The following is a 61,022-nucleotide window of genomic DNA, read 5'->3' on the forward strand; positions in this document are numbered from 1 at the left end:
CTGGCTGGTGCTTCCAACTGTCAGCGCTGAGCCCTCCCCTGCGTATGTCCTGAGTTGGGTTCTGCGTGGGGTGAGGCACACAGGAGAAAGGGGCCTAACCCTCTAGGAGTTCATACAGCCCACCATCCTTCTAGGAGCTGTCTGTTAACTCCACAGAGGTTCTTAACCTATGAGGACAATGGGGAATTGGAGAGTGGAGGTGGAAAGGTTATACTTCAGTTTTCCTGGATAAAAATCACTTGGGAAATTGTTAAAATGTAAATTTCCGAAGAGCTTCAGATGCTGACTAAGCAAGTGTGTGTGAAGTCCGAGGCTGAGTCTATAACCAGTTGCTAGGTGATTCTGTGCCTTCTGGCTTGCACCACACGGGAAGGAAGTCTGGGGAATGGCAGGGCTGTGCTGTGTTCATGGGCTCAGAGTGAAGGGAGTGGAGCTGTTCAGATGTTATGACACCTGCCCTGGGTGATGGTCCATGCCACTGGGGCCTTGAATGGCCTGGGCCTGTATCCCCAGCTCCATACAGAAGCCCGTGGCGAGTCCCTTTTGGTTTGGCAGTCACCCCTCTGTGCTTATTTCCTAGGTTCATGCCTCCTGATGATCCCCTGGGCCGCCATGGACCCACCCTGAGCAACTTCCTGAGCAGGAGGCCGAGGCCCCCAGAGCCATCCTGGCAGCACTGCCCCTATGGTGGGTAGTACACAGGGCCTTCTGAATCCTGTTCAGGTACTGGTAAGGGCAGCACAGGGGCACAGTCAAAATCGCTGGTCTGGCAGTCAGCAGCCAGGGATTCCTCCCAAGTTCTGCCCTTGACCAGCTGTATGCCCCCAGAGAGGTAACTTAACCTTTCTGGACTGCAGTTTCTGGTCAGGCTGCTGTAAGGATGAACTGACGTCCTAAACACTGTTGCATGGGAGTGTTGGGGCTGGGTGCTGGAGTCACACATGGGTACAGGCTGTGCCATGCACCCCTGGGTCCAGTTCTCAGCCATTTCACTGTGTCCCCATCCTGTTCCACTGTTCCCCCTAACTCTACCATTACCCATTAAGAGGATTTTATCCCCGCTGACCTTCTAGGCAGCTCTTTCACTGACCTGCTTGGGAGTTACTGCACTCAGAGCACTGCTGCTCATCCTGCAAGTGGCCCATGGTGCTTCTCACCTCTGCCAGGCGCCCAGACCCCAGGCTTTTCTTTGGGGTTCTGGAAGAAAGCTCCACAAGGAGGGGCCAAGGCCCCGAACTGCTGGAACCGCAGTCCTGTCCAGGCATCAGGTCTCACTCTGCACCGTCTCTGCTCTGTTCCTTCCAGGCAAGAAATGCACCTATGGCATCAAGTGCAAGTTCTACCACCCAGAGAGGCCGCACCACACGCAGCTGGCGGTGGCTGATGAGCTGCGCGCCAAGACGCGGGCCCGGCCGGCCCCCCGGGAACCCGGTGCGCACAGCCTCGCCCCCGAGGCTCTGGCCGCCCTGCGAGGGGGCTTCTCGCTGTTGGCCGTCAGCGACGACTGGGTGCCTACAGGCCGCGGCGCTGCCACCCCCGGGCCGCATTGCCTCAGGGAGCTGGGGCCTGGCCTGCGCGGCCTCCCGCTCCAGCAGAGCCCGAGCACCCCCAGCAACCTCCCGGCACCGCTATGCGCGCAGGCCCAGCAGTGGGGTGCACACGGCTCCAGGGTCCTGCTTCTTCCACGCAGCCCGCGTGACGACCAGTGGGCCCCACTGCCCAGCTCCGACAGCTTTCTGGGTCGCTCGGCTTGGGCGGAGCCAGTTTGGGGCGATAGCGCCCTCGGAGGACCTTCGGGACTGCGACCCCCGGGACCGAGGGCAAAGTAGACGCACGTGCTCTGGCAGTGTCTTTCCGCTAGACCTGGCGGACTTCGGAGTAGCCTGGATCCTCGCTGTCTTGCATCTGGCCAGGCGCATCTGGCTATGGCAGAAATCGAATAGGGCCGGTCCCAGTGAATGGCCCAGTCTTGCCTGGCAACTTGGGAAAATGGACCCGTTGATGGTTGCCTGGGTCCATCCTGACCCCTTTACTTTAAATTGGTCAGAGGACCCTGCTTTCTCCTCTTTAACGGTAGGTGCCCCCCATGGTGGCACTTGGTGACCCTCACTGAGGCCAGGGCCTGCTCTGTGGAGGGAGGATTGGTCTAAAACAGCTGGTGTGTCCAGCTGTAAGTATGTCACAAAATCAATTCAATCTTGGCTGAACTCTTGTGATCCCAGTACTCTGAGAGACTGAGGCAGGAGGATTGCCTCCTCAAGTTTGACCCAGCCAGGACAATTTAGTAACTTAGTGAGACCCTGTCTCAAAAAAAAAAAAATTTAAAAAGGGCTGGGAATGTATTTTAGTGCGTGGACCTTGAATTAAATTCCTAGTACCAAGAAAGGAAAAAGAAAATCAATTCAATGGGTCACAGCCACAAACATAACAGAAGAGGACATATCAGAACATAGCCCATGTAATCAGGCTAAATCTAAACACGTTTCTAGATAGATGTGTGTGCCTATGCAACTTGGAAAGCCATGTAAACTTAATGTGGTTCATGGTCAGAAGTTTGAAAAAGGTTGGTGAGTGATCTTGAATTTCACTGCCTCAAATAATGTTTGAAATTTGTAGTAAGGGGCCGGGGATGTAGCTCAGCGGCACAGAGCCTGCCTGGAAAATGCAAGGCCCTGAGTTCCATTCTTGATTAAAAAAAAAAAAAAAAAAAAAAAGACAAGAAAAGAAGAGAGAACTATGTAGTCAGTCAGGTGGCCAGGGGATGTTTGCTACGGGAAGTTTTCATGTTACCTATTGCTAACCTCACGCACAAGGGGACCTAGCATTGCTGTGTGGCTGTGTGGGACTGTGAGTGTGGCAGGGCCATTTGACCCTGAGGGCCTGCTCAGGGGCCCTCCACGCGCATCACACCACCCATACACACTGCTTCACTCAGTGTCGGTCTCTCTGTTTTTTTCAGCCACCCAGCACAGTAGTTTCTAGAACAAGCCCTCCTAAGCCACAACTTACAGTAAACCAGGGGGGCCCAGGAGTCAGAAGTTTTTGCCCAAAAACCTTCAGGTGCATCAGCAGAGAGCTGGGCTCTCATGGGCATTCATCGCCACTTTCCTGTTGTTCTGTTTCTTCCAGACAGCTACTGCTCTGTGTTTGAGGGGAAAAAGGACCACCCATTTGCACCGGACAAGAAATGAGACAGTGCTGCCAGAGCGCAGATGCCACATTGTCAGGGGCCCTGGCACCCCTGGGAGGCACCCACCCATTCTAGTTATCATGGCAGCCCTCTGGATGATGGTGCCTGTGTTCATTAAGTGACTTGGTAGCCTAGCTGTTCAGGGAGCATGTGGGCACCTGCCAGTGGAACCGGGTCCTCAATGCCCTCAAGTCCCTGCTGTCTGGCAGGTGCACAGGGAAACTTCTTCCAGTTTATTACTGGGCTACACATGTTGCTGGCACAGCCAAGAGAGTGCCTCAGGGAGATGCCTTCCAGCCTTTATTCATGGTAAATGCCATCCTTTGGCAACACTGCAATGATGTTCTGTCATTCTTGGCCTTTATGGTACTGAGGATTGAACCCAGGGCCTCCTGTATGCTAGGAAAGCACTCTGCCACTAAGATATACCCCCTGCCATTTTTGTTTCTGTATTTTGACACAGGGACTTGCTAAGTGTTCAAGGCTGACTTCAAACTTGTGGTCTTCCTTCCTTGGCCTCCCCATTAGCTGGCATTACAGATGTGTACTACCATGCTCAGCTCCTTCTTTTTAATCCCTGTTCTTACCTGGCTCCAGCCAGATCTGTTCCTTCCTTCCTTTTCCCAAGGAGAGTGCTGTACCTACAAGGTTGCCTTACCATCTTGGGTTCTCTGTTCTGAAGAGGCCCACTTTTCCCAGAGCAGCTGGATTTCTGAAACTCGTGTTCTCAACCTGACGAGTGCACTGGCTGAACAGCTTTTGGTTTCTCTGGCTTTCTCTCCTGATGGAGAATCACTGGATTGCTTATTTACAGTTGGAAATGTTTAAACTGCTTCCTGTGAAGACAAGTTTGAGTTTTAGTAAGCTGTAAAGCTATTATGTTTGGTTCAATGTGATAAAGATAAGTGCCAAAAAAAAAAAAAAAAAAAGGTGAAGAAACAGCAGATTTCAAGTGTAATTCCCTTTGGAATTTTCCCAAAGTCTTAGTATGTCTTTGTGACACAAAAACATGGATGGGACTGGTAAATGGAATGTTCCTTCTTGCATGGCAGTTACTGTGCCCCAGAAATAAATCCCTTTTAGCACACTTGGACTGCATTGTCAAGTTGTGCATCAATTTCTCTCTCTCCTCCTCCTCCACTGGGTTTTCACATGTTTAGTACTGAGTGTGAAGCCTGAGATGGTGGCCAGTTTTGCAGCTGCTGTTCGGTGTTATGCTTCCCAGGAGGTGGACAAGAGGGGCTGGAATCCACCCTTCCCAGAGAGGTGGCAGGCCCATGGCAAGCACATACCTTTGCTGGTTGTTCCGAAGGACACAGGCTGCTCACCTGTTTCCTAGGCTTTTAAATCCTCATCCCAGACCTATGAAGTGGGCTCATAAAGGCAGCTCTGCTTGTTTGAACTTGCAGCAGAGTTCTTGACAGCTCCTATTAGAAAGGCTCCATCTGGAAGAGGATTTGAGGCTGCATCGCCTCAAAATGTTGAGGTTTGAGGGACAGAAGCAAGCACAGCCACTCATAACAACAGTTTGAAGAAAGCAAATCTGAGCTTTGGTTTTACATAGAACTTGGATGGGGAGAGATGAGCCAGCAGCTGGGTGGAGTGGGTATGGTGGTGGTGAGGCTGCAGAGCTTGTCAGTCTGTCTTCCTATAGGAGCAGGATGAGGAGAAGGTTATAGGAGACTGGTGGAGGGGAAAGACATTAAAGAATAAGGAAAACACAATGTGGGGCCAATGGAGAAAGGGGTTCTGGGAGCTGGAATGATTCACTGGCATTACAAATTCTACCACAGAGGACTGCACAGAGCCGAGACCAACTACATACATTGAGAGGCTCTGTGAAAAATTAAAATGCTGGGCCCTTTATTCCAAATGATTAAGAATCTCAAGATGGTGATAACAGAACAATGAAGCAAGCATGGGATCTTTCTAAGTGTGGGGCCTTATGTGACTGCACAGGTCACATGCCTATAAAGTCACCAAGAAGACAAGCAAGAAAACATTCTCAGCACCCAGAATGTGTTTATAGCAGAGCACTGAGTAGAAGACACACCCATCATAGCTGGAAAAGGCCTTGACCACCAGGGAAGGTGCAGGTCCCTCAGGTCTCCTCCTGAGGGTCTACCTGTTGTATACACCTGAGGACTGAGGTGCCACCCTGGGCTGTGCCTGTCCACTCCTGATGCAAGAGACTAAAAGGGCAGAAGATGCTAGGCTTTGGCAAACTAACTGGATCATCCATTTCCAAATGGGCAAGAGGTGTCTAAAACTGACAGCAATTATAGTGTTGGTATTAAGCAAGTTTCTTTGTCTACAACTCTGGTTCACAGAACCAAATGGCAGGAAGCTGGAGATGGAGGCAGCTGCAAGGCTGAATGGAATTAGAGGCTAGAAACTCTATCCTTTGGTCTGCTTCCTTTGGGACCTGTTTCCTTCTGTTTATTACCCCTTTCTAAGCTCTCCCCTACACAATGGCCCATTCTGCTGGCAGAGTTAGAGACATATGCTTCTAGCAAAGGACTCAAGATGCAGCCTCAGAAAAATCCAGAAGAATTCTGTTTGGCTTGGTTTGGGTCATGTGCCATCCCTGGACCAATCACTGCAGAATAAGGAAGTACTACAGTTGATTCAGCCTGGGTCTCACATCCACATCTGGCTAGGATAAGGGCATGCATTGTGATTGTGAGTCCCTGCACAAATCCACAGGGTGAGTGGGTGTTGAAGGAGAGGGGAGATGAGTAGTTCTCTCAAAGAAAGGGGGACATTGTTTAGGCAGACAAAACACATGCCAACAACAATGGTCAAATCTTTGGACTAGGCCAAGACTCGAAATTTCAGCCCCCCCCACCTCCTCAACTATTGTCCTATTTGAGAAAAAAGCAGCTGGGTTAGGAAACACCTTGTGTTTGCCCATCCACAGACAACACTGCCTTCCGTGAGAGGAAAGCAAAGGACCTGCTACTACAGAGCCCAACGCATCATCCTGGCTTTTATACCAGTCCTGGGTTGAGGCCAGAGCACTTTGGTGGAATAAGGCCAAAAACCCATGTGGGGGGAGGAAGAGGCTCAAAGCTGACATTGTTCTCTTTGACGCACTTCTGAACTGATGCCTTCAGAGCTCACAAAGTTTAGCCTAGCAGCAGGTGGGCTGACCTAGCTTGGTAATTAATTCATCCTGAGTTTCTAGAGACCCCTCTCTAGCCTCATGGAGGAATGACATACCTATCCCATCCTAATTCCCAGGCTCGGGAAAGGTGCTGGGTAAATAAACGAAAAGACAGAGGGCACAGTGCTCAGAAGCTACCTGAATGCTGCACTTATTGCCTGGCTGATATTGACTGATATTGGCTGACTGACCGACACTGACTAACATTGATGGACTGTCTGACACTGTCTGACTGACCTACTGACTGACAGTGACTAGCCTACTAACACTGATAATAACTGACAGAGACAGATAGACCAACAAGACACCAACAAGACACAATGACTGACTGGATGACTGTCAATGACTCACCTGATTCACTGATTGCCTCACAGTGACTGACTGGCTGACACTGACTGATGCTGACTGTCAAAGCTTAATTGTGGTCAGCACATGTGGCTGTTGGGAGTGATTACTTGAACAGGATTAAACAAACATAATAGTTGTGGCTTTTTCTGCATCAAACTGACTCTCGGATAATGAGAGAGAGAGAGATATTAGAAGCCATATTAAGTTCTAATGCAAGGCTTTGCTGATCTCATTCCAGAATGAGGCAGTTAGGTATTTTCTTCACAAAAGAAAGATGAAACACAGGAGGAGGATGAGCTTCCTCTTCCTGTAGCACCAATTTCGCCCCATCTGGGCCCTTCCTATCTATCTGAGGCTGTCTTGAGCTCTAAAGCTCCTATTTCCCACAGAATCACCTACATGTCAATCCTCTCAGTTCCATGTACCACTCCATCATAACTCCTTTGGTTTCCCACCCTCCTCAGTCTCATCCTCACCACCAAGTCCTCACATCTTCTCATCCTCAGAGCCCTCCTTTCACTTCTCCTTCTCTAACTCTGGCCTCCTCAGCCATCTTTGCACTGGGAGCCCTTCTTCTCAAAGCTACCTTTCCTGGGGCTGAGCAGTGCCACTGTGTTCCTGAACACCTTTTCAATAGCTTGTTTGAATGGTTATTTGTTACTTGTTTTTGGACTCTTTGTGTATTTATTTATTTTTATTTAATTTTTTTCTTCCTGTATTTAGGCCATAATTCCCTAACTAGGCCATACACACTTAGAAGGGTGAGACTCTGTCACACCTTGGTCTCTCCAACAGCCCTGTCAGTCGTGACAAGAAGGTTATGCTTCAGAAACAACACAGTCCTGAATCTTGATGGTTATGAGCACAGAGTTGGTTTCCTATTTCTAACATATATCCCTTTTAGGATGGCTGGGACTGTTCATGCCATGACCCAGGCTGGGGGACACTGTCTGACTCTGATTCCCTGACTGACTGACATGACTAACCTGATTCAATGATTGACTGTCTCTGTCTGGGAAGAGAACATTCTGAAAAGTGCACTTTTCCTCAAAGCTTTCCCCCAGATGTCACTGCTACTCCCATTTCATTGGCCCAAACAACTCCCATAGTGGCACCCAATTTCCTGGGGGCTGGAAAGCACCATCCTGCTGTTGAATGTCTGCATGTGGTGGACATACTTGGAGATTGGAACCTATGGCAATTTACCTGCCTAGGGAGAAATGCTTGATTGACAGTGCTGAAGGAAAGAATGAGTTCAGTGAAATATGATACAGCTGTCCCAGGGAGGTCCCATCATCCTGTGGCCCCCTCGGCATTCAGGATGGTGATAGGGCAAGTGCAGGGAGACAGCCCTTTCTGGGTCCTCATGGCCTCCTCTCTCTGGGTAGGAGGAGGAAGATGGCATTTCCCTCTTTTCTATTTCTGCTCTTTGAGTTGGTTCACCTCCAGGGAATTTTTTTGGCCAAACTATTTTCAAAATAACGCTGCATGGTCTGTTTGGTGCAAATGCAGTTGATTTATGGCTTTGCTGACCTTTGAAATGTTGGCACAGCTCCACCTGAGGCCCTGGGGAGGTTTTCCCTTGCCTGTTTACCCGGAGTGATTTAGGAGCTGTGGTGCCAAGAGGGTTCCCTGTTTCTTCTGCCCCAAGACTTGACCGCATGGCCCTGCCATCAGGTTCACACCCTGGGTGCGGCTCAGCTTCATATTTTATACAAAGAAGCAGTTATCCTCTGGCTGCCCTGGAATGTGCTGTTCCTATTCTTTGGCCTGTAACCCTTCTAAGAACAAACCAGGGTGAAGGTCCAGAGCTGCCTGTCTCACAGTGCCTTGCTGCTGGCTGCTGACTTCTTCAACCCTTCTTGCAGGAGGCTGCTCCTCCATGGCTGAGGGGCTGAGAAAGAGCAGAATGAGTTGTTGTTGTCTATTCTGCAGATTATTTATTCTGAAGGGTTAGCCACATTAAAAAGTCCCTGAGCACAGCTAAGGCCTGGCATTGTGGGCAGCTGTGCTAATCTGTGAAGCAGAGGAAGGCAGAAGGAGCCCCAGGTAATAATCTCAGGCCAGTGGGTGGGAGCTGTGCACTTTTTTTTAACATTAAAAAATCATCACTTCCCATTTATTATTCTACATTTTACTACTGTGTGTCTCAAAATATTACATAGTGGTATACCACCATGTGGCTCTTCCCTACTCTACTTTCAGTGACAGAACTTTGGTAGCTTTAAATCAGCCAGGGTGGGAGTATTTACATCAGAGGATTTGGCAAACATTACAAATCAGGGCTCCACCCTCTGTACCCATGCCCACCCAGACGTAGTTGTTAAACATTTACTGTCACACTACTGCCTAGGGCATGCATCTGGGAAAATGAGCTACTAGCCCCATGGCCTCCCATCACCCTATACCAGTGATGGTGAACCTTTTAGAGCTTTCAATGATGCAAACAGTCTGCTGTGGCACACATGCCTTAGGTTTCCTACCATTCCCCAATACCTACCTAGATGTCATAAAGCAGCAGGGAGGAGGGAGTTGGTGTGTGTGGAGCAGATAGGGAAAACTAAAACATAATGTCTGTTCTGTGAAAAAAATTATGATCTGCCTCCATCTGTTTTGTGATATAATAGAGGGAAAGACAAGAATAGCAGAAACCCATGTGTATTGCAAAGTACCACACAGAGTGCCAACTTCTAAGTGCAAACTGAGAAGGTATATAGGTCAATCATCTGTGATGGCCTCATGATATTATCCAAATAGTCAGTTAAACATGAGATACATTAGGCTACCACTGGCATAGCAGCACACTATTTAACAGTAAACTCTTGTATAAGTAGGATTATGCTCTAAAGGATGAAAAGCACAGCATGTTATGATAAGTACATAAAACAGTAAGTCATTTATCACACTATTCAGTACTGTGTACTGTACATAGTTGTATGTGCTTCTTCTGGAAACATACCCTTCTCTCCTTCGATCTCAGTGACTCTTCCTTCCCAACCCACAGATGAGCTTCAGCCTAGTCTCTATCTACACCTCTTCCTATAGTTCTAAACACAATCTATGTATGGATTCTTTCCAGATTCCAACCTGTAACTCTTATCTCTCCCCTTCCCCTCCTGCCACCCTACCCCTTTGGACCTTTTCTTCCTATATCATGTTATCAATTATTCATTTTAATCCTTAATTACACTTTCAGTTTCTCACACTAGAGAAACTATTCAGCATTTATACATGTGTGATGTATTTATTTCACTTAAGAGGATGGCCTCAATATGCATGCATTTAGCTATAAATGTCTCTAGTTTCTCATTTTTTATGGCTGAGTAGTACTCCATTTTATATAAAAACCACATCTTCTTTATCCATTTGCCAGTTGATGGGCACTTGGGCTATTTCCAAGCTTTAGCTATTACAAACTGTGACATTATAAACATGAGTGTGCATATATCACTGTGGTAGGATTCTTTTAATTCTTTGGGGAAGATACCCAGCAGGGAATAGCTGGGTCAGATGGGACCTCTAGCCCGAGTTCTTTGAGGTATCTCCATACTAGTTTCCACAGTGGTTGCACCAGTCTACACTCCCGCCAACAATGGAGAAGGGTTCCTTTCTCCCCACAGCCCCGCCAGCATTTGTTATTGGTTGATTTCTTAAGAGCAGCCATTGTTTCTGGGGCAAGGTGGAGTCTCAGTGTTGTTTTCATCTGCATGTCTCGAATGACCAGTGATGTTGAACATTTTTTCATATGCTTATTTGCTGCTTTTACTTCCTTGTCTGAGAAATGTTTGTTCATTTCAGATGCCCATTTTTGAATTGGGTCTTTGAGTTTGGGGGGGTCTGATTTTTTTCAGTTCTTTATATATTCTAGATAGTAGTCCTTTGTCTGAGTTACAGCTGCTGAAAATTTTTTCCCACATTGTAGGTTGTCTCTTAGCTCTGTTGGTGGTTTCTCTTGCAGTGAAGAAGCTTTTTAATAAGACGAGATCCCAGTTGTTGATTCTTTGTGCTAGTTCCCATGCCACTGAAGTTTTGTTCATAAAGTCTTTTCCTATGCCAATGTCTTCAAGAATTCTACCTAACTTATCTTCCAGCAAATTTGGTGTTTCTGTTTTAATATTTAGGTATTTAATCCACTTTCATATTAGTTTAGTGCAAGGTGATAGGTATGGATCTAGTTTTAATCTTTGGTAGGTTGAAATCCAGTGTTTCCAGCACCATTTATTAAATAGGCTATCTTTCCTCCAATGAGTGAGGTTGGCTCCTTTGTCAAAGATAAGGTGGCCGAGTATGTCTGGAGTTGTTTCTGCATCTTCTAATCTTTTCCACAGATCCTCAGGTCTGTTTCTTTGCCAGGACCATGCTGTTTTTATCACAGTAGCTTTGTAGTATAGTTTCAAGTTGGGGATTGTGATACCCCCAGCTATTGTTGCTAATTAGCAAAAGCTAATTGCTTTTGCTCTTCTAGGTCTTTTCTGGTTCCAAATGAATTTTTGGATTGTTTTCTCTAGTTCTGTGAAGTATATTGTAATTTCAATCGACATTGCATTAAATCGATATAGCAGTTCTGGAAGTATGGCCATTTTCACTATATTGGTTCTTCCTACCCAGGAACAAGGGATGTCTTTCCATTTTCTTATATCCTCCTTCACTCCCTTTTCAGGGTGCTGTAGTTTTCAGTATAGAGGTCGTTTGCTTCCTTTGTTAGGTTGATTCCTAGATATTTCATTTTTTTGGATGCTATTGTAAAAGGAATTGTTTCCCAAATTTCTTTCTCAGTGAGTCTGTTATTTGTGTATAAGAAGGCTATTGTTTTTTGAGTGTTGACCTTATATCCAGCTACTCTACTGAATCTGTCAATTATGTCTAGAAGTCTTTTGGCACAGTATTTTGGGTCTTGTATGTAAAGTATCATATCAGCAGCAAATAATGATAGTTTAACTTCTTCCTTTCCTATCTTTATTCCTTATATTTCTTTCTCTTTTCTAATTGCTGTGGATAATGTTTCCAGAACTATACTGAACAGGAGTGGTGACAGTGAGCATCCTTGACTTGTTCCTGATTTTAGCGTGAAAGTTTTCAGTTTTTGACCATTTAGTATGATGTTGGCTGTTGGTTTTTCATAGGTAGCCTTAATCAAGTTCAGATAAAGACTGCATATTCCAATGTTCTGTAGGTTTTTTATCATGAATGGGTGTTGGATTTTGTCGATGCCTTTTCTGCATCTATTAAGATGATCATATGATTTTTGTCCTTGACTCTGTTAATATAGTGTATTACATTTATTGATTTACAAATGTTGAACCATCCTTGCATCCCTGGGATAAATCCGACTTGGTCAGCGTGTATGATCTTCTTGATGACCCTCTGTATTCTGTTTGCAAATATCTTGTTGAGGACTTTTGCATCTATGTTCATTAGGGAGATTGGCCTGTAGTTCTCTTTTTGGGTTGGGTCTTTCCCTGGTTTTGGAATCAAAGTAATACTTGCTTCCAGGAATGAATTTGGAAGCCTTGCTTCCCTTTCAATTTCCTTGATGAGTTTAAAGAGTAATGATGATAGTTCTTCTTTAAATGTCTTGTAGAATTCATCAGTGAAGCCATCAGGACCTGGGCTTTGCTTTGTTGGTAAATTTTTTATTATATTTTCAATTTCACTCTCTGTAATTAGGGTGTTTAGAATTTCTATATCTTCTTCATTTAACTTTGGCAATTCCTAAGTATCTAGGAATCTGTCCATTTCTTCTGTGTTTTCCATTTTATTAGAGTACAGGTTCTCAAAGTAGGTATTGATGATGCTCTGGATTTCAGCTGGGTCTGTTGTGACTTCACCTTTTTCATTCTTAATTGCATGGATTTGAGCCTTTTCTTTTCTTTTTTGATAAGGTTGGCTAAAGGTTTATCAATTTTGTTTATTCTTTCAAAAAACCAACTCTTTGATTCATTGATTCTTTTGTATCATTCTCTTAGTCTCCATTGCATTGATTTCTGCTCTAATCTTTATAATTGCCTCTCTTGTATGAACTTTGGGTTTGTTATGCTCTTTTTTTTCTAGCAGCTTGAGGTTCTGCATTAGGTTACTCATTTGAGTTCTCTCTTTTTTCCTAATATGGGCATTCACTGCTATGAATTTCCCTTGTAGAACTGCTTTCATTGTGTCCCATAGATTCCTGTATGTTATACTGGCATTATCATTGACTTGTAGAAAGTGTCTAATTTCTTCTTTAGTTTCCTCTGTGACCCATTGGTTGTTCAGGAGGGTCTTATTCAATTTCCATGTGTTTGTGGGAGTTTTGCAGTTTCTTGTGTTATTGACCTCCAATTTTATTGCACTATGGTCTGATAACATACAGGGGGTAACTTCAATTCTTTTACATTTACTTAGACATGTCCTATGAGCTACCATGTGGTCTATTTTGGAGAATGACCCATGTGCAGCTGAAAAGAATGTGTATTTGTGGGATAGAACACTCTGTAAACATCTATTCAATAGCTTGGTTCAGTTCTAGAATTTCATTGTTAATTTTTGGTCTAGATGCTCTGTCTATTTGTGATAATGCACCGTTGAGGTCCCCCAGTATAATTGTGTTAGTGGTTATTTGGTTTTTCATGTCCATTAATATTTGTTTTATATAGTTGGGGGCATTTGTACTTGGAACATATATATTTATGACTGTCATCTCTTCCTCTTGGATTGTTTCCTTCACAAGGATGTAGTGACCATCTTTGTCTCTCTTAATTAGTTTTGGTTTGAAAGCTACTTTGTCTGCAAATAAGATTTCTACCCCTTTTTTTTTCTGGGTTCCTGTTGTGTGGAGAACTGTTTTCCATCCTTTCACTTTCAGTGCATTAATTTCTTTTTGAGTTAGGTGTGTTTCTTATACACAGCATATTGTTGGATTTTGCTTCTTAATCCATTCTGTCAGTCTTATTTGTTTTGATTGGTGAATTGAGGCCATTAACATTGAGAGTTATAATTGATAGATATTGATTCATCCCTTTCATGATGTTTTACTATTGTTGGCTCTTTTATTTCTTATTTTTTCCCCCTTTCCCTTTAGTTTCTTACCTTTTTCATGGCTTCCCCCTGTGGGCCTCATGGTGTTGTGACCTTCATTGTCTTTTTGTAGGATATTGCTTCAAATTGTTTGGAGTGCTGGTTTGGTGTTCATGAAATTTCTCAGGTTCTTTGTTGTGGAAGTATCTAATTTCCCCATAGTTTTTGAAAGATAATTTTGCAGGATACAACAGTCTAGGTTGGAAGTTATTTTCTTTTAGGGTTTGAAATACTTCACTCCAGGCTCTCCTTGATTTGAGGGTTTGTGTTGAGAAGTCTGCTATGATTCTGATGGGCTTTCCTTTGTAGGTTATTTGCTTCTTTTCTCAAACTACCTGTAGGATTTTGTTCTTTTGTTGGGTTTCTGGGATCTTGACTATTATATGTCTAGGTGTAAATTTTTTTTTTGATCGTGGCTAGTTGGAGTTCTATATGGCTCACCTATCTGTATGTCCAATTCTCCACCTCTGTCTGGGAAGTTTTCTACTATTATTACTGTGAACAGTTTTTTATGTCAATTGTAATTTCTCCTGTTTTTTTGTGGACTCCTATCAGTCTTATGTTATTCTTCTTTGCATCATCTATCAGCTGCTGGATTGATTTCTCATGGTCCCTTACTATTTTTAAGAAATCTCTGTTTTCATGGTCCTTAACCACAATCCTGTCTTCTATATCTGATATTCTATCTTCAGATTCCCTTAATCTTCTCTGTATGTTTTCAATGGAGTTTTTAATCTCATGAATATCTGTTTGAGTCTGTTACATGGTTTCCATTTCTTTCTTAGGCTGGGCATTCATGGCTTCAAGCATGTTTCTGAGCTCATCTATTTTTTTTTTTATCTGTTTCTGTTCTAGAGGCTTTAATCATGTCTTTCACTCTGCTCCCCATCTCTGTAGTCATCTAGGAGAATTTTTCTGTTTTGAATTTTTCTAGAGCCTCATTCTTCTGTTTTGTTACTTCCTGTGCTATTAGTTCAGGGTGTCCAGGTGGTTGATTATCAGACTTTTCCACCTCAGTTCCCCCATAATTTGCCTTCTGTGCATTGGAAGTCTGATTTTGTGCCTTGCTTAAATGTCTTCTGATTTTTGTTTTTAGTACTGTCCTTGGTTTAGTTCCTGGGTTGATACTTTGAAGTTGTTTATTGTAAGTGTCTTTGTTGATGTATTTAGAACTCTTATGGAATGGTTGCTTCTCAGAGGTGTCTTCGAGATATAGCTGATCTTTAGGTTTTGAGTCTCTAGAGGCTGTCTCATTTTCATTATACCAGGAAGGACAACTGATTAGATCAATCACAACACCTTAGTCCAAGTCATACAATCAGTGACACTGTAGCATCAAGCACCTCTTAGAAAATCACCATTTGTGGTAGTTATTAATCTATCACCTTTAAGTGTGTGAATTAAATCAAGATCAAGGACCAAATCAACATATGTTTATAATGAATAAACTCTTCAATATAGCATCTTTACCCTTCGGAATGGAGAGTTTGAAGGAGTTGGGGAGGGATGAATAGGTAAGTAGAAGGATAGGGGAGAGTTAGTAGTGAAGCCAGAGCACACAGGCAAGAAAAGAAAAGGAAAATAAAGAAGAAATACAAATTAGGGGCAGAACAGGAACAAAAAGGTAGAAGAAGAACAATGTGGGACAGCAAGGGAGTGAGGCAGAGAGAGAGAGAGAAAGGAAAGAGAAAAAAAAGAGAAAAATAAAAGTTTTTAAATAGTAGAAAAAAAAGAAAAAATTAAAAATAAAAGCAAAAAAATAGTGTTAATTTTGAAAATAACAAATAACAAATAAAAATGAAGGGCCTCCTTCAGGATATGTCTCTGCTGTCACAATAGACAATGTGGGCAGCAGTGTGTAGTTATAAGTCAGTGAGTCTCAGTAAGCCAGTCACAGACCCTCGAGATTCAGGCAGATTTCTGGCTGCAAGTCCCAAGTTGAGCTCCTTGTCCTTCTGCAGGGTTGAACTCTTCAAGGTTCTATTGCAGGTTCTAGCTGCCTTTCCCATAAAGATAGTCCAGGTTCTGATGGGAGGTGATGATCCCTCCAACTTACCAAGTACGGTGGTATGGTGTGCCTTTATTGCAGAGATTATCTTCACTTTTCCAGTGGTCTTCAGTTTTCATCAGGGAGCCTGAGAGAGGCCCTCTCTCTGTTGTTCACTTCTGCAGCTCAGGACAATGGCCTTTATGTCCCTCTGTGCCTCTGCAGTGTGGAACCAGGTAGCTGCACAGCCAAGAGGTCAGAGGCAGTGTGTGTGTGTGTGTGTGTGTGTGTGTGTGTGTGTGTGTCTTGTTGCAGGCACCTGCACAGCTAAACTGGCAGCTTGTGGGTGTGCCCAGGGGTACTCACAGTCTCCTTGTCACAAGTGGGCAAAGTGAGCCGGATGGAACAGGACTCAATCAGCCAAGTTTTTTCTTTTATACATCATGTTTTTTTGTATCCCAGGAAATTCTTGCCTACCCTAAATTCATGAACATTTTCCCTTATAATTTCTTCTTAAAGTTTTATAGTTTTCATCTTTAATATTTAGGTTCATAAATGCTTTCAAGTTATTTTTATGTATGGAAATAAAGGGTTGAGGTTAATTTTTTACATACGGATAACAGGTGTTCTAGTACCATTTGCTGAAAACACTATCTTTTCCCCTGCTCTTGAATTGAGCTTATGTTCTACAAAATGTTAATGTTAAATAATCTTTCAAAACTCAGTGGAGCATATATGCGCAGCTCTATTTCTAGATTCTCTGTTTTATTCCAATGATCTATATATCTTTCCAACACTGCCTTGATTACTGTAGCTTTAGAAGAAGTCTTAAAATTAGGTAATAAATGTCTTCCAACACTTTTTTTTTCTTTTTACTTTTCTAGGTCCTTTGTACTCCTACATAACTTTCAAATTTCAATATCCAATTCTCCATTTATAGCAAGTATACATAGACCTGTATTTTTATATATACCATGTGTTTTCTAATCCTGCTAAATTCAGATACAAGTTCTAGGGGCTCCTACAGATTTCATAGCATTTTCTCTGTAGATGATCATTTCATCTACATATAAAGATTTTACTTCTATCTTGCCAATCCTATGCTATTTGCTTCTTTTTATTGCCAGACTATTTTGGTTTGGGCCTATGTTTCAAAGTTTAATGGACAGATGAAGAGTAGGCATATCTGCCCTTGTTCCCCACCTTAGGGAGAAAGCATTGTATCTTTTCCTTTCATATAAGGTGTTTTTGCTGGAAGTATGGAGTACATGTCTTTGATCTGTTGAGAAGGTTCTGTTCTACTTCTAGTCTCCTGATAGCTTTTACCATGAACAGCTGTAGAATTTAGTCCAATACTTTTTCTGCAACTACTGACAGGATCATATGGCTTTTACCTTTCCTCTGTTAAAATGGTGACTTCTGGGGGTGGATCTTCCAATGCTGAACCAACACTGCCATCCCTATAATAAAACCACTTTCTACGTACTGCCAGATCTGACTTCTAATAGTTTGTTTTGTTAAACAAAATTTTATCTAAGTTCATACTTTTTTCTTCTATTATCTTTATCCAGTTTTAGTATTAGTACAATGTTGAGTTCCTAAAATGAGGGGAGAAGTATTCCTTCTTTTTTCTGCTTTAAATGTTTGATATAATTTATCAGTTAAAATGTTTATGAGCCTGCTGTTGTCATATAGGTAGGTTTTCAAGCTAGGAATATACTTTCTTTAATACATGCTATTCAAATTTTATATTTCCTCCAGAGTCAGTTTCATTAATTTGTCTTCCAAGGTACTTCATAGAAGTTGTCAAATTTATTTCAAAACAGATTTTTGTAATATGCTTTCTATATCCTTTTAAATTCTATAAAGTCTGTGGTAATGTCCTCTACATTTTGATATTGTAATTAAAACAATGTATAATTGATCTTGTGCAACAGGTAGAAAAGGTCTAAAGGAGTAGGGGAAGTTGGAGGGGTGGGGAAAGGAAAAAAGGGAAAAGAAAAAATATGAGAAAAGGAAAAAAAATGGAAACAAAGTCTTGCAAATAGGGAAGGGTGGAGGGGTGAAGGGAGGGCAGGGGAATGGGGAAAAAATAACCAAGATACATCATGTGAAGGTACAAGATCCCAACGATGAATGTAACTGTATTTTATACCTAAAACATACCAATAAACTTAATGGAAAAATAAATTTAAAAAATAAAAAAAATAAAAATAAAGGCCTTTTCTTATATTCTTGGCTTTCAAGTTTTTAAAAAATCTTTTTGAAGACTAAATATTCTATTTAGGCTGAACCTTAACTCTTTTTTTCTTTTTTCTTTCCAGTCTTTCTGTAACAGCCCTGATCCCCTTGTGTGAATTTGAATGTCTCCAGAAAATACAGGTGGCCATATACACAGGAAGTAGATGAAAGTAAACTAAAAGCCTCTGCTCTATTTCATGTCTGAAAATGGGTCAGTGTTCATATAGCTACACGTCCTTCCACAAAAGGGATAATATCCAGGAAGAAAATACTTGAACATGGAAGACTGAAGTTGCTACAGGACAGTGCTGCCTCAACTTCGATTTGCATTTGTACCCCTGGAGGATCTAGTGTCAAGGCAGATTCAGATTCAAAAGGTTTGGGTTAGGTCCCGATATTTTGACTTTCTAACAAGATGATGCCAGCTGCTGTTCTGTGAATGGCAAGAGTTTAGAGTCTTTCCTTAGGCAACTCCTCTCCCCTCTGTACAGTCAGCAAAAGGAAAGCATTTCTGGGTCAGAGGTTAATTAATGGATAATCTGTGAATATGCTGATGAATTATTTCCTGGTGAGAAATAATGGCTCTCGAGAGCTGTGTACTTTGTTCTCTGACTTAGTACACTTGTATCATGGTACAGTGGGAAGGAAATTCAGAGGACCTGAGGGGCATCTATCTGGGAACTTGTCTGGGCACCTATCAGGGGGAACTTGTGGCCCGAGGCCTCTGCTGTTAATTTGGGATTTCTGACAAAGGCTCCATTTATCCTACACTTTGGTAGGATTCTCCTATGAGACTGGAAAAAATCATGGCCTCACACTGCTTACTTTCCAGGTCAAAATGGAGCTTCTGCATTGTGTATGATCTTTCTGCCCTGCACTGGTTATGATGGATCAGCCCACTTACTTCCCTGGTTACTGTTGGGTTGGGTACCATGATTTCCAGAAGACAAATCAGAGGCACAAAGAAGTAACTTCCCAAAGGTCAATTTTACATTGGATTTATAGAAGCTTACTTTAAAAATAACTCAATATAAATAATAGTATGTATGCATATACAAGTAGCTCTAGTCTACCCCTAAAAGTTGCTTGATTAGCACCTGAAGTTCCTTGTATTTGTCACTTTTCTATCCCTGGGACAAAATATCCGATATCTGCAAGATTTATTTGGTTCACAGTTTCTATTGAACTTAGTCCAAAATTGACTGGCTCCAAGGCAGTAACTACATGGTAGAAGGGCTCCATGGAGAACAGGGGCCCAACCCATGGCAACCAGGAAGCAGAGAGAGAGAGAGAGAAGGGAAGAGCTGGGGAGGGAGTTACACCACCTACAGGGTACACTTCCAGAGACACATCTCTTCTTCCAACCAGGTCCAACTTCCTAGTAGCAAATATAGCTTTGAACTCATCAATAGATTTATCCCCTGACGCGTACAGTGCTCCCTTGATCTGTCACCATCCAAAGGTCTCACCTCTGAGACATTTAGGGGGACATTCTACATCTAAAGCATAACAAGCCCGTAATTGGGAATTCTCTTTTCAGAGGCAGTACCTTAGGAGCTTTAATAATCACTACAGAAATAGACACTATACCCTTATTAATTAGTATAAAGTATGTGAGAAATAATTACTAATGTTGAGAAGAGAGGTGTTTAAAACATGTGCGTAGTCCCAGCAGGCCTTAGGCCACTTACCATCTGCAAGGCCCACCAGCCTTTCTTTGATCCTTCCCCTGCTGAGGGCAAGAGGAGCAGGTGAGGGATAAGAGGTACTGGGAGACCCCAGCTCCTCAGCAAAATGAAAAACTCTCCCAGTCCCATTTTTGCTTCCTTCTCAACTCCCTTTCCCCATGCAACATGCATAAGATCATCATCCCCCACCCTGGCAATTGTGAAAGCAGACCCAGCAGTAATGGCAGGGTGTCCACACTGAGGCAGGTGTGACAAATAGGCAGGTTAATACATTCTGCGATACCTAGTGAGTACCTCAAATTGCAGGTAGTACTAATCCTTGTGGCTTTTTCCTATTCATACCCAGGGCCCTGAGCTGACCTGTGCTCACTGTAGGTTTAATTTATAAATCTAGCAGAGTAGATTAACAACAATGATAAAATAGAACAAGTGTAACAATATTCTGTAATCAAGTTTTAACTTTGGGAACATTAAGAAGTAAAATAAGGGTTGCTTGAACAAGAGTGCTGTGATACTGATACCAAGACAGCTGACTTTATAACTGAGCGGCCTAATGAGTGACTAGCATATAGGTAGGGTATAAAGGTGGACATGCTGAGCAAAAAGTTAACTCACATTCTGGCCAGGAGGGAGAGGGATGGCATGAGATTTCATCATACTACTCAGAATGGTGAGGAACTTAAAAAACTTCTGATTTATTTTCTTTTAGAGTTTTCCATTTGATATTTTGGATTGCAGTTAATGATACGTAAATGAAGGTAAGACATCTCATTTAGGGAACAGTTGTGGAGGTAAGAGGATGATATGAAATATTTTTGGGGTGGTTAAAATGTTTTGAAGTTAATTGTGGTACTAGTTGCACAATTCTGAATATTCTAAAAACCAGTGAATTATATACTTTGTTTATTTTTTTGCAGTGCTGAGGATGGAATCCAGGACCTCAGGCATGGTAGGCAAGCACTCTACTGCAATGAACTAGCTATACCTCCATCCCCAAACTGTGCACTTTTAAATGGGTGAATTGTATGGCATGTCAATTATATTCCAATAAAGCTCATTAAATGAAAGAAAAACAAAGAAGCTGGTGTGTACAATCCTGAAGCATCCTGTGTCTCTCAGTGGTGTTGAGGGCCGATCTGCAAACCCTTGACTCATGAGCTCCTGATCCCCTTGGTTCTAATGTCTAAGAACCCTTGTTATAGCCACTTCATGAATGAGATGAGTGGGGGTCCATGTGGGGACACTGGGAAGAGCCAGGCTGCTGCCATGGTTACATGGGTAAGCTGGTGGCAACCAGCTTGTCTGGGAGCATAAAGTGCATGGTCTAGTCTTGCCTGGGGAGTGCATTTTGGTGGCAATAATCTGAGAGCACGGTCATGGGTCCCAGGTTCTGGCTGTTCTTGGCCCATCCTGGGGTCATAACCCACTACAGTTGCTACCACATCACAGACTGTAAAAGCAGCCAACCAAAGCAGCTGCTAAATGTCTGTCATTATTGCCCCTTGGAGAAAACATCTGGATCTCAAATTGCAGCTGACCCAGCTGCAGAACCACTGGGCTATGAGACAACTAGATATTTTTGTGGGTCCAGGGCTAACACAGTATCTAAATCAAGGGTAGCAGAAAGCCCAGAGCCCCTTGAAGACCCTGGAGCAGGGCAAGTATCTTCAGTGACGAAGTTGTCTTTGTTTGCTCAGGACTGTCCCACAGTTAGCACTGAAAGTCCCACATCCCTGGAAACCTCAGCCCCATGCCAACCCAGTGAGTGGTCACCTGAGTCCTCACCAGCCCACAACCCTGGAGTCACGTGGTCGGACTGAATGAGTCCTGAAGAATGCCCCTTCCCAGAGGAGGGCTTGATGGGAGCCGGCAACTCATTCCAGGAATGGAAACAAGAAGCTGAGGCAGGAAATTGGGTGTGACCAGGGCAGCTTCTGTGCCAGGACCTTGGGCCATCCCTGAGGCCAGAGGGCACTGACTCCCTCAGCCTCTACTGTCCCCTCTGCAGGTTCAGTGTCACTGCCGAAAATGACTGTCTCCAGCACTGCTGACCTCGTGACTATCAAATGCATCTTTGGGTAGCTTGTCAGGGGCTGGGTTGCCACCAGTGGGGAGTCAGAGTGGGACACTGGAGCAGTGTGTCCTTCCTCATGTCCTTGTCCACACCTGCTGTCAAGCAAGGCTTGGAGGGAGGCTTATTTGGGGGCCAGTTCTGCTCTCTGCTGTGGCTCAGGGGAGCTGGGGTCAGAGGTAGTCATGGGCTCCCTGACTTGCTCAAGCTGGAGCCTCCCCCAGGTCCAGACAGGGAACCTGCATGTCCCATTCAGCAGCCATACTCACAATAACAACAAGAAACATGTTTTGCTTTTATCTCTCATCATATTGGTTGTAAAAATTATGTACATTATTACATCTGCAATGACAAATGTCATTTTTATCACGTCATACTTTCCATGCCCAAACCTACTCTAGGACAGTAAAATCATTGATTTATTCAGTAATGGGTCTATTTAATTTTTTTAAAGAGTTTACTGAAAGGACTGTTGAATGTTAATGGAAAAATATGAACTAATCACTCAGATCGTACCCATGAATCCCACCAACTTAACCCAGTTTAGCAACATCATGACACCCTTTCAAAATGGCTCATTAAATTAAAAGACAGAATAAATCCCCCTCCCAACATTATGTTTGGGAAAAGTGAGTCAGGAATGACTTATGTTTTAGATGGTCAGCAGAATGTGCACACAAACACTTCAGAAGACCATAAATAAGCAAAATTTCAGAAGTTTTTCTGAGTAAAGTTAGTCATTGTTGAGAGGAAGCTTCCAAAAATGCTGAAGTAAGACCAAGGGGAGACATATCGTAAAAGAGATCCCTTCCATCTGCGTGGCACGTTAACCTTCAGCGCGTCTCCGTGGACCATGACATGTATTTTTTGTATTAATTCATGACAAGTGAGTTTCATAGGGGTGGATTACCCAAGGCCACTTGGCTGGTAAGCATGGGACTGCAGCTGTGGACAGGGACTGGTTTGAGGCTCCTTTCCTTATAACTGGGAGCAGCAATTGCATGGAGCTTGTTTGCTACCTGCTGCTTTGTGGCTCAGTGAACTGGCCTTGGGCTCAGGCAGCATCGGTGCTTATCTCAGCTCTATCTCTTGCTCCCTGATGTTTGTCCTTAGGAAGGTACCAGAGCTTCTCTGAATCTGAATTTTCTCATCAGTAAAACAGGCACAAGAGCATCTGACATATTGGATTGCAGGGAAGATTAAGTGAGGCACTGAAAATAGAGCAGAAAGCAGTCAACTTTATGAGTGTCCTGTTATGTGCAGATCTTGAGTGGACAAATGGCTGTGGAATGCGGTGTGCTGCCTGTTTGGGGAATATCCTTATTCTAATTGACCTGTGTGTAGTGCTAGAAATGCTAGTATTACTGGGTCAGTTTTGTTCTTAGTCACATGTGTGCTTGTGGTCATTTCAAGACTTCCCAAGACCCCATGGGGAGTTGGTAATATGAACTTCAAGGTCTCACCAGAATGGACGGTCTACAGTTTGTAAAAATCACCCTTTACATTTTGGAAGCATTATGACTGGCTTGCTTCAAAAGTCCCACCTCGCACAGACTTTTCTCACCAACTACGCAAAAAGCATTCTCCCTCAAATCTTGCCTCAAGTATGGGCTTGAGATACCGTGTATATAGGGCTTCAGGCACTGCCTCGGTGCTTCCAAGGAGGCTGGGAGGAAGCTCTGCAGAACACAGATGTCGACTCAGCTTCTGGAAGGGGAGGAATAGCATCGAGTGATTGTGGTTCAGGTCTTCCGAGAGCCGCACTTCTGGTGAGGCTGAGAAAGCTGATCAACCGTAATTCCTTCCAGTCCCTTCATCCTCTTTTAACAGAGCCGCTGGAGGAGGACAGGCCACCAACAGAAGATAGTGCGGATGCGGTGGTCCCTCGCCTTTCCAACCCCGCAGCGCACGTGAGTCCCCACACTGACCATTAGGTGGCACTGTTGTAGCACAACGTGCGTTGACCTAGGCTGGCGCAGATTCTGATCATACTCCAGTTGAAGGGCCACTGTCTTTCACTTCAGGGTAGGGCTCTGCAAGTCTAGTAGTGGAGAGCCTGAGGCCTCCAACCAGTGCACTGTTAAGGATCGTATAGTACAGGCGACACCTACACGTGTGCCCTGGCAGTTACAGCTCTTTGTGATGGAAAATGTAATAGCTGCGGGTATTACTGGAAAGGCAATTTAAATATATCTTCATGTTGTATTTTAGAATTAATGGTATCTATTTAAAATATATAGAAATTAGACAGAATATTATAACAAGTTCTTACATGAAAGCTTAATTAATATCTTGCCTTGTTTTCTTCAGCCATGTCATATAATGATTTGTAATTTTCTCTAAATAGTTATTAGTACATATTTTATTGAAATTATTCCTGAGTACCTTGAAATTTCTACATTAGTATTATTATGAATGGGTTTTTACTTCACACTTTCCTGTGCTCTATTATATTTTTGTGTGAATACATCTTGAGTTCCCTAAATGTTTTGTCTACATCTGTTGAGACAATTATATTCTTTCCTTTCACCTGTTAATATGCATTTCTTTTGTAATTTTATGCTTTTTTTTTTTGGTACCGGGGATCAAACTCAGGTCCTTGCGCTTGCACAGTAGGCGGCGAAACCACTGAGCTAAATCCTCGGCCCTCTTTTATAATTTTAAAATGTTGAGTCACTTTGCAAATGGGATAAGCCAGTTAATTTCTTTCATTAGTAGTGGCAACTGAAGTTTCTGGCATGATGCAAATGCTCTTCTACCAGATATATGTGGATAGTGAACAACTGCAGTGTGGTTAGTATTACTGAGGAAATGAACTTAACATTTTATTAATTTATAAATTCAAATGGCCACCTGCAGCTTATGGCTGCCATGTTGGACAGAGTGGGGCCTGAAGCATCCGAATGTGTGCCGTGGCTGGGGTTCACTTCCTGACTCCTTCTCATGTGAACGAATGGACTCCTTGCTGGTGGCTCATTGGCCAAGGATTCATTATTTCTGACTGTCCACAGAAACGTGGTAAAGAAAGCAAGACTTCAGCTTTCCTTAGGGAAATAAAATAAGAAAACCACTGAAGTTGAACACAAACGTGAAAATGTGGAAAAGTCCCATGACTTCTTGCCATGTGTTGATGTTGGAGTATCCACCATTCCAGGTCTTCCAGTCTTGTGTGCCTACTATAGCCAAGCAAAGCAGAAATCCACATTCTCAGTGAAAAGCCCAGACATTAGTTTTTCTTCAGAAAAAAATGTGCATGTCCATTCCATTATTAAAGACACATGTATACTATATAGAAAACACAAGGAATAAAGCGACAAGAAAAAAATCACCCACTTAATATTTTTCTTTTCACACTGTATATGAGGGATTTGTTGTTGTTGTTAGGTATATAATTGAGACTATTCTGCAGAAAAAACTTAAAATCCTGGCTTTTTTCTTTCTTTGTTTGGGGAGAACAGATAGATTCTGGTTATTGAACCAAGGGCCTTTCCATTAAGCTACATTCTCAGTCTTTTTAAAATGCTGAGACAGGTACTTCTAAGTCATTAAGCCACCCATGTTGTGCTTGAACTTGTGATCCTCTTGCCTCTGCCTCCTAGGTACTGGGATTGCAGCATCAGGCCCAGCTCTTCTTTTTTTCCCTGTAATATTATGACATAAGCATTTTCTTGTTTTATTGTAAACGTTGCAAACATGATATAGTCTGAACTATATTTGTCCTAGTGGAGAGACTATAATTTTATTGCATATTATTAATTTCTCCTTTATTGTTGCTTTAAATATAAATATCATTGGCATAAAACTTTCCAGAATTGAGTACTTCTGGGAAGATGGTGGAGTGGTAAGCAACAACAAATCAATCTCTCCAAGATTCAAAATCCAGATATTGGAAAATAACAACTTAGGGAAGAAAAGAAGGAAGGAGCTTGATTCCTGGGACCCAGGAAGGACCTGCAGGGCAAATTGGGGCCCACAGAGAAAGCAAAGAGACAGATCTCAATGCTGAAAAAGAAGGGGGAAATCTGTACTTTCTCCCTGGCTTTTGGAGTAAGAAAGGAAGATCAAATCTACAGAGACACAGTGAAAGCAGGTGACTCCAAGGCCTTCAGGGAGAAATGCAACAGTGGAATGGACCAGTGGATGCTGTACACTACAATAGCTGGTGAATGACTGTCATCCAAGTGACTGCAGTGTCCCCTGGAAACAGTACTTGGTTAGATGCCATTTTAGGGAGAAGCTGACTGAACCTGGGACTCAGAGTAGCTGTGAGTTGGCTTCATCTCAGGGCTTCCAGTGGTTTTTTTTTTCCCCAAGGACAAAAGTATATATTTATTTACATATGCATAAATATAATACTTTGGAAAGTCACCTAATTTAATGCTTTAATGCTTTACATGCTTGACAGTTTTGCTCTTTTTTGTATAATGTTTTATGTGTATAATATAATGACATTCATCATTGGAGATATACACCTTTACATACTCTCTTTGTTCTTATTTTTTCCCCCTTCCTCTGCCCTCCCTTCAACCCCTCCATCCCTCCCTATTTACAAAGACTTTGTGTCCATTTTTTCATTTCCCCATAGTAATTCCATTCCCTTCTTTCCTTTCCCCTACCCCTCCCACTTCCCCCTCCCCTTTGCCCCTTTTTTCCTATTTCATATTATCCATTATACATACCATTTAGTCCTTATTTACACTTTCAGTTTCTCACACTAGAGAAACTATTTGGTTTTTACACGTGTGTCCTGTTTACTTCACTTAAGAGTATCACCTCAATGTGCATCCACTTAGCAATAAATGTCTCTAATTTCTTGTTTTTGATGGCTGAGTAGAACTCCATTTTATAAAAAAACCCACATTTTCTTGATCCAGTCTCCAGTTGATGCACTTTTGGGCTGTTTCCAAGTTTTAGCTATTACAAACTGTGCTGCTATGAACATGGGTGGTATGATTCTTTTAATTCTTTGGGGAAGATACCCAGCAGGGGAATAGCTGGGTCAAATGGGACTTCCAGTCCTAGCTCTTTGAGTTATCTCCATACTCATTTCCACAGTGGTTGCACCAGTCTACACTCCCACCAACAGTGGAGCAGGGTTCCTCTTTCCCCACAGCCCTACCAGCATTTATTGTTGGTTAATTTCATGATAGCAGCCATTCTTTCTGGAGTGAGGTGGAATCTCAGTGTTGTTTTCATTTGCATCTCTTGAATGACCTGTGATGTTGAACATTTTTTCATATGTTTATTTGCCATGTCTACTTCTTTGTGTGAGAAATGTCTGTTCATTTCAGATGCCCATTTTTGGATTGGGTCTTTAAATTTGGGAGGTCTGATCTTTTTAAGTTCTTTATAGATTCGAGATAGTAGACCTTTGAGGAAAAGCAGGTGAAGATTTTTTCCCACATTGTGGGTTGTCTCTTCACACTGTTGGTGGTTTCTCTTGCTGTGCGGAAGCCTTTTAATAAGAAGAGATCCCACTTGTTGATTGTTTGTGCTAGTTCATGGGCAACTGAGGTTTTGTTCATAAAATCTTTTCCTACACCGATGTCTTCAAGGGTTCTACCTAACCTCTGTTCCAACTGGTTCAGAGTTTCTATTTGAATATTTAGATCTTTAATCCATTTTGATTTTAGTTTAGTGCATGGTGAGAGATATAGGTCTAGTTTTAGTCTTTGGCAAGTTGAAACCCAATTGCTTCAGCACCATTTATTAAAGAGACTATCTTTCCTCCAGTGAGGGTGTTTGGCTCCTTTGTCAAAGATGAGGTGGCTGAGTGTGTCTGGAGTTGTTTCTGCATCTTCTAATCTGTTCCACTGGTCTTCAGGTCTGTTTCTTTGCCAGTACCATGCTGTTTTTATCACAGTAGCTTTGTAGTATAGTTTCAAGTTGGGAGTTGTAATACCCTCTGCCATGTCTCTGTTACCTAGAATTGCTTTTGCTATTCTGAGTCTTTTCTTGTTTCAAATGAATTTTTGGATTGTTTTCTCGAGGTCCATGAAGTATGCCGCTGGGATTTCAATGAATCTATATAGCAATTTTGGAAGTATAGCCATTTTCACTATGTTGGTCCTTCCTACCCAGGAGCAAGGGATGTCTTTCCATTTTCAGATATCCCCTTCAATATCTTTTTTCAAAGTGCTATAGTTTTCAGAGAAGAGAAGGGCTCCCAGTGTTAAAACCCCACAGTGACTGGGTGAGGAACAACCACAAGAGACATCTAGGGTCAGGGACCTGTGGTCAGGTCAGCAAGAGACACCTCATGACCAGAGGCCAGGATCAGCCTGAACTTCTGTGTATGCAAAAGCACCAGAACCAGCACCCTGCCCTCATCCTACTACAGGCTTGCTTGGATTATCCAGCATGGATCTGGACTGACTGCCTTCTTAGTCTACAAGTGAGAGTTGAGTAACACCCTGAATTGGACACTTCAACAAAACTACAAAACTATAAACCCCAGAAGATAACCACAGGGTTGAAATCACAGAGAAATTTCTTTTTCTTTTTCATTGAGTGTGGGCTTTGTTGTTGTTGTTGTTGTTGTTGCTGTTATTTGGTTTTGTTTTTTTCATGAGTGTGAACATTGTTTTTAGTTTTGCTTTGTTTTTGTTTCTCCCTTCTTTCTTTCCTGTCTTCTTCCTCAGTTTCCTGAGGCTTGGATAATCTTCCTTTGTTTTTCATCTTTGTTTCTAATCTCTTTCTCTTCTTTTATTTCTCTATTTTTCTATTATCCCTTTAAAATTTTCTCTCCTTAGGATAAAATTGCTCTGTTGTGTGGATATTTACCATATGTAATTTTTCATTTGTCTTAGATTTTGTTAGATAGCTATAAATCTTTTATCTATGGTTAAAGGTGACAAATTAATAGTTGTCACAGTTTGTCATTTTCCAGTCTGTGCTTGATGCTATTGTCATTGCTGATTTTACTGCTTTAGCCAAGGTGACATTGTTGTTGTGATCAACTGATCTTCCTTATGTCCCAATACCTAGGTTGTCTGAGGGTCATAAATAATACTATAGTCCAGTACCAAAGAACTGGGTGGTAGGTCAAACAGACAGCAACCTCTCATCCCTAATGAATGGAAGAGGCAGGATACAAGGACAGACTCAAAAGCAAAAAGACAGCTATGCCTAGAAAACATCTCTGAAAAGTAGTCAATTCCTAAGGAGGTCTTGATATTGGTAATAAAGCTACCTACCATAAGCCATTTACAAGCCTCAATGCAGAAAACAAACAACAACAAAATAGAAAATGAGAAAACATGAAAGCAAGACACAACCCATGACCCCCAACCCACCCAAGGCAAATCAAGGCGGCATTGAAGTGGAAAAAATCAAAATTAACATAGCTGAACTTTATGAAATGGTAGCAGCAGAAGTAACAAAACAGAACAATAAATCTCTTTATAAAAATAAAACAGAGATAAAGAGATGAAGATCATAATGAAGGAAATGATTAGTGAATCTAGACTACATACAGATAAAAAAAATAGTGGAATTTAGGAAAGACATGGAAACCATAACTACCCAACATAGAAAAGAACTGTATTCTGTAAACAGACTCAAATGTAAATCCAGGAGATTAAAAATTCTACTGAAAGTATATGCAGCAGAGTCAACAAATGTGAAGATAGAATATCAGATCTAGAAGACAGGGTTGTGGTTGGTGATCATCAAATGAAAGGCCTCTTAAAAATAATAAGACACTATGAAAAATCAATCCAACAGCTGCTAGATGATGCAAAGAAGTCTAATATAAAATTAATTGGGGCCGGGGATTTAGCTCAGTGCTTCTGGCACCTGCCTTGCAAGCACAAGGTCCCAAGTGTGATCCCCGGAACCAAAAAAAAAATTTAATTGGAATCAATGAAGGAGCAGAAGATAGCACAAAAATTGTTCACAGAGTAATAGCAGAATCTTCCCAAGCATGGAAAAATAATTTGACATACAGATAAGAGGCATATAGAACTTCAAATAGTCATGATCAGAAAAGACCACACCAAAGCATATAATAGTCATTATTCCAGAAGTTCAACACAAGAACAGAATATTAAAAGCTGTTTGAAAAAAGAAACAAATCACCTATGAAGGAAAACCCATCAGAAACAGACTTCTCAACTCAAACCTTTAAGTGAAGGAGAGCTTGAAGTATTTCAATTCCTAAAAGAAAACAACCTCCAATCAAGATTGATGTACCCCACACAATTATCTTTCAAAATTGATGGAGAAATAGGATACTTCCCTTATAAAGAACACCTGAAGAAATTCATGAACAACAAACCAGCACTCCAAAAGGTTCTGAAGGATATTCTAGAAAAAGACAATGAAGACAATAATTCCAAGAATCCCAATAGAATGAATCCACTAGGCAAGGCAAGAAATTAAACAGAAAGGAAAGAAAGGGAACCAACAATAGGAAAATAATATGACAAGGATAAGTCAATACATATCAGTTATAATAATTAGTGAGAATAGTTTGAATTCACTAATCAAAAGAAACAGATTAGCAGAATGGATCAAGAAATAAGATCCAAGAATATGCTGCATACAAGAAACACATTTAACTTAAAAAGAAGTTCATGAACTGAAACTCAAAGAATGGAAAACAATATTCCATGTAACAGGAATCCAGAGCAGGTGTAGCTATTCTATTTACAGAAAAAGTGAATTTCAAGCCAAGACTGATCAGAAGAGACAAAGATGGTCTCTATATACTTGTTAAGGGAACAATCCAAGAGGAAGAGCTAACAATCATAAATATACATGCACCAAATACTGGTATAACCAACTGTAAAACCAAATGCTAATGTGTATGAAAAATCAGATAAGCACTAGTACAATTGTAATGGGGAACCTCAATACCCCACTGTCACAAATAGATTGACCAGACAAAATTTAACTATGAAATATCAGAGTTGAACCAAACTTTTGAAAAAAATAGATTTTGTAGATGTCCACAGAGTGTTCCATCCAACAACAACAGACTACACATTCTTCTCAGCAGTACATGGGACTTTCTCCAAAATAGAACACATAATACCTCATAGAACATACTTAAGTAAATGCAAAGAAATTGAAATTATCCCATGCATATTATCAGATCATAGTGCAATGAAATTGGAAATCAATGGCAAAAGAAACCACATAAACACATGAAAATTAAATAACACTCTCATGAACAGTGAATGGGTCACAGATTAGATTAAAGAAGAAATTAGACAGTCTTTACAATTAAGCAATAACACCAGTATGACATACTGGAACTTATGAAACAAAATGAAAGCAGTCCTATGAGGGAAATTTATAGTTGTGAATTCCCACACCAGAAAAATGGAGCTAGCCCAAATAATTAACCTAAGGTTGAACCTCAACTTTCTAAAAAAAGAAGAGCAAGTTAAACCCAAAGTGCATATAAAGGAAGAAATTATAAAGACCAGAGCAGAAATTAATGCAGTTGAGGGTAAGGAAACAATACAAAGAATCAAAGAATTGAAGAGCTGGTTCTTTGAAAAATTAAATAAAATAAACAAACCCTTAGTAAACCTTATCAAATAAAGAAAGAAAAGACCCAAATCCATGCAATTAGGAATAAAAAGGGGAAAACTACAATGGACCCTGCAGAAATACAGAAGATCATGGATACCTGTTTTGAGAATCTGTACTCCAATAAGATGAAAAACTCAGAAGAAATGGACAGACTTCTAGATACACATGAGTTACCAAAACTTGATCAAGAAAATATAAAATTTCTAAATAACCCAGTGCCAGACAATGAAATTGAAGAAGGAATAAAAATAACTACCAACATAGAAAAGACCAAGTCCTGATGGATTCACTGCTGAATTTTTACAAGATCTTTAGAGAAGATCTAATGCCACTATTCTTCAAACTCTTTAATGAAATTGAAAGGGAAGCAATACTCCCAAAGTCATTCCTAGAAGCAAGCATTACCCTGATACCAAAACCGAAGAAAGATCTAACAGAGAGAGGAGAGAGAGAGAGAGAGAGAGAGAGAGAGAGAGAGAGAGAGAGAGAGAGAGAGAGAGAACTTCAGGCTAATCTCCTTAATGAATATAAATACAAAAATTCTCAATAAGATACTGGCAAACAGAATACAACAAATCATCAAAAAGGTTATACACCATGACCAAATAGCATTTGTCTCAGAGATGCAGGGATGGTTCAATATATGGGAATCAATAAATATAATACACCACATTAACAGAACCAAGAACAAAACCATATGATCACCTCAAGAGATGCAGAAAAAGCATTTGAAAAATTCCAACACACATTCATGATAAAAATCCTACAGGAAATTGGAATAGAAGGTCTTCATCTCAATCTGATAAAATATATCTCAATCTGACAAACCAATAGTCAACGTCATACTAAATAGTCAAAACCTGAAAACTTTCACTCTAAAATCAGAGACAAGACAAGAATGCCCACTATCAGCACTCCTGTTCAATATAGTTCTGGAAACATTATCCAGAGCAATTAGACAAGAGCAAGAAATGAAAGGAACATGGATTGGAAAGGAAGAAGTTAAATTACCATTATTTGTGGATGATATGATACTCTATGTAGGAGACCCCAAGAACTCCACCAAAAGACTCCTAGAATTAGTAACCAGTTTCAGTAATGTAGCAGAGTACAAAGTCAATACTCAAAAGTCAATAACATCCCTGTACACAAATAACAAACTCATTGTGAGAGAAATTAGAGAAATAACACCTTTCACAATAGCATTAAGAAAAATGAAATAGTTGGCAATTAATCTAACAAAGGAAGTGAGAGACCTATACATTGAAAACTACAGTACTGTAAAAAGGGAGATCAAAGAAGATATAAGAAAGTGGAAAGATATCCCCTGTTCTTTGATAGGTAGAGCCAATACAGTGAAAATGGCCATACTTCCAAAACTGTTATACAGATTCAATGAATTCTGAATAAAAATACCAACAGCACAACTCACAGAACTACAGAAAACAATCCTAAAGTTCATATGGAACCAGAAGAGACCTACAATAGCAAAAGTAATTCTGGGCAACAAGGATAAGGCATGGGACATCATAATCCCCAATTTGAAATTCTACAAAGCTATCATGATAAGAACAGTATGGTAATGGCAAAAAAACAGACATAAAGATTACTGGAACAGAATAGAAGATGCAGAACAACTCCAAGGACACTTAGCTACCTTATCTTTGACCAAGGGCCCAAAGACCTTCACTGGAAGAAAGATAGTCACTTTAATATATGGTGCTGGGAAAACTGGCTTTTCACATGCAAAAAATTGAACCTAGATCCATATCTCCCACCATACACTAAACTAAAATCAAAATGGATCAAAGATCTAAACTTTAAAACAGAAACACTAAATATGCTGGAAGATAGAATGGGTAAAACTCTGGAAGATATAGGTGTAGACAATATGGTTACTCATGTTTATAACAGCACAGTTTATAATAGCTAAATCTTGGAAACAGTCCATATGCCTATCAGCAGATAAATGGATGAAGAAAATGTAGTATTTGTATATAATGGAGTACTAATCTGCCATGAAGAATGATAAACTACCTGCCCACTTTCGACCGGGAGACAGAGCCTGAGACAGAGCTGATGAGGACCCCCATGCTTGCCCACCAGCCTCCAGCTTGGCTGTGCACACAGGCAGAGCAGGCTTGGGCTGAGTGTGCCCTGCTCAGTCTGGCTCACTCTGTCGACTTTAGACAAGGAGACAGAGCCAGTGAGGACACATGGGCTTGCCCACCAGCCTCCAGCTTGGCTACGCGGGTGCCTGAAACAACAGCCTCCCCCCACCCAGCCTCTTGGCTGTACAGCTACCTGAATCCACACTACAGAGGCATTGTCCTGAGCTGCAGAAGTGAACAACAGAGAGAGGGCCTCTCTCAGGCTCCCTGATGAAAACTGAAGACCACTGGAAAAGTGAAGATAATCTCTGCAATAAAGGCACACCATACCACCATACTTGGTAAGTTGGAGGGATCATCACCTCCCATCAGAACCTGGACTATCTTTATGGGAAAGGCAGCTAGAACCTGCAATAGAACCTTGAAGAGTTCAACCCTGCAGAAGGACAAGGAGCTCAACTTGGGACTTGCAGCCAGAAATCTGCCTGAATCTCGAGGGTCTGTGACTGGCTTACTGAGACTCACTGACTTATAACTGCACACTGCTGCCCACATTGTCTATTGTGACAGCAGAGACATACTCTGAAGGAGGCCCTTCATTTTTATCTTTTATTTGTTATTTTCAAAATTAACACTATGATTTTGCTCTTATTTTTAATTTTTTTCTTCTTTGCTACTCTTAAAATTTTTATTTTTCTCTTTTTTCTTTTTTTCTCTTTCCTTTCTCTCTCTCTCTGCCTCACTCCCTTGCTATCCCACATTGTTCTTCATCTCCCTTTGCGTTCCTGTTCTGCCCTAATTCGTATTTCTTTTTTATTTTTCTTTTCTTCTCTTGCCTGTGCCTTTTGGCCTCACTGCTAACCTTCTCCTATCCTTCTACTTACCTATTCCTCCCTCCCCAACTCCTTCTAACTCCCCATCCTGAAGGGTAAAGTTGCTATATTGAAGAGTTTATTCACTATAAACATATGTTGGTTTGGTCCTTGATTTTGATTTAATTCACACAGTTAAAGGTGATAAATTAATAACTACCAAAAATTGACATTTTCTAAGCTGTACTTGATGCTATGGTGTTGCTGATTGTATCACTTGGACTGAGGTGTTGTGATTGATCTAATCAGTTGTCCTTCCAGGTATAATGAAAATGAGACAGCCTCTAGAGACTCAAAACCTAAAGACAAGCTATATCTGGAAGACACCTCTGAGAAGCAACCAATACATAAGGGTTCTAAATACATCAACAAAGATACTTACAATAAGCAACTTCAAAGTATCAACCCAGGAACTAAACCAAGGACAGTACTAAAAACAAAAATGAGAAGATATTTAAGAAAGGCACAACAAACTCAGACTTCCAATGCACAGAAGGCAAATTATGGGGGAACTGAGGTGGAAAGTCTGATAATCAACCACCTGGACACCCTGAATTGATAGCACAGGAAGTAAAAAACCCCAGATGAATGAGGATCTAGAAAAATTCAAAACAGAAATAATTTCTCAGATAACTACAGAGATGGTGAGCAGAGTGAAAGACATGATTAGAGGCTCTAGAACAGAAACAGATAAAATATAGATGAGCCCAGAAACATGCTGGAAGCCATGAATGCCCAGCATAAGGAAGAAATGCAAACCATGATCACCCAACATAAGAAAGAAATGGAATCCATGAAACATTTTCAAGCAGATATTCATGAGATTAAAAACTCCATTGAAAGCATGCAGAGCACATTAAGGGAATCTGAAGATAGAATATCAGATATAGAAGACAGGATTGCAGTTAAGGACCATGAAAACAGAGATCTCTTCAAAATAGTAAGGAACCATGAGAAATCAATCCAGTAGCTGATAGATGATGCAAAGAAGAATAACATAAGACTGATAGGAGTCCATGAAAAAACAGGAGAAAATACAATTGACATAAAAAAAACTGTTCACAGAAGTAATAGTAGAAAACTTCCCAGACAGAGGTGGAGAATTGGACATACAGATAAATGAGGCATATAGAATTCCAACTAGCCACAATAAAAAAAAAATCTACACCTAAACATAATAGTCAAGATCCCAGAAACCCAACAAAAGAACAAAATCTTACAAGCAGTTAGAGAAAAGAAACAAATCACCTACAAAGGAAAGCCCATCAGAATCACAGCAGACTTCTCAACACAAACCCTCAAATCAAGGAGAGCCTGGAGTGAAGTATTTCAAGCCCTAAAAGAAAATGACTTCCAACCTAGACTGTTGTATCCTGCAAAATTATCTTTCAAAATCAACGGGGAAATTAGATATTTCCATGACAAAGAACACCTGAGAAATTTCATGAACACCCTACCAGAACTCCAAACAATTTGAAGCAATATCCCAGAAAAAGACAATGAAGGTCACAACTCCATGAGGCCCAACAGAGGGAAGCCACCAGGCAAGGTAAGAAACTAAAGAGAAAGGGGAAAAAATAAGAACTAAAAGAGCCAGCAACAGTAAAACATCAGGACAAGGATGAGTCAATTTCTATCAATTATAACTCTCAATGTTAATGGCCCCAATTCACCATTCAAAAAAATAGACTGACAGAATGGATAAAGAAGTAAAATCTAGGAACATGCTGTATACAAGAAACACACCTGAGAGAAGCTGAGCCAGTCGCAGCACCCAGAAGGAAGCTCCCCAGCTACCATCCCAAGCTCCTAGGGCAGAGAAGGTGAGCCGTGTGGGTGCCAGAAGCCCCGCCCCCGTGGAAATGAGAAGACATGTAAACAAGCCTCAAAAACAGACTTCTGGATCACCTACAGCAACCCCAAAGGGAAATGAGATGGAACACTCCAATACTCAACCACCTGGACTCTCTGAACTGGCAACAAAAGATGATCTGGGAAAAATGAAATCAGAAATAATTACTCAGATAACAGCAGCAAAGATTTTGCTCATGGTGCAAGACATGATTAATAAATCTAGAGAGGACACAGATAAAAAAATAGAGGAGCTGAGGAACATGATGGAATCCCAACATAGGAAACAAATGGAATCCATAAAACAGATGCAAACAGATTTCTAGGAGATTAAAAACTCCATCGAAAGTCTATGCAGCAGAATGAACCAATGTGAGGATAGAATTTCACATATAGAAGGTAAGATTGCAATTAGTGAGGAGGAAAAGAAAAATTGCTTTAAAATTGTAAAGGAACATGAGAAATCAATCCAGCAGCTGCTAGACAATGCAAAGAAGAATAACATAAAACTGATTGGAGTCAATGAAGAAACAGGAGAGAGTGCAGATGACATCAAAAAACTGTTCACAGAAGTGATGGCGGAAAACTTCCCAAGGAGGGGAAAAGAACTTGACATACAGATAAGTAAGGCACATGGGACTCCAAATAGCTTTGATCAAAAAAAAATCTACACATAGGCATATAATAGTTAGGATTCCAGAAATCCAACAGAAGAACAAAATTCTACAAGCAGTGAGAGAAAAGAAACAAATCACATACAAAGGAAAGCCCATCAGAATCACAGCAGACTTCTCAATGCAAACCCTCAAGGCAAGAAGAGCTTGGAGTGATGTATTTCAAGCCCTAAAGGAAAACAGCCTTCAACCCAGATTGATGTACCCTGCAAAACTATCTTTCAAAATGGATGGAGAAATAAGATATTTTCATGACAAAGAGCACCTCAGGAACTTCATGAATACCAAACTGGCACTCCAAAACATTTTAGACAATATCCTAGGAAAAGACAATGAGGATCACAACCCCAGGAAGGCCATCAGAATGAATCCACTGGGCATGACAAGAAATTAAATGCAAAGGGGGAGAATCCAACAAGAAGAAAAAGTCATGACAAGGCTTTTAAAACTTTTAATTTCATCTCCCCAATGAGTGTATAATTCAATCTTGTTATTGTACTGATTAGTATTTTTCTGATTCTAGAGTTGCACACATTTCCTTGTGCTGTACTGGCTATTTATCATCTTCTTATGTCTACTTTTTAATTGGGTTGTCTATTAATGAGCTCTAAGAATTCTTTATATATTCTGGTCCTAGGTTATATGTATTGTAAATATGGTCTGTTTAAGGACTACTTTTCATTTTAATGATGTCATTTAAAGTTCTAAATTTTGATGGAATCTCATTTATCAATTTTTTTCTTTTCTACATCATGTCTTTTGTATCCTAGGTAGTTCTTGCCTACCCTGAATTCATAAACATTTTCCCTTATAATTTCTTCTTAAAGTTTTATACTTTTAGGCTTTCACATTTAGGTTCATAGATCCCTTCAAGTTATTTTCATGTATGGAAAAAAAGGGTTGAGATTAATTTTTTATATACGGATACCAGGTGTTCTAGTGCCATTTGCTGAAAACACTATCTTTTCCTCAGCTCTTGAATTGAGTTTATATTCTATAAAATGCTAATGTTAAATAATCTTTCAAAACTCAGTGGACCATATATGTGTGGTTCTATTTCTAGATTCTCTGTTTTATTCCAATGATCTATATGTCTTTCCTTACACCAACACTGCCTTGATTACTGTAGCTTTAGAAGAAGTCTTAAAATTAGGTACTAAAAATCTTCCAACACTTTTTTTTTTAAATTTTCTGGGTCCTTTGTACTCCTACATAACTTTTAAATTTCAATATCCAATTCTTCATTTTTAGCAAGTATACACAGACCTGAATTTTTATATATACCTTGTGTTTCCTAATCCTGTTAAATTCAAATACAAGTTCTAGGGGTTCCTAGAGATTTCTTAGTATTTTCTCTGTAGATGATCATTTCATCTACATATAAAGATTTTGCTTCTTTCTTGCCAATCTTATCTTAGTTGTGTCATTTTATTGCCGGACTATTTTGGTGGGGTCTAGGTTTCAAAGTTTAATGGACAGATAAAAAGTAAGCATATCTGCCCTTGCTCCCCACCTTAAGGAGAAAGCATTGTATCTTTTCCATTCATATAAGGCGTTCTCACTGGAAGTATGGAGTGCATTTCTTTAATCTGTTGAGAGGGTTCTGTTCTACTTCTAGTCTCCTGATAGCTTTTACCATGAACAGCTGCAAAATTTAGTCCAATGCTTTTTCTCCCACTAGTGACAGGATCATATGGCTTTTTCCTTTCCTCTGTTAAAATGATGACTTTTGGGGGTGGATCTTCCAATGCTGAACCAACACTGCCATCCCTATAATAAAACCACTTTCTACATCCTGCCAGATCTGACTTCTAATAGTTTGTTTTGTTAAACAAATTTCTATCTATGTTCATACTTTTTTCTTCTATTATCTTTATCCAGTTTTAGGATTAGCACAATGTTGAGTTCCTAAAATGAAGGGAGAAGTGTTCTTTCTTTTTTCTGCTTTAATTGTTTGATATAATTTATCAGTTAAAATGTATATGATCCTGCTGTTGTCATATAGGTAGGTTTTCAGGCTAGGAATATACTTTCTTTAATAGGTGCTACTCAAATTTTATATTTCCTCTAGAGTTAGCTTCATTAATTTGTCTTCCAAGGTACTTCTTAGAAGTTGTCAAATTTATTTGAAAACAGATTTTTGAAATATGCTTTCTATATCCTTTTAAATTCTGTAAAATCTGTGGTAATATCTCCTAAATCTTGATATTGTAATTTAAAAAATGTATAATTGATATTGTGTAACAGGAAGAAAAGGTCTAAAAGTGCAGGGGAAGTGGGAGGGTTAGAGGAAAGAAAAAGGGAAAAGAAAAAATATGAGAACAGGAAAAAAAAGGAAGCAAGGTCTTTGCAAATAGGGAAGGGTGGAGGGGCTGAAGGGAGGGCAGGGGAAGAGGTAAAGAAAAAAGAACCAAGATACTCATGTAATGGAACAAGATCCCAATGATGAATGCAACTTATTTTATACTTAAAATGTACCAATAAAAGAATTTTTTAAAAAAGAAACACACCTAACTCAAAAAGAAATATGTAGACTGAAAATAAAAGGATGGAAAACAGTTCTCCATGTGACAGAAACCCAGAAAAAATCAGGCTTAGCAATCTTATTTGCAGACAAAGTAGATTTCAAACCAAAGTAATTAAAGGAGACAAAGGCAGTCACTACATCCTTGTGAAGGGAACAATCCAAGAGGAAGAGATGACAGTCATAAATATATATGCACCAAATACGAATGCCCCCAACTATACAAAACAAATATTAATGGACATGAAAAACCAAATAAGCACTAATACAATTGTAGTGGGGGACTCAATACCCCACTATCACAAATAGATCATCTGGACAAAAAATCAACAACAAAATTTTAGAACTGAACCAAGCTACTGAACAAATAAACTTAATAGATGTTTACAGAGTGTTCTATCCCACAAATACACATTCTTTTCAGCTGCACATGGGTCATTCTCCAAAATAGACCACATGGTAGCTCATAGGACATGTCTAAGTAAATGTAAAAGAATTGAAGTTACCCCCTGTATGTTATCAGACCATAGTGCAATAAAATTGGAGGTCAATAACATAAGAAACTGCAAAACTCCCACAAACACATGGAAATTGAATAACACCCTCCTGAGCAACCAATGGGTCACAGAGGAAATTAAAGAAGAAATTAGACACTCTCTACAAGTCAATGATAATGCCAGTATAACATACAGGAATCTATGGGACACAATGAAAGCAGTTCTACAAGGGAAATTCATAGCAGTGAATGCCCATATTAGGAAAAAAGAGAGAACTCAAATAAGTAACCTAATGCAGAACCTCAAGCTGCTAGAAAAAAAAGAGCATAACAAACCCAAAGTTCATACAAGAGAGGCAATTATAAAGATTAGAGCAGAAATCAATGCAATGGAGACTAAGAGAATGATACAAAAGAATCAATGAATCAAAGAGTTGGTTTTTTGAAAGAATAAACAAAATCGATAAACCTTTAGCCAACCTTATCAAAAAAGGAAAGAAAAGGCTCAAATCCATGCAATTAAGAATGAAAAAGGTGAAGTCACAACAGACCCAGCTGAAATCCAGAGCATCATCAATACCTACTTTGAGAACCTGTACTCTAATAAAATGGAAAACACAGAAGAAATGGACAGATTCCTAGATACTTAGGAATTGCCAAAGTTAAATGAAGAAGATATAGAAATTCTAAACACCCTAATTACAGAGAATGAAATTGAAAATATAATAAAAAATTTACCAACAAAGAAAAGCCCAGGTCCTGATGGCTTCACTGATGAATTCTACAAGACATTTAAAGAAGAACTATCATCATTACTCTTTAAACTCATCAAGGAAATTGAAAGGGAAGCAAGGCTTCCAAATTCATTCCTGGAAGCAAGTATTACTTTGATTCCAAAACCAGGGAAAGACCCAACCCAAAAAAAGAACTACAGGCCAATCTCCCTAATGAACATAGATGCAAAAAATCCTCAACAAGATATTTGCAAACAGAATACAGAGGGTCATCAAGAAGATCATACACCCTGACCAAGTCGGATTTATCCCAGGGATGCAAGGATGGTTCAACATTTGTAAATCAATAAATGTAATACACTATATTAACAGAGTCAAGGACAAAACCATATGATCATCTCAATAGATGCAGTAAAAGCATTTGACAAAAACCAACACCCATTCATGATAAAAGCACTACAGAAAATTGGAATAGAAGATCTTTTTTCTACCTGATTAAGGCTATTTATGAAAAACCAACAGCCAACATCATACTAAATGGTCAAAAACTGAAAACTTCCACAATAAAATCAGGAAGAAGACAAGGATGCCCACTATCACCACTCCTGCTCAATATAGTTCTGGAAATATTAGCCATAGCAATTAGAAAAGAGAAAGAAAGAAAAGGAATAAAGATAGGAAAGGAAGAAGTTAAACTGTCATTATTTGCTGATGATATGATACTTTACATAGAAGACCCAAAAAACTCAGCCAAAAGACTTCTAGACATAATTGACAGATTCAGTAGAGTAGCTGGACATAAGGTCAACACTCAAAAAAAAAATAGCTTTCTTATACACAAATAGCAGACTCACTGAGAAAGAAATTTGGGAAACAATTCCTTTTACAATAGCATCCAAAAAAATGAAATATCTAGGAATCAACCTAACAAAGGAAGCAAAACACCTCTACACTGAAAACTACAGCACCCTGAAAAAGGAGATCGAGGAGGATATAAGAAAATGGAAAGACATCCCTTGCTCCTGGGTAGGAAGAACCAATATAGTGAAAATGGCCATACTTCCAAAACTACTCTATAGATTTAATGCAATGCCAATTGAAATTCCAAAAATATACTTCACAGAACTAGAGAAAACAATTTAAAAATTCATTTGGAACCAGAAGGGACCTAGGATAGCAAAAGCAATCCTGGGCAAGAGAGACATGGCTAGGGGTATCAAAATCCCCAACTTGAAACTATACTACAAAGCTACTGTGATAAAAACAGCATGGTACTGGCAAAGTAACAGAACCAAGTATCTGTGGAAAAGATTAGAAGATGCAGAAACAACTCCAGACATACTGAACCACCTCATCTTTGATAAAGGAGCCAACCACCCTCATTGGAGGAAAGATAGCCTATTTAATAAATGGTGTTGGAAAAACTGGATTTCAACCTGCCAGAGATTAAATCTAGACTCATATTTATCACCATGCACTGAACTAAGTTTGAAGTGGATTAAAGATCTAAATATTAAGACAGAAACACTAAACTTGCTGGAAGATAAATTAGGTAGAACTCTTGAAGATATTGGCATAGGAAAAGACTTTATGAACAAAACCTCAGTAGCACGGGTACTAGCAGAAAGAATCAACAACTGGGATCTCATCTTATTAAAAAGCTTCTGCACTACAAGAGAAACCACCAACAGAGCTAACAGACAACGTACAATGTGGGAAAAAATTTTTAGCAGCTGTAACTCAGACAAAGGGCCACTATCTAGAATATATAACAAACTGAAAAAAATCATACTCCCCAAGTTCAAAGACCCAATTCAAAAATGGACATCTGAAATGAACAGACATTTCTCAGACAAAGAAGTAAAAGCAGAAAATAAACATATGAAAAAATGTTCAATATCACTGGTCATTAGAGAGATGCAGATGAAAACAACACTGAGATTCCACCTCACCCCAGAAAGCGTGGCTGCTATCAAGAAATCAACAAATAACAAATGCTGGCTGGGGTGTGGAGAGCAAGGAACCCTTCTCCATTGTTGGTGGGAGTGTAGACTGGTGCAACCACTGTGGAAATCAGTATGGAGATACCTCAAAGAACTAGGGCTAGAAGTTCCATTTGACCCAGCTATTCCCCTGCTGGGTGTTTTCCCAAAAGAATTAAAAGAATCGTACCACAGAGATATATGTGTGCCCATGTTTATAGCAGCACAGTTTATAAATTGCTTAAGCTTGGAAACAGCCCAAGTGCCCATCAACTGGAAACTGGATAAAGAAGATGTGTTTTTAATAAAATGGAGTATTACTCAGCCATAAAGAAAGAGAAACTAGAGTCATTTATAGTTAAATGGATGCATATTGAAGCCATACTCTTAAGTGAAATAAATAGGACACACATGTATATACCAAGTAGTTTCTCTAGTTTGAGAAACTGAGAATGTAAATAAGGATTAAAAGAATTAATAACTAATAATTGGTACTTTGAAATACAAAAAGGTCCAAAGGGGTAGGGGTGGTGGGAGGAGATGGGGAAAGGAAAGAATGGAAAGGAAAAATTATGAGAAAAGAAAAAAAATGGAAATTAAGTGTATGTAAATAGGGAAGGGTGGAGGGGTGAAGGGCGCACAGGTAGTGGGGAAAAAATAAGAACCAAGATACATCATGTACAGGTACAAACACTCAATGATAAATGTAAATGTATTGTATACCTAAAATGTACCAATAAAAGAATTTAAGCAAAAAAAAAAATGAAAGAAAATAAAGAAAAGGAGAGCTGGGGATTTAGCTAGGTGATTTTGCCGCCTGCTGGACAAGCATGAGGACCCGAGTTTGATCCCCAGTACCAAAAAAATTAAGAAATTAAAAAAATAAAATAAAGAAAAGGAAGGTGAGAAAAAGGATAGAAAAGTGAGATAAAGAATCTCATTAAGGAGTAAAAAAAATTAATAGAATTAAATAAAAGTAGTAAAAAGAAAAAGAAGAAAAACCAATGAAGAACACAAGAAATTAGTCCAAATTTTCCCTGTGTTTTTGAAGTAGTGGTTTCTTACCAGGGTCTGTAGTATTAGAATCCACCAGAAGTGGGGGAAGGACAGTCACCACTAACTGCTATTCTGATTCCATGCTCATATTTTTGTGTGTGAATGCTCAATCCTGCCTGCCTTTTCTACTAGGTATGGTCAGTCAACAGTGTCTGATCTTAGGCTGAATCGACTCCAGCCACTACTGGGTTCCATGTCCCTCTATGCACCCCAAGTCACTGCTTTCCCTGCCTAGATTTACAGCCCATGAGGCTGTGTGATACCCTTCCTACTCCAGAGGCCCCTTTGTCTGTACACCCCAGCCTCTGGAGACTGTTCAAGTTGAGGTGTGACCTTGATTACTTTGGCAGATGGAAAAGCAAATAGAACACTGAGTTTTGTGCTGGACATGGGCAGCAAATGTGTGTGTGTGTGTGTGTGTGTGTGTGTGTGTGTGTGTGTGTGTGTGTGACAGAGAGAATCCCTTAGATTTAATGTCAGCACTTTCAGACCCAGCCCCCTCTAAAACCACTCTCGACCAGCCTGGGTTCTCATCATGAAGGGCAGGACTCCTGTATTATTTTTTTCTGGCCTAAGTTTAAGTTTCTCAAGGGGTCTATGTTTAGCCTGCACCTTTTCCATCACTGTCCCTTGTGACTATCTCCCACCCAATCTCTGTGGTAGGGTGACCTCAGAAGCCCTGAAGTGTACTTATTTTGTAGCTCAGTCCTTAACAATGAACTCCTTCCTAAAATAGCTCCTGATTAAACACTCTCAAATATGGCAGGTTTTGCACTTGATTTATTCCCCAACTCTATCCTGCCATGCATAAGGAGTTACTTTCAGAGCAAAACCCCATGCTGTTTTTATAGTTATAGTAATTGTGGGGTTTTCTTCATGATAATGCTGCCAGTCTGGTCCACTGTTTTCCCTGGAACTTCTAACCCTGCTGCTGACCCTCTCTGAACTTAACCTTGGATTAGTAAAGACAGGCCTCCCCTCTCCAGGAGCTGGAGTTAGCTGTCTAGCCTGCCTCATTCTTTTCTCTGTGTTGTGCTCAGTTTTTCCAACTTCTCTGTAGTTTCTAGTTTTTCTGTCAGCTTCCTCTTGATTCACAGAGATCTGTTTCTTTTTTCTTTACCAAGTTGTTGTTTTTCAGATGTCTCAATTCCAGGTCCTAGAATTGCTATATTTCACTGTTGGTCTTTACTCTGCCATTTTTCAAATCCTTGATGCACCAATATTTCCAAGTCTCCCCTTTGTGCTGCATTCTCTTGCTGTGCCTGCCATGGGTGCTTGGGAGAGTTTTCATTTCTTACTCCACTCCCTTTCCTTTGCCCATCTTAAATGATCATTGGCAAGTGGCTCTCTCTCTCCTGGGCACACATCTTAGGGGTCATCTGGCCTCCAGGAGTTCTACTAAGACTTAAAAAAAAGGTCTACTCTGCCCAGTCTATCTCAGAAGTCCTGGCTTTAAGTGATCCTTCTCCTGCTTCAGCCTCCCAAGTAGCTAAAACTACAGACATGTGTCACTATACCTGGTTACAAGCAGTGTTACTGGACATTTCTCTGGTGCCCTGGGCTCACCATGTTCCAACCTCACAGCATGATTTCCCCTTAGACCTATTGTGCTTCCTGGGTTGTCTGTCTTGCTAAATGGTACCATCAACTTCCTGCTGCCCTGCAGGAAGCTGAGACACTGTGGGCCACCCTTCTCCACTTTATCCTACCCTATGCCCTGCCCATTTCTTCATTCCCTCTGTGATTACACCTGTGGAATTCTCTCCAGGATTACACAATCATCTCTTTGCTCCCTAAAGTTTTTAAATAAAAATGTTTAAACCTATAAATCTGCAGAAAATATTAGAACATATGCCGTGCTTTTATAAATGCTAACATTAGCCACTAAATGCATCAAACTTTTAAAAGAATATGAATGTTGTGGATATGGTTAAAATGTTCTTTAAGACTTTTTAGATCCTGCTGTCCATCCCCTCTTTCTAGGAGTACCCATGACTCCAAAGCTGGTGATCTTTTCTCATCTATTTTTAATGTTTTTGCTACATACATGTAAATCTGAAAATATATATTTTTCATTAAGTGGTACCAAATGTACCTCTGCCTACAATTTGCTTAGTTCTGTTAGTACAGATGGCTCCAGTTTACTTTAACTGTTGGAATAGATTCCACAGTATGAATTTATCCCCATTCACATATCTGTTCCCCTGTTGGTGAACATTTAGGTTATTTCCTTTTTTAAAAAGAATTTTTGCATTGTAAACCCTGTTTAAATGAGCATTCTTATACTCATCTCTTCATCATGTGTGTGAGTTTCCATGGGGATCCTCTCTTGAAGTAAGATTGCTGAATAGACACATGCTTAACCATCAGTTTCTGCTAATTTGTCCTCATGATGGTCTGAGAACTTGTTTTTCTATATTCTCTCCAAAAAAGGTCTTGAGAGTTTTTCCACTGTTGCTAAATCGGTGGGTGTGAATTGTATCTTGGTGTAGTTTTCATTTGCACATTCCTGTTCACAAGGGACATGAGCAGCTTTTCCTTGGCACATTCTCCAAGACTGTGAGGGGCCCCTACACCTCTGTTGCCCGTGCCCTGTCCCACCCATTCCTAATGCTGGTGGCCAGAGTGAGTTGCCAGAAAAGGCAGCTCTGACTAGCACTGGCTATGCCTCTGTGCCTTCCCAGAGACCCTGGGTCAGGAGCTGGCTGCTACCTGCTGCCCTGGGTCCCTCTCTCTGGGGTCCAGGATGCCAGGGGTGTGCTGCCTCAGCATGGTGCCAGTTTTCCTTGTCCATAACCCACCTCCTCTGCCAACTGTTACAATGGTCAAGCCAGTTCTTATGAGGACCTTCAGAGTCCTCTGCCTAGGGAGGCCTGGTGAGCCTGGATGTTGCTTCCTGAAACCTCCTTGCCAGGCCCTCCTGGCTCCCCTTGAATCACCAGCACCATTTCTCCTGCTTGGCTGTGTCTGTGCTGTCTGGAACTGAATGATCTCTGAAAGCTCCCGAGAGAAAGCCTCAGAGGGTGAAGTGACCTGCATCAGGCCCCCGATAGCCTCAGGCTACGTGACAGCTTGTAGGATTTGCAGCTGGTCTGGCACAGGGCAGCTAACTTGGCTGGAAGAGGAGGAGGTTGGACAGACAGGCCCTGGACTCCTCTCACATTAACCTCGGCAAGTCCACCTTTTGTCTGTTGTATGTATTGGAGGTTTGGGGAAGACTGTGTTTGGAAAAAGATTTCAGTTGCTAAAAATATTTTGAGAACCACTGCTGTGAGCCAAAATTGGCCCTTCCTGTTCACTGCAAATTTCCAGCCAGTGATGCAATTTACAGAGGCGTAGGGTCTCCCCAGTGTCAGTCTGCACTCTGACTGCTGAAGTTGGCCCGCTGGCTAGACCTGGAGTGGAGGGTGATGGTGTCCATGGTGCAGGGAAGTGAGCTCACAGAAATTCCCAAAGACACCTTTTTGCCTTAGTCATGGATTCAGCCTGACCTGATTATAGCCATCTGGCATCGAAATTGCTGTGATTGCTGAGTAACCCCAATCAGTTTCCCTCATAATATTCCACACCCTCTAAACAGACAAGCCACGAGAGAGGGTGTGGCACTTTATGACTGGATGATGGTGCTGACAGTAGCAGGAATGTGCCTGAAGTTTTGCTCTTAGCTTGCAATATTCTTGTTTAAAGAGTCACTTGTGTCCTGACCATTGAACACACTCCCTGCTTCTGACCCAAATCACAGGACTCCCCTGGCCTTGCTGCCACCCAGCACCACACTTCTGTCAATACGGCCCTAGTAAATTGTACTGTGTCTGATCCTAACTCTGCTGTTTCTTTCTTTGGTCTCATAGCAGCTTGGAGACAGTGCTCAGACACTGGGGCCGGGTTGTCCCAGAACTTGCTACTTTCTGTCAAGCAGAGCACAGGCTGCAGGAGTGGACAAAGGACAGGACATAGATTTAGCAGACGATGGGTGGAATCAGAATGATGGGAAACCAGGAGGAGAGAATGCGTGCCCTGAGGCTGGGGAGGGAGGGTGGAAGCAGAGAGTTTAGCGCATGCTCACTCCTGCTGCCAATGCACAGTGCTCCCTGCATGGCAACACTGTGAGGGGTGCTCTGGGATCTGGCCATTTAACTCCTTCACACACTTACAGCTCACAAGGTGAGCTGGGATCCGGAGACAAAGGTAGACAAGGCTTAAATGACTTGCTCAAATCTCTGCTTTCTAGACACTGCAGTTACTTGCATTAGCTCTCTCTAGATCCAGAACATCCCTGCAAAGATTTCTCAGCCAGTGCTACATTGTGTTTCTCATGCAGCCCATCCCTCTTCCTGCTGCCCACACAGAATATAATCTAGGCAATCCGCAGACTATGGAGGCAGAGTTGCAGTGTAAACCATGACAAGACCTCTTGATCAGAGTTCAGAGCAAGCCTTTGGCACTGTGAGGGAGCTGTCTCTGATGTCATTTTATTTTTTTCATTAGTGTATGTATGTGATAAGTAATGAATACAGTCATCATGAGAAATTGGTATATATACATATTGGATCTTTTTTTTTGATTTTTTTTAACAGATGTAAACTATTTATTGAATATTTGCCACCAAATATTGTTAAATACATTATCTTGCAGCATATCGCTTTCAAGTTAAAATGTCAGAAAAAAACACCAATATTTACAATTCTTTTAAGGAATGTTACATAATGACACATTAAGGAGTAAATTCTTTTGGCTTATAATTCTTAAAAGAATGATAATAGCAAAAGTGATGCAGAATCTTCAGTGTGAGATTATGATTAAGCTACATTTTACAAAAATGTGGTATAAAATGGCAATAATCCCATTCACATCCTGGATTAGATCCCTTCAGGGGGGACTGATCATTTATATAGTCAAACTTTAAAATTTACAGATAAAGACAGTTTAATACTGCCACTAAGAAGGACATCTCTTAACATATACAACTTTCAGGCCACAGTTTTGAAGGTCTGAAGTATCAAGTTGGTTTGATGAATTAGTCGGTTGGCACTTACAAACACATTTATTGCCTTACCATCTTTAAAATACGTTTTCAGAGTATCACTGAAACTTTTGGAGTACTTTACAAATTCTTTCTTTTGGTGTTCAAGTGCCCTGCGGTTCTGGTATTGGTATTTTTTTTTTTTGGTACCGGGATTCGAACTTGGGTTCTTGCGCTTGCACAGCAGGTGGCGAAACCACTGAGCTAAATCCCCGGCCCTGGTATTGGTATTTCTTGAAGACATTATTCACTGTATCAAGAAGTTCTTTTATTGCATTAGCTATATCCTTGATTGTCTGCAGAAACCTCACTCTGTCATTGATCTCATCTGGGATCTTACTGAGAATTTGTTTAAGTGCTCTTGCGTTTTCTTTTAGGTCCTGGAATTCTGGCTCTGGTTGTTCAATCATATACTTTTCTACATCATCAGCTGCCATACGAAGAAGAGACTCTGTGAAGTTAACTTCTACACTTTTTTTCTCTAAAATTTTCATAATGATGTCTTGTGTGAGACCTGGATTTTCTTTTTCAGCCTTAATGAAAGTGGCTCTCAGTGTCTGAGCTGCAGACAGATTTACTCATTCTAACTCATTAAACACAGGAAACATGACTGCATAGAGAGGCATAGAAACCATGGAAGTGGTCTCAGCTTCATTCTTCATCTCTTCCATTGTCATCCTCATTCAAAAGCCAACTACAGTAGAAAAAGCACTTTCTCCCATCTTCCCCCTTCATTCCCAGACCCGTTTCCCATCTCCAAAAAGTCTGCCTCCCTGTTTCCTATTATCCATCTTTTATTTTGCTCTTTAAATTATTTATACTTTGGGTTTCTTATATAAGAGAAGCCATATAATATCTAATTTTATGTATCTGATTTATTTCACTTAGCATTTTTGGTCTTAAGGTGCCTGCATTTTCTTACAAATCACTCAAATTTGATGGTTGAATAGTATTCAGTTGTGCATATATACCACGTTATCTTCATCAATTTAGCTGTTGTTGGCATATAGGCCACTTCCAAGATTTAGCTATTGTGAGTTCTGTACTATAAACATGGGTATGCATGGATCACTAAAGTATGATGCCTTTAACTCATTGGGGAAGATATATAGAAGAGGTACAGCTTCCTCAAATTCAACTATTTTTTTTTCTGGTACTGGGAACTGAACTCAGGACCTTGAGCTTATGAGGCAGGTGTGGCACCACTGAGCTAAATCCCCAGCCCTACTCTTTGTTTTTTGAGGAATCTCCATATTGATTTCCATAGTGGTTGTAGTACTTCACATTCCTATCTATAAAGCAAAAGGGTTCTTTTTTTCACCTAAAATCTCTCCAGTATTTGTTTTTTGAGTTCTTGATGGTAATCCTTCTCAGTGCTATTTTGATTTGCAATTCTCTAATAGCCAATAATGCTGAACATTTTTTCATGTATCTAGTGGCCATTTGTACTTCTGATGCTTTTATATCCTTGGTTTTTCCTTCCTCAATGCCCTGGTTGCCTGAGAGTGCCCAGTGTACTCCTACTGACCCTAGCTGCTGAGATGTTCCAAGGGCACAGTGTTCCCATGCTAGATTTTTCCACTTTGCTGCCCCTCACTCAGCTACTATCACATGTATCTCAGGCCCTTACTTGATAAAAGTGCTAAGAGTTGGGAGGAAAGGATACAACGTTTCTAAAGATAAAAAGGATGTATCTCTTGTAAGATTTAAAGATACTTATAATGATGGAGGCTAATATTTATTGCTAATATAGTGTTACATGTTTCTTTACTCTTTTATGGGTAGTGGGAGCCTTTCTCAGAATTTAATGACATCTATCACAGCAGTAAAAACCAAGTCCTGGTGTTGCATTGTTACCATTCTGTGGGAGCCATTTCCATCTGTCGGCCTCTAAGATTAAACCATCCTTGGACATAATGGTGGGGCCTGAAGGAGATTTTCTGTGATGGCCATGGAAACACACCCCTCAGATTTCTTGCTTTAGGAAGCCTGGGTTGACTGATGGAGCCAGCTGTTCCCTCATGAGCCCCCACATCGAGTGAGGCCACTTTTCCCGCCAGCTACTCCCAGCTCATCCCCAAGCCTTGTAGTCTCCTGCTGGGCAATTTTTGTTCAAAGATGTCCGTAGGTGTGGCAGGCATCTTCATAGACTGATCTGCAGCCCAAGGCTAGTCTTGCTTGGCCCTCCTTCCTGCCCTCTCCCTTTCTCTCCTACTTCTCTCTCCTTTCTTTCTCCTGCTTTTTCCTTCATCCTTCACAGCATTCTCCATATACCCTTTCAACATCTAGCCCATCTCAGTGTCTACTTGTAGAATCTAGCCAACAAAACAAGACTAGGGAGGCTGGGTTTACTCACTCACTCTGGAATGGGGTAATCTTTCCTGCCTACAGTCCCAGCTGGTACCTGTCTGTGGGCTTCCAGAAGATCTCAGCCATAACATGGCACCTTGCACAGAGCCTCTTCATGGTGGGAGAGGAACACAAGCAGCCAATTCATGGGTCCCAAGATGCATTGTCCCTTCAAATACTGTCCCACTGGAAGCAGTGTGTTTCCCCAAGCAGAGAAGTAGCCTTTGGATGGCACAGCTGAAGCCCCAGCTGAGCAGGAGCATCCTGGGCAGACAGACAGACTGCCATGCTATGGGAAGTAGCACTGGCATGAGTCAGAAGTCCCTCTGTGGGGCTGCATCCCCGGTAAGGATATGGTGTGTGGAGCTGGAACACAAGGGCTGATGGAGTGGGTCTACCTACTGTGACCACCAGTGACCCAGCAGGGTACGATGTGCTTCCCTTCTGCCCAGCTGCGGGCTCTGCAGAGCAAAGAAAGAGAGTGGAAGGGCACAGCCAGGGCCCGTGATGTGTAAGGTATCAAGTGGTCACTCAGTTTTTGCCTCCTGGAACCAGCTAGTGAGGGAACACTGTGAGAATGAATATAGGTGATAGGTTTTCCCCCAGTAATGGGGGCTGAACCCAGGATCTTTGCATTAAGTTACATCTCTACTTTTTTTTTTTAAAATATGAGCCAGGATCTTGCTAAGCCAATAAGTTGGCCTGGCTGCCTTGAGCTTTCAGTCCTCCTGCCTCATCCTCCAAGAGTGCTGGGATAATGAACGTGTGCTACCACCACTTTTTAAACCAGGAGTCAGGGAGGAATCCGTGTGGAAGTCCCTGAGCCCCTTGGCCATGTTTTGGTCCTCTCCTGCCTTCCTGTGACTACAAACAGACATTTGCAGCTGTCCTGGATGCCCGGATTGCCAAGGACTCAGAAGCCCAGGGAAAGGAGGACTGAGTCACCCAGGTACACCCTCGACCTGCTGGAGGGTGAGGGGGACCTAGAGTGGACAATAGGAGGGGGACTGGTGAGTACCAGTGGGCCCTGAGACCATTGCAGTGGCAGGTGCTGTAACTCCTCTCAGCTCCTGTGTCCCCATGGAGGAAGTGCTCCTCAGAGTCCAAGAGAAGACAGGAGAAGGGAGGAAGTTGGTCTGGAGTGCAGTGCTGGACTGACGGCTGTGAGCTGACATGTGCTGTGGGGGGCTGCTGGCTCTACTCCATCCCCACCATCACACGGAGCCTCCTGCAGGCGCTCGCTGGCCTCCGCCCAAGCACGGTGGGCTGTAAATGCAGCCTAGTTGTGCAAAGGCATTGAACTGCTGCGACAGGCAGTGGTCACTGGAGGACTCCCCCAGTCCTGGTTCTTGCCCATCTTTGCATCTCAACCCAGGCCTGGTTCGGATCCAGCAGAGCTACTGCTTGGATTCAGATCTTCAGACCGTGTCTCTAGTGGGTAGTGAGGGCTGTAACAACCTCAAGCAGTGTTAGAATAAAAGGCAGCTTTTCACACAGAATCAATTTAGCTTTACAAAAATTCAGTTTCTATATGTGCTGTAGATCCCTGAAAAAAAAAATCAGTTACAGATCGGGAGTAGCTGGGAGCTGGCATCTGAGAAGCACAGGTGTGAAGTCATCCTCCTGGCGTGGGCTCCTGGTTTCCCCAGGACGGTGGCTGCTCCCAAGAGAGGTGCTTCCTCCCTTGATTGTACTCAGACTGAGGTGATTGTGTGTTTTTTCCATTACGGCTTTGTGAAGAGGGGCAGGAATGTGTCTAACTCTAGGGCAAGTGTCCTGGCACAGACATGGGGGGCAGGAGAGCCTGTTGAAGGAGACTTCATTCTGGTGCGGTGCAGGGCACGGCTGGGCTAAGATTTTCAGACTGTAGCTTCTGGCCTGGAGCTGAGACCTGACAGGCAGGGGAGGATGCTGACCTTGTCTCTTGACAGAATGTCACAGCGGAGCTCCTGGGACTCAGCGATCTGCAGTGGGCTGGTGTGTCGGTGCCGTCTCTGGGATGAATCAAAGCTGTCACCCTCGGTTCTTACAGTTTCTTTTGAACTATGGAAATATCAATCCTGTAAGAAAATATTTCTGAAGGGAAAACTGAAAACAGTTTAAACTTTTCTCTGTAAAGTTTTCCTGGTGAGCAATGTTTTCGGCTTCAAATGTTCCCTTGTAATTATGCTGTCTATGTTTGTGCTTTTCCTTGCTTTGCCTCTGTTCTGTTTAGTCAGCAGTTCAGGGCATGCCATGGAGTGTGCAGTGGACTGACATTTGTCCCTGTGTGTGTTTAGAAAGCAAGGAAGGGAGCAGTCAGGAAGAAACTGGGGCACTGTTCCCTCCCCACCACAGCATTTAATGTGGAAACGGGTGCTGTTTTTAAGATGCCTTTTTTCTCCCTTCTCAGTTAAAGGGCTGGGGGAGTGATGTCAGATTCAGGAATGCACCCAGCTTAAGAAAAGAAAATGAGATCTGCTGAGTAAACCACAATGTAAGATGCAACCAGCAGTGGGACGTGGAGCAGAGATTCCCAGACCTTAGGGCCCTGTGACACTAGAGCTGTTGACAGGCCTGTTTCCCTTTCCCCTTCCCCTCAACTACACCAGTACAGAAGTTTCTAAGAGCTGGTTTCTTATTTCTTGACTACAGAGGTTCACTCTACCACAAAGAAGTAGAAGCTGGAAAAGATTAGTATTTTGTTTATATTTTTTCATTAAAGGTAATGTTTGCTCACATTTAGAAGTTTATTCTTCTGAGTTGGAGCATATGCTACTAAAGAGAACCTGGAATAGAAAGATTAACAAGGCCACTCTTACAGCTCTTAGGAGAACACACAGGAGCCTGAAAGGCAGCTGGCCTCCAGCCCAGGGTGTATGAGAAGGGCCAGTAGATGACAGGAGGGTACAGGTGGTGGTGACTTTGTGTCTTGTTGAGGGTTGTAGTCCCAGAACCCAGATGAAGCGTGGCACCTCACACAGCACTCTTTGCATGAATAAATAAGAAAGAAACAAACAAACAAATTATTTTGGTGGTACTGGAAATTGAACCCAGGGCTTTTGCACTGAGCTATATCCCCGGCCTTTTAAAAAAAATTTAAATATTGAGACAAAGTCTTGCTAAGTCACCACGTTGCCCACACCAGGCTCAAACTTGCAATCCTTCTGCCTCAGTCTCCCAGAGTACAAGAAATGAAATTTCTAAATTAAGGGTTAACTCTAGGAACCAGAAACAAATGATAACTCTTTGGGACTTGTCAGGCAGCATCAGATGCTACATAATAATTGTTACCAGAGGCTTCATATAGCAGAGAATCATTTGACATGCATTTTAATGAGAGGCATTAGGAAATGAGAAAACCAAAGGCAGGTAACAGCTCCTGGGAAACATCTATTTGAACTGCAGAGTCAGTGCTGTGAGGGCACCTGAGGCCATGCCCACAGATGCCATCCCTAACACCAGTGTTTCTTTGGGGAATATCAGATAGTGGCTGAGCAGGAATGTGAGCACTAGCAGAAGGGCAGATCTTCTCCCTCAGAAACAACAATCCTGGGGCCAGGGATTTAGCTCAGTGGTTCCTGCGACTGCCTCGCAAGTGTAAGGTCCTGAGTTTGATCCCAGGTACCAAAAAAAAAAAGGAAAAAACAAGAAAGAACCATCCTTTGGGAGGGCCAGAAACTCAGAGTCCCAGGAGAACAGAGATCTTGATGCATAGAGCAACATCCACATGGATATGTTCCAGAGTTTCCAGAAGAAAGATGGCAATGTAATGCTCTTACACATGGTGACCTCCAGCAGCTGCCTGTCTTATCACCAATCCAATAGTGTTATGGTGTAAGAAGAAAACCATGTACCTGTGTAGTGATATATCGAGGAATTGGTATATATACTACTAAAACTGAGTAAATTTTAGCTAAAACACAAGTTAGCAACATAAAAATCATGGAGATTCTCAAACAAGAGACTGTCTCTTGTCTCTAGCTTCAGATATAACAGAGCCTCATTTCCTTCCTGGTGATTCTTGTGGGGCCTCCTGTTGGTAACTCATTGTGTGCTTCTGTGTTTCCCCATGTACAGCTTTCTCATGGGTGTTTGTTCAACGGAATGGAGGTACAACAGCAACATCTATGAAATATTTCTTCCCTTATATCTTCTTGTAAAAAACAACTTCATGAATTTATATTTGCTGAAATTTGAATGTTTATGTTCCCCCTCCAGTTCATATTTTGGAACCTCAGCACCAATGTTATGATATCTAGGGCCTTTTCGAGATGACTAGGTTCTGCCCTCATGAATGGGATTAGTGTCCTTATGAATGAGGCCCCAGAGACCTGCCTGACACCAAGTACCGTGTGAAGACACAGTGAGACTGCCATCTGGAAATGGGCCTAGAATCTGCTAGTGCCTTGATCATGGGCTTCCCAGCTTCTAGAACTACGAGAAATAAATTTCTATAATTTATAAGTCACCCAGTCATAGCATTTTGTTATAGCAGACAGAATGGATGAAGATACTATACAGTAAAATGCACTCATATCAACTCACATCACTAGTTTATATGTAGTTAAATGTGCTTATCGTAAAATGAGTTTTAGGGCTAGGAATGTAGCTCAGTGGCACCATACCTGCCTGGCAAGCACAAAGTCCTGAGTTCAATCCCTGGTACCAAAAAAAATTTAAAAAAAATAAATAAAATGAGTTTTGACAAGTGAGTACACCCATGTAACCCTGACACAATCAACATGTAAAAAATTTTCATCACCCCCCCAAAAATCCCCATTAGCACCTTTTCAGTGAAATCTAGATCATCTTCTCTCTGCTGTCACTATAGATTGGTTTTACCTTTTTTTGTAATTTCACATGTGAAATAATGCAGGACATGTTCTCCTGTATCTGGCTTATTTCACTTAGCATAATGCATTTGAGTTTCATCTATTTTGTATCAGTATTTGTTCTTTCTTGGTGCTTAGTAGTATCCCAATGTAGAGATATTGTGTAATCTATTTATCCACCTACCTGTTGATGGATACTAAGGTTGTTTCCAGTTTTGGGCTACAATGATTAAAGCTGTCATAACATTCACGTTTAGGTCTGTATCCCATTTTCATTTCTCTTGAGCAAATGACCCCTCAAACATTTTATAGCTCATTTTTGCCTGTCAAATTAAGTACATTTTGGTGGAGCTACAGGTATAGCTTAGTGATGAAGCATGTGTTTAACATACACTGCAGGCCCTGGCTTCAATTCCCTGTCCACTCCCCACCCCAATATTAAGTATACTCTTATCCTTATAGAATGGTTCAAAGTATCTTTCTTATTTTCCTCACCTTTCTGCCAAGGGAGGATGCCCACAGATCTTTACACAGCCTCTGAAGTTTTTGAATTCCACCATGGCTCACACTATTTTCTCCATGTGGAATGTTTTCCAACCGCCAAGGCCATGTACATTTGAGTTCCATGTCAGATGCTTCCCTTTCATCAGGTATCCCTAATTTAACCATGAGGGGTCATCTCTCCCTTGTACTTTGTACAGTACTTGCCTTGTGTTATAATTACAGCTGGTCATAATGTTGGTTTCTGTTATGGTTTACATCTTACATATTCTTCAAAAGCTCATGTGTTGAAAGCTTGGTCCCAGCTAATGCACTATTGGGAGGTGGAGGAAAGTCCAGGAGGTGGGGCCTAGATGGAAGAAGTAGGTCACTGGGAGCATGCCCTTGACGGTATACTTTCTTCCAACCTCTGACACTCTCTTGCTCTGTTTTCCAGCCACCATGAAGGAAGGAGCTTTGCTTTACCACACCCTTCTGCCTCAATGTTCTGTGTCTCTATGGGTCCAGAAACAGTGGAGCCAGCTGACCATGGACTAAACCTTCTGAAACTATGTGCCAAAATAAATCTTTCCTCCTTTAAGTTGTTTTTCACAGGTATTTTGTCACAGTGATGAAAAGCTAATGCAGTTACTCTATAAACTCTCCAAAGACACTGAGTCAATGAATACTGAACACCAACTTGCTCCTAGAAGAAATGCGGGATTAGGTTCTTATGAGCCTCTGGTCATATTTACAGCAACCTCTCAATATTGACCTTGTTTTCTGTGTTTCTTTAAAGACAGAACTGTACTGTTGACTCATGAACACTGAACTCACAGCCAGCAGCACTGTGCCTAATGCCCGAAGGCAGCTCCCTCAATGTTTGTATTTTCTACCTGAGCTGAATCGCAGCCTTCCTGGGCTTTGAACTTTAGATAGTACTTCAGGATTACTCTTGGGTCGTTCAAAAAAACAAAATCACAAAAAAGAAATGTGAAAAATACGTCCCTGTAAAGGCTAAAGAATACCCTTATTTACAGTAACAAGGGCTGGAACAGAGGATTTTTAAAAAATAGTTCATATTAATAATATACAATAGACAGCCAACCGAGCGCACCTGGCCGCGGCATTGGCATCTGCGGCCCAGCCGGCGCATGCCCCTCTGTCAGGCGGTCAGGGGGCTACGGCCCAGAGGTGCTGGCGAGGGGCGCGGAGGCCTGCCTAGCGGCATTGGAGCGAGGCCCTACAGCGCGGGAGGCGGCAGGAGCGGGAGGCGGCAGGGATGTTGTCCTGAAATGGGTGCGCACCCAGCACGGCCAGATGGCGGTGTCCTGCTACCTCAAGCTCCGTCAGTAGGTGGATTCGGATGGCCCACTGAAGCAAGGCCTGCATCTGTCTCAGACCCCTGGGGAGATGGCAGCCAACCTCACAGATTCTGATTCCCAGTACAGCCATGAAGTTATGCCTCTTCTTTACCCACTGTTTGTCTACCTCCATCTTGGCCTGGTCCAGGGCAGGCCGAAGAGCACAGTGGGAAGTTTCTATTGCCGCTTCCATGGAATGTTCCTGCAGAATGCAAGCCAGAAGTATGTTATTGAGCAGCTTCAGACCACTCAGACCATTCAGGACATCCTTTCCAATTTCAAGCTTTGTGCATTCCTAGATAACAAGTACATGGTCTGTCTCCGGGAAGACAGCTACAACTACCTGATCCGCTACCTCTAAAGTGACAACAACACTGCCCTGTGCAAGGTGCCTCACCTTACATATCCACCTGGATGTGCAGCCTGCCAAGAGAACAGACTACCAGCTCTACGCCAGTGGTGGCTCCTCTCGCAGTGTGAGCAGCGGCCTGGAGCCCTGGGATGTGCCCAGCCCCATTCTGCAGAATGAGGCCCACTGGAGGTCTTACAAGAGAGCATCAAATGTGCCAAGGATGCCCGCCCCCATCTGCTTCTATGCCTTCTTGGAGCAGCTGCTAAACACTGCAGAAATTGCCCCCAATAGAAAGCTGCTTGTTGCAGGGTTTGACAACTCCTGTATAAAACTCTGGAGTCTGCAGTCCAAGATGTTGAAATCAGAGCCTCACCTTGTAGACACATCACATGTCCACTTGGCTTGTGATACCCTGGAGGAAGAGGAGGATAAAGACAGCACAGGCATGGAGATGAAGATCCTGCAGAGCCACTGTGGACCAGTTACAGCACATGTTTCCTAAAGGACAGCTCAGGGTTGCTCTCTTGTTCTGAGGACATGTCCATCTGGTACTGGGATCTGGGGCATTTGCTGTACCAAGAACATGCCTCCTCCATGTGGGACCTGGCCATCAGCCCGTACAGCCTGTATTTTGCCAGTGGGTCCCACAACCGCACCACCAGGCTGTGGTCCTTCGATCGGATATACCCAGTGAGGATATATGCAGGACACCTGGCAGATGTGGACTGTGTCAGATTCCACCGTAACTCTAACTACTTAGCCATGGGCTCAACCGACAAGACTGTCCGGCTGTGGAGCACCCAGCAGGGGAACTCAGCGAGGCTCTTCACAGGCCACCGTGGCCCTGTACTCTCTCTGGCTTTCTCTCCCAACAGGAAGTACTTTGCATCTGATGGAGAGGGCCAGTGGTTAAAACTGTGGGACCTGGCCTCCAGGGCCCTTTTTAAAGAGCTGAGAGGCCACACAGACAGCATCACCAGCCTCGCCTTCAGCCCTGACAGTGGCCTAGTGGCCTCTGCTTCCATGGACAACTCAGTGCACATTTGGGACCTCTGGAACACATGCTGTAGCGTGCCCAGAGATGGTTCCTCCAGTGAGCTTGTGGGTGTCTATGCTGGGCAGATGAGCAGTGTCCTGAGCGTGCAGTTCATGGCCTGCAACCTGCTTCTTGTGATTGGGATCACACAGGAGGATCAGAAACATTGATTCTTACCTTGGCTGGAATGGACTGGGCTGTGGTGAGAGGCCTCTGGCCACAGCATGGACATGGTGAGCAAATTACTGATGGACTGTGAAAGAGCCTTCCCCAGATGCAGCTTCATTGTCATGGGACTCAGTCAGGGCCAGGGAATGGCTCAGTGATGCCTGAACTCGAGATGAGCACTAGGGTGCTCTGAGGTCAGTGGCATGTTCCCAGAGGACCCTTGGGACCCTACATGCAAACACCTTCCCATTTTCGTCTTGTCCTTTTCCCAGTGTGCTTACTGAGGGCAGTTGCCAAGTGTCCTCCACAGCACCCCTAGTTGGGCCACCCTTGAGAAGGGGAGTGGGGACAGAGCTGGGAAAGGGAGGGATAATCCTTTTTCTGAATGGTAGAATCATTATTGTTATTACGATGATTATTATTATTGCAAAGAGGAAACTGACCACTGGCAGAGGGGAACATCTCTGCTTTTATCTTTAGGTTTGACTCCTGGCACTGGCTATGATACTTGGAATTTTGAGCTTCAGAGAATTCAGAGATTTTGATGGCACAGTGTAACAAGAGAAAGGGAAATCTTGGGTGTGCGTTGAACACACCAAACAGCATGTTTCCATTTTTTTTTTTTTTTTTGGTACCAGGGATTGAACACGGGACCTTGTGCTTGTGAGGCAGGGGGCAGAACCACTGAGCTAAATTCCCAGCCCCTCAAACAGCGTGTTTATGGAAGTCGGTGGGTGAGTTGACTGAAAACACTGGGCTCTCTTGCAATTATGGTGGGAAAGATTCTTTCTTGGCTGCACTTCTATAAATAATTCTCTCCCCTGAAAAGAAAGATTATGGTAGCAGCACAGAGCAGGAGGCTTCCAGGCCACCTTACCACCACTCCCAGTCCAGAGGAGGAGGCTTCTGGGTTGACGTGCCACTACTCCCAGCGCAGAGGAGGAGGCTTCTGGGCTGACATACCACCACTCCCAGCAGAGAGGAGGAGGCTTCTGGGCCACTTTAGTACCACTCCCAGCACAGAGGAGATGAGCTGGGCAGGTGCTAGCAGCACACCCGCCCTCCCATCAAAATGAGACAACATGTAAACAAGCCTCAAAATCAGATCACCAACAGCAACCCAAAAGGGATATGAGATGGAACACTCTGATACTCAACCACTTGGACTCCCTGAATTGGCAACAAAAGAGGATCTGGGAAAAATGAAATCAGAAATAATTTCTCAGATAACAGCAGAGATTGTGCTCATAGTGGAAGACCTGATTAATAAATCTAGAGAGGAGTTGAGGAACATGATGGAATCCCAACATACAAAAAAAATGGAATCCATAAAACAGATGCAAACAGATTTCCAGGAGATTAAAAATTCCATCAAAAGTCTACACAACAGAATGAGCCAGTGTGAGGACAGAATTTCAGATAAAGAAGATAAGATTGCTATTAGTGAACAGGAAAAGAAAAATTGCTTTACAATAGTAAGGGACAATGAGAAATCAATCCAGCAGCTGCTAGACAATGCAAAGAAGAATAACATAAGACTGATTGGAGTCAATGAAGAAAAAGGAGAGAGTGCAGATGACATAAAAAAAAAACCTGCTCACAGAAGTAATGGCAGAAAACTTCCCAAGCAGGGAAAAAGAACTTGACATATAGATAAGTGAGGCATATAGGACTCCAACTAGCCTGGGTCCAAAAAAATCTACACATAGGCATATAATTGTTAAGATTCCAGAAACCCAACAGAAAAACAAAGTTCTACAAGTAGTTAGAGAAAAGAAACAAATCACATAGAAAGGAAATCCCATCAGAATCACAGCAGACTTCTCAGTGAAAACCCTCAAGGCAAGAA

The 61,022-nt window shown here is 41.8% G+C and overlaps 1 protein-coding gene and 2 pseudogenes across 1 annotated transcript in view; 2 read left to right on the top strand and 1 right to left on the bottom strand.

Annotated features, from left to right (window-relative positions):
• The window catches only part of Zc3h12d (zinc finger CCCH-type containing 12D), a 24,141-nt gene extending 22,146 nt beyond the window's left edge, over positions 1 to 1,995 (top strand). The window contains 3 exon segments of the mRNA XM_004856947.3: positions 581 to 687; positions 1,306 to 1,800; positions 1,803 to 1,995. Coding sequence (XP_004857004.2) covers positions 581 to 687; positions 1,306 to 1,800; positions 1,803 to 1,861 — 661 coding nt within the window. The 3' untranslated portion in view covers positions 1,862 to 1,995.
• Positions 1,996 to 48,528: 46,533 nt separating this feature from the next.
• Positions 48,529 to 49,338, bottom strand: LOC101698032 (programmed cell death protein 10-like; annotated as a pseudogene).
• Positions 49,339 to 51,390: 2,052 nt separating this feature from the next.
• On the top strand, positions 51,391 to 59,175 carry LOC101720928 (TAF5-like RNA polymerase II p300/CBP-associated factor-associated factor 65 kDa subunit 5L pseudogene; annotated as a pseudogene).
• The last annotated feature ends 1,847 nt before the right edge of the window (positions 59,176 to 61,022 follow it).

Source organism: Heterocephalus glaber, unplaced genomic scaffold, assembly GCF_053883595.1.
Source record: "Heterocephalus glaber isolate CG9 unplaced genomic scaffold, H.glaber_assembly_v1.0 deba00001593, whole genome shotgun sequence".
Lineage (NCBI taxonomy): Eukaryota > Metazoa > Chordata > Mammalia > Rodentia > Bathyergidae > Heterocephalus > Heterocephalus glaber.